Source organism: Rattus rattus, chromosome 3, assembly GCF_011064425.1.
Source record: "Rattus rattus isolate New Zealand chromosome 3, Rrattus_CSIRO_v1, whole genome shotgun sequence".
Lineage (NCBI taxonomy): Eukaryota > Metazoa > Chordata > Mammalia > Rodentia > Muridae > Rattus > Rattus rattus.
In genome coordinates, this window is record NC_046156.1 from 29,344,051 (window position 1) to 29,399,472 (window position 55,422).

The 55,422-nt window shown below is 44.2% G+C and overlaps 2 protein-coding genes across 3 annotated transcripts; one reads left to right on the top strand and one right to left on the bottom strand.

Annotated features, from left to right (window-relative positions):
- The first annotated feature begins 3,823 nt into the window (after nucleotides 1-3,823).
- Nucleotides 3,824-45,664, top strand: Mcub (mitochondrial calcium uniporter dominant negative subunit beta). The gene is made up of 8 exons (XM_032897334.1): nucleotides 3,824-3,936; nucleotides 28,005-28,080; nucleotides 29,695-29,865; nucleotides 36,182-36,286; nucleotides 41,816-41,976; nucleotides 43,548-43,751; nucleotides 44,816-44,932; nucleotides 45,456-45,664. Exons 2-8 carry the CDS (start codon nucleotides 28,014-28,016, stop codon nucleotides 45,531-45,533), a joined length of 903 nt encoding a protein of 300 aa, XP_032753225.1. The 5' UTR covers nucleotides 3,824-3,936; nucleotides 28,005-28,013; the 3' UTR covers nucleotides 45,534-45,664.
- A 928-nt stretch (nucleotides 45,665-46,592) lies between these two features.
- On the bottom strand, nucleotides 46,593-55,202 carry Casp6 (caspase 6). Of its 2 annotated transcripts, none has more exons than XM_032897336.1 (6): nucleotides 55,115-55,202; nucleotides 54,578-54,727; nucleotides 54,154-54,230; nucleotides 50,064-50,239; nucleotides 48,375-48,534; nucleotides 46,593-47,361 (listed from the first exon to the last, which is right to left on the bottom strand). In XM_032897336.1, the coding sequence occupies exons 1-6, from the start codon at nucleotides 55,141-55,143 to the stop codon at nucleotides 47,120-47,122; spliced, it is 834 nt and encodes a 277-aa protein (XP_032753227.1). In that variant the 5' UTR covers nucleotides 55,144-55,202; the 3' UTR covers nucleotides 46,593-47,119. The 2 variants fall into 2 exon arrangements, with proteins under 2 accessions (XP_032753227.1, XP_032753228.1); XM_032897337.1 differs by having other exon boundaries at nucleotides 54,578-54,724; nucleotides 55,115-55,165.
- Nucleotides 55,203-55,422: the final 220 nt, after the last annotated feature.

Sequence of the window (55,422 nt, forward strand, 5' to 3'; positions counted from 1 at the left end):
GCCAAAAGAACAGAGAGCAGGTTGGTTACATTTGCATCCACACTGGAAGCAGAGAAGAGGAACTGAAGCAAAGTCACCAGTGACATACTTCCTCCAGCAAGGCTCCACCCCCTCAAGGTTCCACAACATCCCCAAACATGGCTACCAACTAAGGACCAAGTATTCAAATACATGAGCCTGTAAGGGACATTACTTATTCACACCACCACCACAACGCTCAAAGTCTAAGGCAAAGCATGATGGGAAAGTCTCTGGTTTCTAGTGAGGGTGGAAAGCTAAAGTGTAACTCCTCATCCCAACATAGAATGTCCCTCAGATTAACATAAGCAGAGGGGAGTTTACACAGAAGGAACATTCTCTGGGTGTGACTGTGGGGAAGCCAGTGGGGATGATGGAGTAACCCTGTACTAGTCCTGGCTGTGAGAGGCAAGGCGGAGTTGTGGATCACAGCTCTGACAAGGCCCAAGCCAGGCACTCCGGAGTAACCTTCCCTTAAATGTTAATATTCCAAAAATACATTCAAACTAAAACTGCAAAGATCTAGTTCAGGCGCTCAATGAAGGAACAAACTTTCAAAGTCAAGCATGAATTTTGAATTCATTACTCTGAATTTAGTACTGTCATTGAATTTGGTACTCTTTGTTTTAATTAATAATAACACATAATCACAGCCCATCCTTCACATATGCCAAACAGGACTGAAAGCCTTTTCCACTCAGTCCCCCACCACTCTACTAGGTGACGTGAGACCCTTATGCCGTTAATTGCTTAAGCAGCTGAGGCATAAGCCAGCCCTTGGCCTCAAAGATGAGCATCCAACAGCTAATCTATGTTGCTGTAGAGGTTGGCTCTTGTTTTCAGGCTTTGATTGAGCTGACTGATATGAAAGCTTCACTTACTGCTAAAACATTGTTGCCCTATGGTCAGAAATGGAGGCTTGAATTCTCTAAGAGATATACAATGTAATGATTGTCACAAGATGACTGGGCTTACTACTTTTGTCAATTTGACACAGGCTAGCATCATCTGAGAAGAGGAACCTTCAATTGAAACAAATCCTCTATCAGATTGGTCTATAGACAAGTCTATGGGGGCATTTTCTCCCTCTCTTCCTCCCTCCCTCCCTGCCTGCCTGCCTGCCCCCCTCCCTCCTCCCCTCTCTCCCCCTCCTTCCTTTCCTTTTCCCTTCCCTCCCATCATTTGTGGTACCAGCCCTAGGTAGGTGGTCCTGGATGCTATTAAAAAAGTCAGGCTGAGCAAGCCAGTGAGCAGCACCCTCTGTGGTTTCAAGTTGGTTCCTGCCTCTGGTTCTCTGCTCTGGGTTCCTGCCCTGACTTACCTTCATGAGGGTCAGTGATGTGAACATGTCAGCCAAATAAACCCTTCCCTTCCCAATTGCCTTTGGTCATGGTATTTATCCCAGCAATAGAAGCCTACCTAATGCAATGACCTAGCCAAGGATATGAGGTTTAACATTTCCTCAGCTTTTATAGGCTTTCACACGGACAATAAGGAAACGATTGGATAAAATTCCAAACAAACTACACATCTATCTCCAAGAGAAGCATTTGCCTTTACAGAGGAAGAAACTGTCTAGTAAGAGATTTATTTTTTTTAAAAAAAATCAGATCTAGGTGGGACATATGTCTAAGGAAGGGGAGCAGGCTTTCTACTGACTCAGGTGTACCTGTAGGTCAGTACAAAGATTCCAACTATTTCCACACAGCAAAGGTGTGTGTACCATAGTCAAGCTTATGTTTATTCAGAGAATGAGTCTAAGTAAAAAAGAAAAAGATATTTAAAGTTTCGTTGAACATAACCAGTAGAAGAGAGAAGGACTTAGATCTCCATGAAGGAACACAATCATTGTTTCAGTAATCTTGGGACAAAAGTTCATGGGAAGTGAGAATATTGTCCTATTGTGGGACATTGTCCATGGTTCTGCCAGTCCCGGGGTGTGGGAGAAACTAAGGCAACTAGGCCACTTACCCTCCAGTCCAGAGGGCTTTTGGTTTTGTTTGTTTGTTTTTCTTTTTTTTCAATCTTTTTCTTGTTATTTTTCTTAACCTTTTAGTCCAGAATTTTAAGAAACTTAAAAATCTAAACATTTTTCCATAGCCACTAAATGACTCATTTATAAAGCCACGTTTTAAACATTGCATAGTTTATAAAAATAAAACTAAGATACAAGCATAGGCTGGAGACTTTGGTTTTTTTTTTTTTTTTTTTGGTTCTTTTTTTTTTTTTTTCAGAGCTGGGGACCGAACCCAGGGCCTGCGCGCTTCCCTAGGCAAGCACTCTAACCACTGAGCTAAATCCTCAACCCCGGCTGGAGACTTTGTAAACACATTAAATTTAAGGCACTGTTCTCCCATGTAAGGGAGAACCCTACTGCCTTTATTGTGCTGAAAAAAAAATCACAGTAGAAAAGAAACCATTGGCCATTCTAGTTGATAGATTTGAACCACTACAAGCAAAATCCTGGGGCGTTAATGGATAGGATACAGTACAGAAGGTTATGAAACCAGGAGTAGCTTCATGTGGTTTCCCAGCTCCCTTGCTTGGCCTTGTCCTCCTCTTGACCTCTTCTGTCTGTGTGTGTTAAATGATTGAGAACATCTTGGGACCTAAAGAAACAGGGCGACAGGTAAGCCTTGAAGCCTGGCCCTGTGCATGTTTCCTGTCATAGTTTTTCATTTACAGAGGGAAAGTTTTGCTATAAGTGGGCACAAGGAAAGAGTAAAGCTTTTTACAGTTCAGTTCTGGAGACTGGGAGAAAAGGAGAAAGCGTTTTGGATGGTTGTTCTGGGAACTAAATTCTGGTCCTATGTAAGGGCAGTACCACTGAGCCATCCCTCCAGTGTGTGTGTGTGTGTGTGTGTGTGTGTGTGTGTGTGTGTGTGTGTGTACACCCAGGTCTCACTACAAATGTATGGAGGTCAGAGAGCAACTTTTTGCCGTTGGTTCTCATCTTCACCACATAGAGGCAGGCATGCCTTGGTCTAGCTAGTCATTGTACTGCATAATCCATGTTAGCCAGCTCCGGGTCTCACTTTTTACAAACCTTTCCTGGGAATTGAACTCAGGTCATCAGGCTTGCACGGCGTGCACTTTTACTCAATGAGCCTTAATCGAGTGATCCTACACATAGCCCTTACCTCTGAGGAAGACTTTTTTTCCCCTAACCTAAATGAACTGAAGAGTTCTCGGTTGCTTCCTGGTGAGTCTCCCTCCAAACACGCTTGTTTGACTTGGGGTCTCCTGTTCCCTACTGTTTTCATCAAGGTGTGGTGGGTTTGGTATATTACCCCACTGGTGAAGGCCCGTGAGATGCAGAAGCACTGTGGAATGATGAGCTCCTGGCTCCCCTGACTGGAAGCAGAGATGCGACAAAGAAAGTCCCTAGAGTTTCATCCCATCAGTAAGAAAGGGAAAATAATGCATTCTCTTCATCTAGTACAGGAGAAAGGCAGCCGCCACCCTGCTCTTCCAAAACGAGCAGGAAAGGTTTTGCACTTTCATGAGATACATGGGAAGAATCCTAGATTCATTCTAACTTTAATTTTGTATTAATTTTAATTATGAGTTTCATACATTCATATGATAAATTTTAGTCATTTCATCCTCATCCCCTCCCCTTTTCTAAATCCCCCCTCTTCTCCCCTCCCCCTCCCCTCCCTCTCCCTCTCCTTCTTCCTTGTGGAACCCTCTACTTCTCTTGAATATGGCCCATTAAGTTTAATTAGTTTCCTGCCTGGGTGTGAGTGGGAGGTTAATGTAAATACATTGTCGTTCCAAGAGCCACATATACACACTCAGTGGGGAAAGGGAGATTATAAGCAGGAGGTCTGGACTTCTGTAAGAACTCAGGCTGCATGGTCACCCTGGCCATTTGGACCTTAGGTGAGGGGCCCATTCTGGGCTGTAGCTGTGAAGGTAAGTTGTATCATGGTTTTGGAAAACAAAGATAGTTAGCCAAACAAATGTCTATAGATCTTATCTGTGGGTATGCAATACTCCCAGAAGAGCTGAAAATAAGCCATGTTTTTTTTTTTAACCACCCCTAACCATAAAGGTGGAAGTCCTGGGGGGTTCATTTTCTTTTCTTTTCTTTTTTTTTTTTTTTTTTTTTTGGTTTTTTTTTTTTGGGGACCTATACACCCCTTAGCTTCCTAGGCAAAACTCTAACCACTGAAGTAAATCTAATTTTCTTATACATATGGTCACACAGTTCTCAGTCCTGTTCTCTGACTCTCTTTCTCCCTCTCTCTCTCTCTCTCTCTCTCTCTCTCTCTCTCTCTCACACACACACACACACACACACACACAGACACACACACACAGACACACATGAGCACGCACATGCGTTTGAACCTGACTAGACAGATAAAAAAAAACTCAGTTGCTCAGATCTCTGACACATGAGTGCTTCTCACAATGAGTCAAGCTTCACTAGGACCAGGGTTCTAGGCCCTAAGTTTATTTAGCTCTCTGTTAAATGAAGAAGGCTGGTTATTTAGTGACTACAGCTTTTTATTGGTGTGGTTCATTGTCGAGAAAGACCAGCAGATGGCAAACTGGGGCATTTCCCGTTTCACGGATAGCTTAAACTATAAGAAGAAAATGAAGCCTCGTGGTTGTGCTGCATTGGTGAAGCCATTAAAGAATACTCTGTATCACAAGTTCCCTCCCCTCCACTGTACTTAGGGCATGAAAAATTTAGCAGAGCTCATTTAAAAGGGACTTCTCACTCACTGTGTTGGTCTTGTGATGTATAATCTGCTACAACCAGCTATGATAGACAGGGTGGGCTAGAACCTGGCATTTGTTTCTCATTCCTAGGGGCTAGCTCTAGTAATGGGCACAAGTGAGGGCACTCAGCTTGGCTTGACAATGGCCACTTTCCTGTCATAGTTTTTCATTTACAGAGGGAAAGTTCTGGTGTGTCTCTTCTTTAAAGGAACCAGTCTAGTCATGGGGCCCCACCCTATGACCTCATCTAAACCTAATCCCTCTCACAACCACTACCTCCCATGTATCATTTCATGGGGAATTAGGGCTTTAACATGTGCTACAGGGGGGAGAATACAACCATGCGGTCCCTAACAGAGGGATGGTAGATGACTTCTGATTAAATATGGTAGCTCCTAGAATGCCCAAAGTTAACCTGTAACCCCCACCTGCCTAAGGACCAGGTGACTTCCTAGAATGCTGGGAGTTGTAGTTCTTTGTTATTACAAAGCCTCATGGGAACATACATAGGCTTGTCTTCATAACCTACTTGTCTGCATAAACCCCCTCGCTCCTCAACACGTCTTGAGGCCATTCAGCTGGGAAATTCCAGGGAATAATCCCGACCAAAGTCCATCTCTTGGTCAGTATATAATATTTAATAAAGGTTGCTTCAGATTTGGCCCAAAAGACTGGAATTGCTTTTTCTCCAATGAACCTCAGGATTAACAGTCCAACAAGTACAGAACCACTTTCTTCCTGAGGTTCTTATACAATGGAGGAACAGAAATAAAAGGCTGCGAGGAAAAGAAGCAATGGGGAAACATTGGAGCTGAAAGGGGAACAGGAGCATGTCCTGCCAACTATATATTTATAGTTAGTGGCCTACAAACTTTTATTGCCCTATATTTTCTGGGGGTCAAGGACCCGGGCATGCTTCAGGATTACCCACTGCATGAAGGCTTGGTTAAAATGTTACCACAGAGCTTCTATGGTCTTGCCTTGGTCTTCGGCACAAGGAAGTGGGCTGTAGGCTTCATTCTGATTGGCTGATGCCAGAGGGCAGCCCAGGCAGCTCACTTCTCTAAACAACCTTAAGGCAACAAGTGAGGGCGTCTGTTAGCACACAGTTAGCTTTATCGCTCTTTTCATTTCCCATTGGTTGGAAGGACGTCAGTGGGACCCGCCCACACCAGTGGGGAACAGAGAGCACTCGAGCGGGAACAGCAGTGTAAGGGGCCTGGCAGACATGAGGGTCTTCCGCAGAGACACTTCTCTCTCTCCATCAGACTGCTGAAACAGTGAACTCCAGAGCAATGGGGATCTCATAGAAATGGGGGTCTCCGTGAGAGTCCTTCTGGGAGAAGGAAAAGGCGCTAGCCACTGGGGCATCTTGTCTCAGGGAAAGAGATGTCACACAGATCTAACGATTTGTCAGACGCCTGTGTTGGCTGACACTGACAGCCAGGTAATGATGGTCATTGGTGGGCCGGACCACACTGCTGCTGACTGCTTAGATCTGTCTATTCTCCGCTGCCATTTAAACTTTGGTCTCACATCGGGATAGACTGGAGGGGGAGGGGCATCCTGCCCCTCCTCGTTCCTCTTCCCTACGGGGCCATGTTGAATAGCGTTTCCTTTTTCTGCTTTCCACTCTAAATTTGGCTCTTGTTCTTTTCTTTTCTTTTTTTTCCCGGAGCTGGGGACCGAACCCAGGGCCTTGCACTTGCTAGGCAAGCCCTCTACCGCTGAGCTAAATCCCCAACCCCCAATTTGGCTCTTGTAATTGGCTCCTTGGAGATGGGTGACCTGACGTGGCTTGGGGCAGAGATTGTAGCCCCGAGTCTGACACCATCAGGAGCCTGGTCATGGGGAGCAGAGTGTTTCCTTTCAGTTGGCATATTGATTATATATTATAGATTCACAAACTGGTTGTAAGAGATAATAGAGACCAGGCATACACGTTTCCCATTTCCTTCCAAAGTGACTTTTCGTGAGACCGTAGTAATGACACCACAACAGGGGTTGACACGGATAGATGTGACCAAGGTTAGTGATGTCTCCCAACTTATTTTTGTGAGCTTATTCCTATACCGCTCCATGGCATGTCCTGTAGCAAGGACAGTCTACAACAGCACAAAGATACTTCTGCATCAGAGATACTTCACGTTACAGGATCGTATTCGAAGCTGCCGACATGAGTGTGCTCCATGATTCCTATCACTCTAACGTGCAAAAGCACAGAGTGAGGAATGTGACTAAGCCAAAGAATTGGAGCCATGTTCTTAGGCATAGGTTCAACCCCCAGCAACACAAACAAACACAAGACAAACACTCTTAAATCCTCGGTTACCCAAGTTCCCGGACAGCCTAGGTTATGTGAGACCTGTGTCAAGAAACCAAACCCAACGGAAAACATTAACTTGTATCCAGTGCCCCCAAATTCTCATCCCACATCACCATTAGTACAGAATGCAGAATTGTTCTACCAGAACCAGCCTAGGCCTTTAAGAACAGAGCCCTGAGAAAAACCCCATTCCATCTGTGGTATGGACAGAAGGTTTGGGTCCTTCTAAAATGTAGACGTTGAGACCCTGAGTCCCCAGGGTGCTGTTTGAAGATGGGGCCTCTGAGAAATAACCAGGTCACAAGTATACAGTCTTCTGATTGGTCAGAGCCCTTACAGGAAGAAACAAAGGATTGCTTGTTCCTCTCCTGCCAGGTGAGCACACGGGTGCCACTCTGAAGAGCCTTCACTCAAACCCCACCATGCTGCTACTCTGTGGGCTTCCCTGCCTCCAGAACTCTGAGCAGTCGAGTTCAGCCTGTAAGCTTCCGTAGACAGTCGTATCCTCCCGTTACAGCAGCTGGATGGAGGCAGCTGCAGAACTAAAGAGGTAGATTAACTGCCCAGTCCCCACCCCCGGGTCCCCAGCTGTGATGGCTGTTTCATCGTGTTTCCTTATCCACTGTGCATCCATCTTCCATGCCTACCCACCCACCCGGTGTCCTCAGCGACATCACCGGGGCGAGACAGCAACCTCGTAGAGGCTGTTCAAGCTGCTCTAACAGTTGTTCCAGGTCAAATCTCCGTAATAAATCTTCATATTGTCTTCCATGAATGTCAAACGCATGCGGCCACTTGCTTTTCTGCTTGAGCCCAACTGATCTCTATACCCGCAGGGCAGATCAGTGCCATGGACAGGGCAGAGAAAACCCAACCATTGATTACTTCATACAACGTACCCACAGGATCTAATGAAACCAGTACCACTCAAACCATGGGTTAAATTGTAGCCTATCAGCAGGATTGACTGGAAACCCTGCTCTACTCACAGATCAGTGCCATGCTCAGCCATCACCCTAGAAGCTTCCTCTTGCAGTAGGCTGGACCAAATGCAGAGATCCACAACGAAACAGTGTGCAGAGAATGAAAGAACTTGAACCATCCAGTCTCAAGTGGGCTGTCTCCATCAAACCCTCCTTTTGGGGCTCAGAAACTTTGGGGCAGAAACTCTGCCCCCATCCCTAACCCAAAAGTTATCTCCAATTGACAACTGCTTGAAAAAAAAAAAAACAAATTAACTTTCTCCAACCAAGTCTCACTGGGATGCCACCACAATTAAGGGTGGACCCTGTGCCCAGCAGTAGATGAGCAACACAGATGAACTCGATGGTATATTTAGAGTTTTTGTCTCCTAATGCATTGTTCTGGCACTTTTTTTTTTTTTGCCTTACATGTTTTTTTCTTCTATACTATGGTTTACTATTTTGTGTTTTTATAGGATTTGTCTGTTTGTGTGTGGTGTGTGTGTATGTGTGTGTGGGGTGTGTGTGTATGTGTGTGAGTGTGAGGTGTGTGTGTATGTTGTGAATGTGTGTATGTGTGTGGTGTGTGTGTGTATGTGTGTGTGTGTTGTGTGTGTGGTGTCGGCATCTGTATGCATTTCCTGCATTTCTTTTCTTTGGCTCTCTTTTTCCTTCTGTTTGTTGTAGTTGTTTTAGCCGCCTGTTTTCTGATGAGAGAAAGAAAGGGTGTGGATTTAGGTAGGTGGGGAGATATAGATGGCCTGGGAGGAGTTGGAGGAGAGGAAAGTGATCAGAATATAGTAAATGGAATCTGTTTTCAATAAAAATTAAAGTGATATCTATACTTCAAAAAAGAAAACCAGTTCTCAATATCTTTAGGTTCCAACTCTATTTTGCGCACTGGGCGAGTGCCCTCTGTCCCTCTTTTAAGGGACTCTAAGATTTTATTACATTCATATTTACTGACATAATGCATGGTTGAACTTATGTGCTCAGTGGAAGGCAGCAGACTTGGTGAATGTTAACATAGCCAAGCTGTACTCAGCCACCTCAACCCACACAGTCAGAGCCAGCTCCCTGCTTTATATCTCCATACAGATGAGGGTCCTTTTATGGGGGATGTGGCTAACTCAGACAAAAAGACTGAGAGTATCACCGTGTGTAAAATTCTGAGGAATAAGCTTGTCATAATGCAAAAGCTCAGCAAGTTAAAACAACCTCACATAGGTGATTTGGGGACAGGTACACTCCTGGGGGAGAATAATCCATTAAGGTAGAAGACTTCTCTCCAAGGGTCCAATGGAGAAGAATCCATGGAGGGGACTCTTGACTACTTTGACCTGTCAGTCTAATTAGTGCTGGCAACAAATGAGTGACAGGTGTCATCCCCTGTGCACCACCTCACCCACTTATAACAAGGAAAAGGAGCACCCCCAACATGGTCCTTGTCTTAGTTAGAGGGTCTTACTGCTATGAACAGGCACCATGACCAAGGCAACTCTTATAAGGACATTTAATTGGGGCTGGCTTACAGGTTCAATCCATTATTATCAGGGCAGGAATATGGCAGCATCCAGGCAGGCATGGTGAAGGCAGAGCTGAGAGTTCTACATCTTCATCTGAAAGACCAGGGAGTGGCATTGTTGGGAGGTGTAGCCTTGTTGGAGTAGGCATGCCGCTGTGGGCGTGAGCTATAAGACCTTCATCCTGGCTGCCTGGAAGTCAGTCTTCCACTAGCAGCCTTCAGATGAAGATGTAGAACTCTCCAAAAGAAAAGAAAGGAGATCTGTACTAATTCTACCACATAGAAAATTCTGGGCTAGATTAGGCTATATAATGCTGTGTCTCAAAAGAACCAAATAACAAGAAAACAAAACATGCCATGCACACACGTGTATACACACACACACACACACACACACTCACACACACACACACAGAGGAATAAAAAAAGCAAAAGCATACCAAAGTTAAAAGTATAAAATACTTATAAAAGTATAAAATTACATTTTATGTTTTTATTCTTCTGAGAAAGCAGGAACATGAAACAAAGTTGCAAATGATAAATCACATCTCTGATACAGCTGGTGCTTAAAATTGCCCCAAATTTAGAGGTGATCCTGACTGAAGAAGATTTATTCTATTAATGGTGGTGGTGTTGATATGATGATTTAGAGTTATTTGTTTGGTTTTTTGTTTGTTTGTTTGTTTTTGAAACAGGATCTTATGTAGCCCAGACTGTGTTTGTGTAGCCTATGCTGGTCTGAAATTCCTGATCCTCCTGCATCTACCTCCCGAGTGCTGTGATTACAGGGTTGAGCCACCATGCTCACCAATGCCTTGTAGTTAACCAAGGCTTCTCCTCCAAGGTCCTTAAGAATCCTATCCAGGTGGCTGGAGAGTTGGCTCAGTGGTTAAGGGCACTGTCTGCTCTTCCAGAGGTCCTGAGTTCAATTCCCAGCAACCACGTGGTGGCTCATAACCATCTGAAATGGGATCCCATGCCCTCTTCTGTGTGTCTGAAGACAGCTACAGTGTACTCATATAAATAAAATAAGTCTTAAAAGAAAAAAGAATTCTATCCAGTTGAGGAAAGTTCATTCCAATTTTATGAGTCACGAGACCACAACTTGGAGAGACTGGATGATTTGCTTAGAAAGCAAAACCTTAACGTCTTCTAGCTGTAAACCATTGTAAATATACCAGGCTAGATGATTTTTTTCTTTGTTTTTCCACAAATATTAATAGATTGAATTGTGTAGGGAGGAAAAATGGGACTAAAGGGAAAGCTTGTGAGGTTATGATTGTCAGGAGTTCTAGACACGGTGGTGCATACCTGCAACCCCAACTCTTGGGCGGTGGAGACAGGAAGATCAGGAGTTCAAGGCCAGCCTCTGCTACACAATGTCTTTGAGGCTAGCTTGGGCTACATAAGACCTTATCCCCAAACAACAACAATTTAAAAACGAAAAGAAAACTTAAATGCACAGCTATTCTAAATTACACAGTTGCCTGGAGTCTGGGTGATTCAGAGAGTTTCTGTGACTCATTTTCTATCTAGCACCTGCTAACGTGAGAAAAGTACTTACTGTCGCCATTGTAACGTGCCTTGGGGCCGTGCTAGAAGGCAGAGGAGACAGAGGCTATGTAGCATTTGAAATGCTTAGAAGGAAAAGTACATGGTTTTAAATCGTCACTATAGAATTACAGAAGGGACAAAGCCCACGACAGTAGCTATACACAGAAGAAATAAAGTGAATTCTATCCCCCGGGATTTTACATTATGGGAAAGTAAAGGGGAAAGCTAATTAAACACAGAATGGTCTTTTTGTACTTGTTCTTGCTTAATGACAAGTCACAAAATGATAATGTCCCCATCAGAGTTACTACCCAGCGATGGTTCGATCCCAGTGAAATGACACTAACGAATAGATTTGTTACCTCTGGTGGCTGACCCGTGGGAATCATGAACATAAGTTACTGTTTGGCTTCTACGGGTTTTATGACATCAATGAATATATGTGTGTGTTTTTCACTCACAGAATGAATGCGTGCTTGTTGTGGAAAGAGAAATAAATAGTCTAACAAAGACAAATTTGTTCATATTCTCATCTTTTCACTTATGCTGTGGCCAACTTGTAAGCTATGTTTCTAATCTGATCAAAAGCATTTACAGAAGAATAGAAAACCTGGTGTTTTATTTGTGATAAAATATGTAAAAAATGTATTGATAATATTTTTTCCTGCTTGGATGTGGCATTAAGTAATGAAAAAAGAGACTTCCATTTAGAATAATTTTAGACCAAAAGTAAGCACAAGTTTGGATTCTCCATTTCTCTCCCTGTGTCTGTCTGTCACGTGTGTCTGATGTAGATCCCTCTAGCAAGGCTTCGGTTCCTAAGCCTCCCCAAACAGTGCCATCAACTGCAGACTAGATGTTCAGATGCCTGAGCCTACAGGGGGCATTTTTATTCAAACTGCCACCCATCACAAAGGTGTCACACAAGGTTAGAACTCCCTGAACACTCGCCTTAGGTAGTAGAGCTCAGTAAATGATCTGGGAGAACAAGAGAGAGGATTCAGGGTGAGGAGAGGGGACCTCGCTGTTTTGCAAAATTTGATTTTCCCATTGCATATGATCTTTTCTCGGATGCATTGGTCCTTGGTACCAAATCTCACAAGAGGTTGAACCTTAATACTTTCCTGTTCTTACATTCATAAAGAACATTCAGAATTGGCATTTCTGTTGGCTATGTCTGCCACCTGAGATAACGGCTGTCCCAAATGAAGCTCATATTCTAAAGCTGACAGTTACAGCCCCCTTCTCAGATCGCCCTTCCCAGCTGGAATTACCTGCTGTCAGTCAGGGCCCAAAAGTGTTAAATAGGAAATTCCAGGAATAAGCAATTTATAAATTTTACATCACAAGCCATTTGAGTAGCATTGGTATCTTACAGTTCTTATTCATCCCAAGTTTTTTTCTAGAAATCCTTTATATATATATATTTGTGGAGAGGGAGAATTTACTAGAAAAATTTCTATTATTTTCCAGTGACTGCGAGTGTACTACTTTCTGGATGGCTATACAAGGCTTAATAAAAAGAAATTTATGATATTTAATATTTAAAAATTCATGTTTAGGAATCGTGGCTCTCTGTAAGGTGATGTGTCCATTCCCACCCCACTCTTCCCCCACCTGCCTCTCTCTGTATTGAGACTGGATTTCACTATGTAGCCCTTGAACTGGCTTTTGGAGACCAGGCTAACTTCAAATTCACAGAGATCCATGTCTTTGCCTCCCAAGGGCTGGGATTAAAGGTGTGCGCCTCCATGCTGGGAAGTCTTGGAGAACTGAAGAGTTGGCTTGACTTGACTCTACCCAATGCTGAGCTTAGGACTATAAGTCTTATGCTCACCCAGCCAGTACGTTAATAACTGAGCTGCCTCCCTAGCCCTGTGTGCAGATGCTTAAAAGGAACAACCACAATAACAACAACAACAACAACAACAACAACAACAACATATTTGGGGCCAGTGACTCAGCGTGTAAAAAGGCACTTGTGCAAATCTGAGTTCAATCTCCAAATCCCACAGTGGAAAGAGAGAACCAACTCCTGAAAGTTGTCCTCCAACCTCCCATGCTTCACACACACACACACACACACACACACACACACACACACACACACACACACACACGCATGCACCATACACACATGTATACCTTTTCCACACATAGTAGTAAAGAAGCTTTGAGAAACTGGTTTCATTCTCTGCTTGGGTTCTGGATGCAGAACACAAGGATAGAGTAGGCCAGCCAGTGGCAGACGCATTTCTCCGTGGAAATTTAGTGTCTGTTATTCCTTACTATTTCTGAACCTTTCATTTAATGCTACCTACCACTCTCAGAAGCTGTTTGAAAATTTGACCTGAGACATACTTCAGAGGTAGAGATCTGTCTAGCTGTATGTGGCCCCAGGGCTTGCTCTCTCCAGTCTGTCACTGTGTGTGTGTGTGTGTGTGTGTGTGTGTGTGTGTGTGTGTGTGTGTGTGTATGTGTAGCATGGGAGGTTGGAGGACAACTTTCAGGAGTAGATTCATGAAAGATATAGGGTCCCAATATAGCCAATGCTGGCCTCGAACTTACTATGTGGCCAAAGGTGTCCTTGAGTTCATGGTCTTCTGCCTCCAAATTTTAAAACTGAACTGAATGTTTCCAATGTTCCATAGAGGAGGCAGACGTTAGGGAGCAGCCCTGCCTATGAGTGTTTCCCCAGTAGACACCCTGTTGCATGTCTTTTCAATTGGCTGGTGCTTGCTAACCCCTGAGACCAGTCTGTCATGAATCCGAAAGCTGGAACTTGTGGGAAATGACCAAGGTTGCTGAGTCATCTTCTCGAGTGGGGTATTAGCTGCAAGAACCCAGGCCGCTCTTGTTCCTGTCCCTTCAGAGGAAAAGCACCACGTTGTTCTTCCAACAGATTTCTTATTTAAGATGCAAGAAAGTGAATTCTAATTAGCACAGAAGTAGCAACATAAATACATGTTACTTTATAACATTAGAATTGAGAAATAGGCAATTAACCATTGACAGTCTATACTTTACCTGTATGCTATAATTTAACTCTCTTGTAGACCACACGCGGTAAGTGCGTCTATCATTTTCACTAAAGAGTCTCTGAGAATTTAGTGTGCAGGGCAAATATTGTAGAATTTAAGCTCACACCCAGATTCGTAAGTTTTTTTTTCATATGTGTGGGTATTTTGCTTCTGTGTACATCTGTGCATCATATACGTGCCTTATGCCTTCAGCAATCAAAAGAGGACATTGGATTCCTGGAATCATAGATGGTTATAAATTGCAGTGTTGGTTCTGGGAATCAAACTGGGTCCTCTGAGGCACCATGCACAGGTCTAAGCCAGATGGGGTCCCAGCTCTGAGAGCTGAAGTGGATATAAGCCTAAGTCATCCTTAACCCAGAAGCTATCTCTAACTGACAACTGCTCACAGAGACAAAGTTAGTTTTCTCTAACAGTCTCTCTGGGCTCCAATCTCTCTAACCTCACTTAAGGGCAGGCTCCATAGTGCCCAGCAGTAAATGAGAAACACAAAAGGAACTCAGTGGTACTTTTAGGGATTCTTTGTCTCCTAGTGCCTTGGCTGGACATTTTCCTTTAGTTTCCGTATCTTTTGCTTCTATACTATGGTTTACTATTTTGTGTTTTTATGAGATTTCTGTGTGTGTCTCTGAATCTATATGAGTTTCTTGGTCTTTTCTTTTGACTCTGTTTTTTTCTGTTTATTTTGTCCTATTCAGTTTTTTGTTTTTTCTTGTTACCCATTTATTTCTTTTTCTTCTTTTTTTAAAGATTTATTTATTTATTATATACAAGTACACTGTTGCTGTTTTCAAACACACCAGAAGAGGGCATCAGATCTTATTACAGATGGTTGTGTGGCACTTTGTGGTTGCTGGGATTTGAACTCAGGACCTCTGGAAAAGCAGTCAGTGCTCTTAACCACTGAGCCATCTCTCCAGCCCACCCATTTATTTTCTAATGAGAGGAAGAAAGGTGTGGATTTGGGTGGAAGGAGAGGCTGGGAGGATCTGGAAGGAGCAGGAAGAAAGGAAACATTGATCGGGATATATGGTATGAAAAAAATCTATTTTCAAACAAAACAAAACCCAACCTGGGTCCTTTGAAAGAGCAACGGGTGCTCTCCAGCCCTGTGACAGATTTTTTTTTTCTTTGTCAGCCTCTAAACAGTATAATTTACATGGCATTCAATGAAGACACTGACATTTTGATATACTCAAGGGGCCTTGGAATCAGAGTTCCTTCCCTACCCTGGAATACCAAGGGATCAGTGGGACACACCTTTAAATGGCCACTCTGATTCGATTTCATGAATATGAACTTGGATCTTAATGCCAGATATTTCCTTAGGAGATGACATTTGTGATAAATGACATCATATCATTTACCCAACAGGTGCTAGAAATCAGTTCATCTGTTGGAACCTACTCATGGTCAAAAGAGGTGTCGAGTGTTGACCAAACTCATCTGTAAGCCAAAGTCAAAGAAATAGCCCAAGTAGAAAAGGGTGGATGATGTTGTCCCCCCTGTTGAGTGAAGGCAGAGTTTACAGTTGAGTATGTATGGCAGAAGTATGTATTACAGGTTTAATGTTAATTATCTGTGTCTCCAAGGAGAACGCTATTTTTAAGGAAGCCTGTGCAGTCATCACACAAGATCCTACTGGACACATGAAAGTGTAACAATGGCTGTTATGTAAACCAGCTGGCTTCTTCTATCACAAAGCACATTTCGGCAGGGTTATTTGTTAAACCTTGAAGGGTAGGGAGAGGGAGGGAAGAGGCAGGGGAGTAAGTATGTGAAAAATATCAGTGATCCACGTGGAGGCGCTGGGTGATTGCTGTGAGATTCTTTGACTAGAGGTAGTGAAATCAACGTATATAGAGGCTTGCTGCCCCTCTTCCTGTCTCTCTCACTCTCACTCCCTTAGGCTGGGGTTTTCTGGCATATCCCCCCCCCTTGAAAATTCATATACTATATTCTGATCATGGTTTCCCCTCCCCTCTGAATCCTTTGGAGGCCAATCAGGCTCCAACTTCTTCCTCAGTCTCTAAAGTTCTAGGACTGAGCTGTGAGCCCGAGTGTCGGGCAATATTTGCAGTCCTAAGTGGCTGCCATTATTTCTAAATTTAGCCCTTTTGATTTTTAATAAATTTCCTAAAATGTGTCCTTAAATCTGAATCCTTTAGGTTTTCTCTGATCAAGAGAAGATAAGCAATGTTGACTGTCACTACTTGAAAACATCTTGGAAGGAATGACAAGTCCTAGATATTTCCATGGAGAAGGAACGGACCAATCTTGGTGATTACTTGAGTAAAAGATGTGCTTGGGGGGACTTAGAGCTCTGCTTTTACTGCAGGACATGAATCGCTTTCCCTTGTGGGGCTGTAGCATTTTCAGAATCACGTTTAAATAGCCGAGATGCCACATTGTAAACTTGTCTTTCACTTAATAGACATTTTTTTTTAGGTACTTCTCGTTGGGTAGGCCTAGGTGAAATCAAGCCTGCATCCTCCTGCCTCAGCATCCCAAGTATGGGGATTACGGGTACATCACAAATAATTGTATGTGTGTTCACATGTGCCAGGCATGGCTCGGGATGCTAGAGTGGAAGTGGCAAAAGCCAGAGGCATAATCTTTGCTTCTTGGGAGCTTTAGTGGGGAGAGATCAATTAGGGAAGAAACACATAGATAATCAATTTAATATCAGCTTGAGACAAGTAGGGAGATGTGACATAGGAGGAGGCAGGGACAGAATCAGGTAATCAGGGATGTCTTGGCCTGCATGGACCAGATAATCCTGGTTGGTGCCCGAGACCACTCTTCAGTAATGACAGGAACCAGTGGTTCAAAGACTCAATGGAAAGACCTTCCTCCTGAGGGAACAGAAAGCATAGAGTCCCCAAGCAGGAATGGATCATATTTACGAATGCATATGGGTCAGGTGGTGGTGGTGCATGTCCTTAATCGTAGCCCTCAGGAGGCAGAGACAGGTGGATCTCTGAGTTTAAGGCCAGTCCAGTTTCCAGAGCGAGTTCTAGAACAGTCAAGGCTAAACAGAGAATCCCAGTCTCAAAACAAACAAACAAACCAACAACAAAAAACCCAAAAGAAAGCAAACAAACAATCAAGAATGCACATAAGGAATTCATGAGGAAGCCTGGGTGCTGTACAAGGTTGGTGGTACTCGATTGTTAATCTAGCAGTTGGGAGATGGCAGACGAATTAGGATTCAAGGTCATCTTGGCCATATCATGAATTTGAGGCCATCCTGGGCTACATAAAAACCCATCTCAACAAACAAACAAAGAAAAAAAGAGAAAAAGGAAATAAGAGAAGAAAAGGCAAACCAGCTGCTTCGAGGGCACAGAGTAAGGGAAGGAGCTAGAGAAGAGGATGAAGTCCAGGGGCCAGGGAGAACACCAGGATCTCGGTTTGATTTGAAACAGGATGTTGGGTGTTTAGCAAAGGATAACAAGGTCTGATGCTCATTTATTTGATGATCAAATTAATTACTCAACAGAGAGTGGGTTGCAGAGGATAAAACACAAAGCCAAGAAGCCAATTAGGGGGAGTGGTCAGGGGAGGTGGTATTGGCTTGAATCTGAGCAAACAGAAGACGTAAGACTGTGTTAAGTTGGACTTTGGGTTTGAAGCACAGACTCTAGCCCTGGGTGCATGAATACACACTTGAGAGAGAAAAGAGAGTGGCGAAGAGCTGTGATCTGCCCAGTGGATGCTGACGCCACTTACACAGGAGGTTAGGGTTGCCTTGGGAGGGAAAATCATTTGTGCCTTCTTTTTTAAGGTAGAGTTTCCCTATGTTTCCTAGACTGGCTTTGAACTCAAAGCTCTCATCTTCCCTCAGCATCCCAAGTGGTGGAATTGCAGCCCTGTATCCCATGCTTGACTCCTAAAAGGACTCTTTGAGGGAGAAGGAGTTGGGTCCAGAAAGGTTAATAAGGATCTGGGCGCACAGACCCAAAGAGTGAAACCAGGCTTCAGTCTGGGCAGTCTGGTCCTGTAGGTTTTATCCAACTGTTTGGCTCCATGGTTAGGGTTATAATAAAGGAATACAAAGCAGGATGACATCTAAACAGAAGCAGATGAGGGTGAGGTGGTGTGAATGCATGAGGGAAACAGTTGAACCTTCTTGCTAGGGAAAAATTACCTGTGGCCCTGTTAGGTAGGCCCTAGGGAAACTCCGAGCATGTTTCCTTCTTGACCTCACTAAGTCAAAATCCAGTCTGCCTGGAGAACATTTTTTATTAACATGCATTAGCTATATAAATTGATGAGATTTACTGTGATATCTGAGAATGTTTGCAATGTTGGACTTCTCTGTAGCCTAGGCTGTTCACTGGAAATTTGATTTGCCGACTGACTATGGCTTCCTGTTTTTATGTAATCAGGATAGCAGAGAATGTCGTAGACATCTTTCCTTTCTGGGGACTACTTTCGGTCAGATGACAGAGTTGCGACTGTAGAGTCATGTCATGTGTCCCCCACCCCCACCCCTCAGTTCCTGTCCTGGCATTCACTTGTTACTGGAGAGTTCCTGAGCCTGCACAGAAGGCATATAGAATACCCTTGAGTTCTTGACGTGATAGTTTATTCTCTTCTCCAATTTTCTGCCCCCATATTCAGTCTCTGGATGGAGGTCAGTGATGGAGAGCTAAGCACCGTGATGTGTTGCAGAGGAAGCCGTGGGAGTGGTTTCCACTCAGCAGGTCCCTGAGTGTACGCCTGTCTGTGAGCTCGGAGTGACGTAATTTTTAACAGCACCACACACAACACAAGCCCTGGGTTTGTAGTTACTGAAACAAATACATTTTTAACTTAAGATCCCTACCTATTAGGATGCTGGGAACCCAACAATTCCACAACTATCACATGTCTTCTATCTTCCTATCCCAGGACTGGGGAATGAGAAAGGAGTGTGAAATTCTTACCGTGTACTATAGTTAATTTTCACTCACAAAATAAGTTATGTAACAGCATTCAAATGGGCGGCCACAGCATGTATATCACACATGGTAACACACAGTGAACAGCATTCACTTTGGATGCACCAGGACAAACAGACTGGGTAAGGAAGGAGAGGAAGCAGCCTTGAGGGGCGTGTGCCCATTGCCTGTGGTATCTCCTTCACAAGCGCGTATTTCTGTGCCCTGCTTTGGGGTATGGGATTGGACCCTGGAAACAGTCTGCAGGTGCCAGCTGACTGTGTTAGACTTTGCCTGGGAGGGGGAAGGGCACGGTAAGGAATAGCTGCCAGAGACCTGTTCTCCCTTTGTTATGTAATCAGATTAAAAGGAATGCTCTAAGCTTTTCTTCTCTGGGGGTTGCTTTCAGTTAGGTGATTTATTTCTCAGAGGTACAAGACAACCCTTTCCCCCTGTGACATCTGTCTGGTTCTCCATCCTTTACTTGGTATAGTAGCCCAGAGGTCAACCATCATAAGAAGGGCTTCTGAAGGTGGACTTGTGGTATTCTGTGTATAATGTGGAACGGCTTGGCTGGGTGGGTCTATCTCAGTGTCTCCTGTGAGACTGTGGATGATGGTGAAGGATTCGGTTATCTGAAGGGTCACAGTTAGCCAGAAGACTCAGTTACTCATAGGGGCCTCTCCACTGGTGACTTGACTCACTTCCTAATGGAGCTGCTGGGAGTGCGACCCTAGAGACAAAGCTGGAGATCCAGTGCCTTCTATGACCCAGCCCCTGCAGGCACAGGCTACCTCTTCTGCCACATGATGCTGGGCCACCAGGGTCATCCCTGATTGGATGTGGGAGGTTGGTACCCTAGTGTGAGCTCTAGGAGATGCAGAGGACAGTTTAGAAGCCAATTCCCTGACAACACTGACCAGTAATCACTTCAATACAAATCTTAGAACTCTTCTTCTATAGGACTTGGCTAATGAAGCAATGCACAAATAAAACTAAATTGCCAATAAATAACAGCTTCTAAAACTGAGTTAGTTATCTACAGTGGTGGTGTTCTCGGCTGCTCATTTAACTAAGCTCCTCTTAACCTAACACCACTTAACACCCCTCCTGTTGCCTGTGAACCATACAAGGGTGCTGAGTTCTCTAGGCTGCTCCTATCATTTGAGATATTATCTAAGAGTCAACTACTTATTCCTAAGGGTATTAATTATATTTGTTAATGTGGCCATTTGAAACAGTACTACATATAAAAGAAAGGAACACAAGAGTCATCTATATCTATATATATTGAATTGAATACATCAGAATTTGATAATTATGAGTTATTAAAATGTGTTTTTGCATTAAATCTGGGCAAACCAGCAGTGAAGGATCCAAACCAAAAATCACAAAAATCTAAAACAAACTAACTGATCCCCAGAAGTACGAGATCTCAACTTCACACTTGGGAGGCAGAGGCAGGGGGATCTCTGAGTTCAAGGAAAGCCTGGTCTACAGAGCTAGCTCCAGGACAAGGCAGGGTTATGCAGAGAAACCCTGTCTCAAAACAAACAAATAAACAAAGTAACAAATAACAACAGCAACAAAAAGATTTTAAATAGAAACTGGAGAATCCAGATGGTGCGTTATAGATATGTCCGTGCTGTTCATGTTGGATGTGATAACGGATACTACGTAGCCTACACTTCAGACAGGGCTAATTCCATGGCATTGACTGGTGTCAATGGGCTCCAACCAAAAGATTGCTTCTCAAAGAAGACTTTAGACTTACAACAAAATATCAGATGGGTATTTACCTGTTTTTAACTCAAAGCATTTAGGGTGTTTGTATTTCATGTTTCCTTTGACTAACTAATAAAAGCAAGAGGCCCTTGGAAATTTGTAGTGAACCTTTATGCTCCTGAGGATGATGTGGGAATCTCCGAGCCATTGTCCTAGAGGAATCAAACCGGAAGGATGGGCAGGGGAAATCTGGGCAGTGATCACCAGGACTTCCCTCAGGTCCGCATGCCTATTCTGCCCGGGTAGGAACAAGTCCGGACAACCCTTCTAAGCTACCTACCTCATTAACTGCTTAATTACACTTTTCAACTGAGACTGGAAAAGGCTGTTGTGATTTATTTAGTAAAGCCAGGGTTCTTGGTAGACGTCTCGGCACCCTGCTTGCTCTCTGTCCTTTATTAGCCCCTCAAAATTTTACCTCCTTAAACTGAGCCTTAAATCTTACTAAACTCGAAACTTAATTGAAATATAGCAAGGTTCCATAGTGAGTTCCTGTCGTTGAAAGGAGCACTGGTCTCTGGCCAGGCATGGTGGTGCGTCTCTTTGATCTCAGCACTGGGAGGCAGAAGGCGGTGGATCCCTGTGGAGTCAACGGATGGACTCCCAAGCCAGTGAGGGCTGCTTGAGACCATGCCTCAGAAAACAATCACTCCCACCCCACAAAGATGCTATTTTTGGCCTGTGATAGATTGAAATTAAACTCAGTTATGTTTTCTCTCCACCCTCCTCATGCCCATCGGTTCTCTTCTCTGCATCTCCTCGTTGTGAACATTTGGGGGGGGATGGGGTGCGGATGGGGTGCAGTGGCAGGGATCCTCCTCTTGATAATTTCCCTCTGCCTTTTAAGGTTCTATACAGTGGGGCCACCTTAGTCAGAGGCTTTTCCCCTCCCACAACTGTTGCATATATAACCTGAGCACCACTTAGCAATTACTTAAGTTTTCACTGTTTAAACTTCTGAGGTCATTGCTGTCTTGCCTGCCCAGAGGGCTCTGAAATCCAGAAGACAATGTCAGTGTGGGGACCTGATAGCCAACCCTAACCTGATGGTACTGTGTTTTGCCTGCCCAGAAATGAACCTTTTTTTCAGTCATTAGAATGCTCAGACCTGGGTAGTAATTTACACAGGACCCTGTGATGGCTAAAGAGACTTAATATGGAGATAGACATACATCCCTTAAGGGACAGTTTGCTCTGGAATGCTGGAGATCCCAGGGGCCTGCAGGTAAGAGAGGGTAATGGGCTGTGAGATACTAACAGCTGCCTTGTTTCTGTAGAACTTGCCTATCGCCATGGGAAAGGGATGACATTGTCTTTCTATCACTATTCTGTGGGAAAGTCAGGATCATCTGAGGAAGTAAAATGATTTCCCTGCTGAGCTGTGGCTCCATGGACAGCTGTAGTGCTCACCTTTCTGAGGTCCACCTTAAAACCTCACCTTAGACCTCCTCTGCACGACATTGTGTTTCTGCAAGACATTATGCTGCCTGATGTCTTTCTGCTAGCAGTAAGAATAAATTCACCATCCCAAGAGTACACAGGGTTGGACCTATGGCTCCAGCCATATATGTAACAGAGGATGGCCTTGTTGGACATCAGTGGGAGGAGAGGCCCTTGGTCCTGTCAAAGGTCATGCCCCAGTGTAGGGGAATGCCAGGGGGGGGGATAGGATAGGGGGTTTATGGACGGGAAACCAGGAAAGGGGATAACATTTAAAATGTAAATAAAAAATATCCAATAAAAGGAAAAAATTAAAAACAACAACAACAAAACTGAATAAATTTACTTAATCTAAATTTGAATCGAGTCTAAGTCTTTGTTCCTTCCCAATAGATGTGAACCACAACCTTTTCACGTTTACTTAGCAGCCTGAGTTGGGGTGGTTAACGGCTGTCAGTTGGCATAGTATGGCTTCAGCGACCCACCTTAAAACAACAACACAACCGTCTGTTCTATGTTGAAGTAGATCTTCACATCTATTGCTTACAGCCCTTTTCCTCCCAAAACCTCTTGGATGCCAGTGGACCTACGAGACCGTCTTGCCAGAGCTGCGTTTTATTACACTGTTTTCTTCAGAAGCCTCTTAGTGAGCTTTCCATTCCTCTGTCATTCCTTCTCCATCTTCCGAGAAGGTCAGAGTTCAGGTCAGGGTTGTCTTCATCAGGTATCAGGCATGGTGGCCTGGTAAATGGCAGGGACAGGGGCTGATATGCCAAAATATTTTGATAATGAAATTATAATACAGACAATAAGGTAGAAGCTTCAAAACGAGAAGCAAAAGGGTATGGATATAGACCTGAACATATGCACTACATTTTAGGAAAAGATCCAAATCGAAATATAAAATTGTAAGTTCAGAGCAGAGATGACAGATATACATATCATATATATTTAAAGTGTAAATTTCACAACTCCCAATTATAGTCTTTTACGTTTATTTCAACAGGTTTTATTTCAAAATCTTACCTTAAAATATTTTATAAGGGAGTTTCAAAAGGAATTAGTTGTATCATTAAATGTGTCTGTGGTGACAGAAAGACGAAGCATTTAGGTGCTGGTTTGCAAGACTTGAATGGAGCTGCAGCTGTGCAGTTCCCTGGGGTTCTCTGCCTCCGAGTATCTCAGACAACCGGGCATCAAAGCGTTGAAGATGACGGAGCCAGCACCATCCAGTCAGACCTCTGAGTGTCAACTCCCTTCTTCCAGATCACTGTTGTCAGTGAGTGCCCTGTCCCCGTCTTGATCCCACAGGAAGCTCTCCTTCCTCAGTTGTTCCTTCCTGATGCCTTACTACGCTTTGGTCTTTTATTTCGTGCACATTCACGATGCAAGGATTCGTATCCCAACCCAACTATCGGGAGCAGTGGGAGAGGAGAGTTCGGGTCTAGCTCTCGCTCCCTGGCCCGATTTAGCTGAGTCTTGCAGAACAACGTTCGCACTGGAGCTGTGCAGTTTTGTAGAAAGGTTAATGGACTTTTGCGATGAAGCCAGAGCAAAAAAAGAGATCAGAAACATTCCAGAAGCTTCCTTGTGCCCATTCTGACGTGTAGCTCTTCTGCCTTCCCACATTATAGAGTACTTTCCCGTTTGGTTGTTTTAATTAAGTGGAATCTTACTGGATGCAATATTTTATATTTGTTTTTGTTACTTCATATCACACTGCTATATTAGTATACAATATATAAATATATATTATTATATGTAAATATATAATATATAAATAAAATGTATCATGATTTATTCATTGTACTAATGATGACTTGTGTAATCTCTTGTTTTTAACACTCATGAAAAGCAGTATTACATACAGTAACACTTAGCCACATCACACATAGGATATGTATATATGTGTGTGTATTATCACATGTATGTATTTTATATCTGTCATTTGAGCACATTCACAATGATCTCTTTTTTTTGGCTTACGCTCAGGGGTAACATTGTTGGGCTTAGGATTTTGTATATTTAGAGGGACATTGCTAGGTTTCCCAAAAGGTAGTTTATATTCTCCCTGGCAGCATGTAGAATTATGATTTGAACATAATCTTAGGCTCAGTCAGATCTCTGTGGTTGGAATCTCAATGGCCCGCTTTGGAGCAGATGTCTGCCCAGTTACAGAGAGGTAACCGGCAGTCACGTGACATAGACATGCTTTAGGGAGGCCTAGCATCCGTTAGTTGAAAGCACAGAGCGTCTTAGAAAATACGGGAGTGTGGGAGCTGGGCAGCTCCTCAGAAGGTCCCAGATATGTATTTGCATCTTAGAAAGAGGCTCCAGATTGGAGATGCTTCCTCAGGACAACAGCACAGCAGTGCAGTTGAGACCATGTGAGCAGGGAGACACTGCTGACTCCACTGTCTGTGAAGATTGAGGACAGGTTGTTTCTCGTGGACAAGAAAGGGCATCTGAAAGTGAGTCTGAGAAGGTGTGACAAGACTAAGGAAATGTGGAATTACGGGAGACAGGAAAGTTTCGAGGGGGAAGGGTGTGGAGGAAACTCGGCTAAGGCTTCTGCAAAGCCAGTGATAACTTAAGTTTTCAGTTGATTTACTGAGGAAGAACTCGGAGCCTTCTGGGAGTGATTTCTGGAAAGTGAAAGGCTACAAGCCAGGTAGCCGTGGGTAAGGAATGTGGGAAGGGTGAGGGGAGAGGGGTAGTCAGTGCAGCCAGGCTTCTCAAGGCAAGGAGGAAGGCGGGCACGGGCAGAAAGCAGTCAGAGGACAGGAGAAACTCAACCACACTTTATCCACCCGTGGGAAACAATAATTGAAAAACCATTTAGGGCAGCAAAGTCTTCGGGTGGGAGGAGGGACTGGGATTCTAACCAAGTTTCGGTGAAACGTATTGCATCTGAAGGACCCAGAAAGATGTCTGCCACTGTAAGAACAAAGCAGGCAAGGTTAGCTAGATGGCAAGAGTTCTAAAGACTGGCGAGTCACTCAGCGCGTAGTAATTGCTTAGTATATAAGACACTAGAACTGCTGTCCAGATGACGTTAGATGTACGGACACTATTCGGGGTGGTTTTTTATTAGTTCTCTGTGTATTCATGTCTACAGTGAAGGGATCTGTTATCTCCAGGTTTACCACACAGGGTGCGTATTGGTTTGGAGTTATGTGATGGCTAAAGAAACCTGGAAACACTATCTTTATATAACTCTTCTTTGTTTCCCGATAAGGAGTTAACTCGTTCACTGTGCAAAGAGTCTTTATGCACATCTGCTGTATTTAAAAGTTGTGGCTAACTTTGTGTACTGATTTGAATGAATGGGTGTGTCTATACAGAGAGTATTTGAATGCTAGAATACATGTATGCAGGCTCTGAACTTTATAAACAGACAGAGAAAAATACCTTGTTTGAGACAGTAGATGATATTTCTACTCATTTCAATGTGTATAAGTTATTGGTTTTACAAAAATATCAAGTCTATATTTTGATTCTGTGGCTGGCGGACTTGTGGGTGTGGCGAGGGCAAATTACAGCACGCACGCTGAGACTTGCGTCACAGGCAGCTTCGCGCAGCACGGTAATTAGAGCATCCTCCAAAGGCCTCTCTCGGAAGCCTGCTGTTCCCACTTTCCCAGACGAGCAGCTCACTGTTGCCTTTCGACCAAGAAGCTTAAATATAAACTGCTTTTCTGGCCCTCATCAATTTCCAAATGATGCCAGTTCCCGGTGGGTCCACTCATCGCAGATGTCTCTTCTCCTTGTAGGAAAGCTCTGGTTCTGCTTTCGAGTGGCAGCATTTCATCCTTGTATGTCAGCTGGAGCTAGGCAAGGGTCTAAATGATGTTTTTGTGCATTTTACTGAACAGGTCTTTCCCATCGTGTACATGTGCAACCCATCCATCTACCTGCCCACACATACCCAATAGTAGACCAGTATGTAAAGTTTAAATCACATATGCATATATGTATTAAACTCTTGCACCTTCCTGTTACTGTTTTGAGATCGGGTTCTACTCTGTATAGCATTGAACTCCCTGCTCAAGGGGCTGGCAGGTTGACAAGTTGGTTAAGAGCGCCATTCTCTCAGAGGATCTGGGTTCAACTCCAAGCATCCAAGCCATTCGACCCCAACTTACAACTGCCTGTGACTTCAGGTCCAAGGGATCCCATGCCCTTGTCTGGCTTCTGTGGATACCAGGCACGCATGTAGTACATAGATGTACAAGCAAGCAAAATATTCATGAACATAAAATAAAAATAAGTAAATCTAAAGGAGAATGTTTAAGAAGTCAGGGTTCCTGCATGTGTGCACGTGCATGCACACACACACACACACACACACACACACACACACACACACACACGGGTGCATTCAGGGCCGATAGGATTGAGGTGTTTCCTTTAAACCTCAATGTCGTTAGCTCTGCACAGACTCTGCCACAGAATTAGCCTCAGGAGAAGATCACGACGTTTTAGAGAGTCAGACAGTGCACAAGCTTGGTCAGTAATTGTGAATGCTGGGGCGGGGCATGTGGGGTTCAGAGTGGCAGGGCTTTTGACAGGAAGCTGTTCTTCCTTGGGTTTGTGCACAGGGAGAAGTGTTTGAATCGTAAAGCAGTTTTAAAGAACTATTTGACTGAAACCTCATATTTCTGCAATGTGTATGTTTTCCTCAATTTTCATCTCATTCCAGTAAAAGTAATAGCATTATAACATTCATTGGACAAGCACAGAAAACTACAATATGGCTTATCAACTGAGGTATATCCATTTTAGGAGATCAAAGCCAGGCATAGTGGTGCGTGGCTTTAATCCCAGCCCTTGAGAAGCAGAGGCAGATGGATCTCTATGAGTTCGAAGACAGCCTCACCTACAAAGAGAGTTCCAGGACAGTATGGGCTGTAGAAAGAGACCGTGTATCAAAGCAGACAAACAAACAAACAAACAAAAATTTTTCTTCTGGGACTTGATAATAGGTTATAATTTGAGAAATAAAATTCAAGTAAATGGCCTTATATTAGTGTGGCATATGATGTTCAGTAGAACTCGTCGCCTGTGATATGTTTAACGCCTGGTGTCTTAGTCACTGCTCTACTGCTGTGAAGAGACACCGTGACTTACAAAAGAACTTATAAAAGAAAGTGTTTCACTGGGAGCCTGCTTACAGTTTTGTAAGTTTAGTCCACAGTCACCATGGTGAGCAGTGGTGGCAGGCAGGCAGACAGACAGACAGGCAGGCAGGCAGCAGGCAGGCAGACAGACAGACAGGCAGGCAGGCAGGCAGGCAGGCAGGCAGGGCACTGGAGCAGCAGCTGAGAGCTTACATCTGATCTGTAAGATGAGACAGAGAGACTGGGTCTGGCATGGGCTTTTTAAACCTCAAACTCAAACTCTATCCCCAATGACACCCATCCTCTAACAAGGCCACACCTCCTCCAACAAGGCCACACCCCCTCCAACAAGGCCACACCTCCTAGTCCCTTTTAAACAATTTTAGTAACTGCACACCAAGCATTTATCTACAAGCCTATGGGGGCCATTCTCATTCAAACCACCACACCCAGCATGCGTAGGGCGCACACACAAAAGTTCACATTTCACCATGCCTGTCCTTCGAGCTGACAAAGAATCTCCTGGCATTTGGCTTTCCCATTTGCTTTTTAAAGAGACAATTCTTTCTTACAGGTTTCATGTATGAAACTCTATGGAAATCCAAAATACCACCAAGCACTCCATTATGGAACAGTGACGTCACAGGACGGTAAGGTTTTTCTTTTATCTTTTCTTTGGTTTATGACTTGCTTATGTGTTTCCATTCTTCCAAATACAGTGGGCGGTGCAGTCTTGAGCTGAGCAGACTCTGCCCGCCCCACCTCAGCTGCTGGTGGTGTGTGGTTTCTTGCCCTTCTATCAGGATCCCATCTCCAGTGATGCCTTTCGCAAACTTTATCCAACAACCAGAGAAACTGAAGATACACCAGATACAGATGAGTCAGTTTCTGCCCTAAAGATCTTTGCCTGGGAAGACTTTGAGCAGATGACGATGATGCCGGGAAGTCAGTACAAGCTGCCGTGGGATGGCAGGCCTGCGGTGCATACAATGACAAACGTTAGCAGAGTGCAGACACCATATCATACAAATCTTACAGGAATTCCAAGATATATGGATTCCATGTATAAGCAGAAACATTCCTTTATTACTTTCTAATGCCTCTCCCAGTCACCACAGGCTATCAATCAAAAAGCCCAGGGCTGGGCACGAGTTACTTCTTTTTGAATTGTTGGTCAGTACTGTGCATAGGACACACACATCCTCTAGAACTTGACGTTAAGACCCCACTGCTGGAGACAACCACATACTTGGAGCATAAAGAAATTAATCTGGGATACACACACTGGAAGCTTCACCTCTACCGACTAGCTTTCATAATGCTAGAAGGTTCTGTTTATAGACGGGAGAGAGCAAACTTTTTGACAGTCTCACTCATTTGTATAGTAACACAAGCTATAGTAACACAGCCTGGCAGTCAATGCCAGTGGCACTCGAGTGGCAAGAATGTTATGGGAGTTGCTGTAGTTCACTTTTGGATTGAGTGTAAAACCCACTCCATGGCCCATGACCTACCCTGTCATTTTGGGGTTTTTTGTTTTATTTTTTGTTATCATTTTGCTTTGAGACAAGGTCTCACTATGTATTGGCTGTCCAGTACCTCCCTCTGTAGATAGGCTGGCTTAGAATTCATAACGATCCAACATGCCTCTTCCTCCCCAGGACCAGGATTAAGGGTCTGCTCCACCATGCCCAACAGTGGTGGGCTTTTTAAAAGAAAAAAGGGGCACATTAAATTGGGGACTGAGGGGTGCACGGTGGAGGGGAGAGGGACAATTGGAGGGAACGGTGGGTGAGTTTGATCTGAACACAAATGCACATACAAAATGCTCGATAAAACACATAAATTACTGAAGTTTACATTATTTCATTTAAATATTTATTTTACGTGTATATGTGCTCGCTTGAATGTATGTACATGTACCACATGCATGCGGGAGCACATGGAGACCAAAACAGTTATTGAATCCCCTGGAATTGAGGCTACAGACCATGTGAGCTTCACAAGGGTGCTGGGAACCAGACCTGGGTCCTCTGCAGAAGCAATCAGTATTTTTTTTTTTTTTTTTTGAGCTGGGGACCGAACCCAGGGCCTTGTGCTTCCTAGGCAAGTGCTCTTCCACTGAGCTAAATCCCCAACCCCGCAATCAGTATTTTTAACCACTGAGCCATCTCTCTAGTCCTGGTAAATTCTCACATTTTAAAGTTTTAAGGCTTCATGTTTATGTTTTACTGTTTTGTTTTGGTTTTTTTTTTTCTTAACAGAAATAACAGTTAATTATAGACATGGTCTTCCCTTTGTAACCCTCACCCTGCCATCCAGAAAGGAACGCTGCCAGTTTGTGGTGAAGCCAATGTTGTCGACAGTAGGCTCATTCCTTCAGGATTTACGGAATGAAGATAAAGGCATCAAAACTGCAGCCATGGTCACGGCAGGTGTGTATCCGTGCGTCTTCTTTCTCCTTGGCTCTTTCCTTTCATAGAGAGAATTGCTTTGTATAATAAATGATGTAACCTGTCATAGTATATACATTATATAATTCATTATCTTGCATACCAGTACTATTAAAATAATAGGTCAAAGCCAGCACAGTGGTACGTGCTTATGAGGTTGAGGCGGGAAGATCGAGAATTCAAAGCCAGTCTGGGCTATGTAGCAAGAAAGTATCTCAACATACAATTAAGAAAACAAAAAGAGGGGTTGGGATTTAGCTCAGTGGTAGAGCAGTTGCCTAGGAAGCAAAGGCCCTGGGTTCGGTCCCCAACTCGAAAAAAAACAAAAAAAAAAAAAAAAAAACAAAAAGAATGTCCCAATTCTTTAATAAAAGAAGATGAAATAAGTTTAGTTTTGATTTCAGTTATTTATTTTATAAACAGTCAGAGACTCTTTCCTATGAGAAAATTTTAGTAGAATGGCATTAGTGTGTAATTTTCTGCAAAATTTGAATAATTGGGAATAAGGTGTATTTTGTGCAATTAAAGTAGCCAGTAGAAAAATGCACACATAGTGAATTAATCTTTGTTATAGAGCAATTACACTCAGGGACACTTCCATAGAATTAGTCCTTAGGAAAATATACATTTTAATATTAGAAGTGGGAGCTAATCATTTATGTATTTAAATATATGATATGGGCTTTATATTCTCATTGCATGAAATAGTTTTAGACCAACTGCCCCTAAAATTAAGAAAGGAATTATTTTTATCAGTTCAATATTCAAAGGTCCATAAACATCAATAAATTATCATTCTTTTTATGTATTAAAAGTTCCATAGAAGCTTATTTAAGTTAATGATTACTGTTGTCGTCTTGAAAAGGAAATAAACACGGCTGGGAGAATGAGTCAGCAAGACAAGTGGGGTTCCAACACCCCCTCCTTAGCAGCAGTCAGGTCTCTGTAACTCCATCTCTAGGGCATCTATCGCCCTCTACTGGCCATGACTGGCATTGCATGCACATGCACAAACCCACACATGAACACATAATTTAAAAAAAAAAAAGGCTAAACAAGAAAAGTAAACAACTTTTTCCCTAGCCAAGTTAAGAACGAATTAAGGGATAGATACAGATGTTGTAAACATAGAGGTGAAAGAATTTACTCGTCCACCAAATATTTGTTGAGCATCTAACATACATAAGCTAGAGACTTAGCAAAGAGTCGCAGAGACAAAAACTCCTGCTCTTAGTAGAACTTACATTTTTAGGAGGAAAAATAAACGAGATAAAGTAATAATTAGGCAGAATGTTTATTAGTAAAACTTAATGGAGAAAATAGAGTAAGGACCACGGGATTGTGATGGCTGAGTCTGCAGGTCAGGGCTGAGAAAAGATCTAGACAAGAAGAGAAGAACATGGAGAAGAAGAGGGACACCAGGAGGAGATAAGGGGGCCTGGAGAGATGAGGGAGACCTGGAGGAGGTGACAGGGATGTGGAGTTGATGAGAGGGACCTGGAGGAGATGAGAGGGACTTTGCAGTTCCCAGGAACTCCGGATGCAGAGGCCTTCCATTGGCCGTAGCCTCCCAAAGGAGGCAGCAAGGGCTAGAGGAGGAACGCTCAGAGGTGAGGAGAGCAGGTTGGAACAGGCTAGTAGGTTCTTGTAAGGACAGAAAGGTGAGCTTCTTCCCACCCGTGGCCACAATGGCTTTCCAGATAACTGAGCCACAGAAGCACTGGGAATCCAGGGCTTTCCTGTCTGTCCTGGGAACCGGCGACAGACAGATGCACAGACACGCAGAGCTCAGACGGGGTCAAAACAAGCAGTGCCTTCGCATAACTGTCCAGTAAATGAGTGAAGAAAGGTGGGCAGGGTGGATGGGTAAAAATGGCTGACGTTTCCCCAAATAACTTTAGTAACTTAGAAAACACAGCACAGGGAAGACAGAAACGCAGCAATTTTTTTCCCTAAGGAAATGGGACTGTGAGTTGAGTTGAAAATACTTTACCGAAGTTTTTAGTTGAAGTTATCTAAATGTGCTTCTTTTTAAACGACACTTGGGGTGTCGGATTAAAAAAGTCATTGTGTTGCTGGGTTTTTTGTTTGTTTGTTTGTTTGTTTGTTTGATGGCTTGTTTGGTGTTTTTAAGAAAATAGGGCACAGGTGGAATTTACTTGTGTTTAGTTTGCACTTGAAAAGTGTGACCTGAACTGGCCCATAGATCTGCCCATTTTTGGGGTTTTGTTTTTGTTTTTGTTTTTGCTAATTCGTGGGAACATGGTCTCACCCAACTGTGCAGGAGCCCAAACAGCCAGATTCTAGCAACAGAGGCAGCTGCGGACTTGACTAACTGCCTCCTGGAACGGTAGAGCCACAGAGCCAGCCAGGAGGCAGCCCGCCAGGTTCTTCCCCACCGTGAGAGCAGCCTTCGCTGGGCACACTGGTTACTGTCGCCGAAACAGCTTTGGCTGAATATATGAGCAGACACCTGGGCAGGAGGAAATACACTTCCAGAACTTTCCTAGAGTATATTTCACTCTGTAATTACGTGTGGGCTGTTCTGGAGAACAGAGAGAACTCCCTGCCCAGCACTAGTTTTCCACGCACTGCCCAATGAGTTTGCTTTCTTAACACCTGGCCTACATTAAAGCCACACTGTGGGTTTTGGTTTTTAAGTAGGCTGGAGACTTCCTTCTCCCCTGATGATCCCCACATACCTGAAGCATTCCTAAGTGCTAAGCTGAAATGCAGTGTGGGGATGAGAGAAATGGGGCGGGGGGAGGGGGACTGGAAAATATGTATATGTGTGTGCATATATGTGTATGTGATATATATGAGATATATATGTATGTGTGCGCTTGAAAAAGCACCAAGTCTTGGGACAAGTTTCTACGAATACCAGCTGCAAAGCCAGACAGCAACTGGGAAATGCCTGCTGGCCCTAGAGCTAATAGTCCTGTCGTGATGAGAAGTCGGAAACTGTGACTTTACTTTGAACCGAATTGGCTATCGAGGAAGAGGTACCATGGAATGGTGCCGGTAATGAGCCAAATGGAGCTAAGTCAAAGGTTAGTGAACATTCCAGAATATGAACATCTTGTTCTGGCTTTGTTCCTGGTGGGTTAAGGGTGAGGAGGTCTGAGAGACGCAGAGATCAGACCGAGACCCCTACCCCACGTTTCTAGAACCTTGATCTTCCGAGTAAGAATTCAGAGATGAGACAAGGTTAGGGATTAGGAAATTTCATTTAAGAAGGACACACTCAGGAGGGTTGGTGGACTTCCCAAGAGAGTTACACATCGTGGCCTTCAGACAACATCTGGGGAATGTGGTACAAAGGTTTAATCCTGGAGGGGATTTAACGAGGAGTGCTTTGTCTTGTCTGGATGCAGAGGGGACGTTCGGTCATGGTACCTGCAGTTGAAGCTATTTTCCTTTTAATGATAAGTCCATGTTTGATGGCTATTGGTTCTATATTTAGATGCTGTGTGGTGGGGTTGGGGATTTAGCTCAGTGGTAGAGCGCTTGGCTAGCAAGTGCAAGGCCCTGGGTTCGGTCCTCAGCTCTGGAAAAGGAAAAAAAAAAAAAGATGCCGTGTGGTTTATGACCCCAAAGTTTTTGTCTTAAAGCGATTTCTTCTTCTTATTGTTGTTTTATTTAAACCCCTTCTTGTGTCCTGACCAGTCCAAATTTCAGTTTTTGCCTACAGCTGTTGACTGACTTTACTTCCTATCCTCTCGAATAGCTCTTGTAGTTCAATCTTCTATCTCTGGGACATTTGAAAATGCTATTAAATTCTCTTCTTGGTCTCTATTTGTTCTCATAAATCATATGAGTGCAATTTAATTTTTAGATGTAGTCACATCTATTTTTTCTCTCTCCACCCAATCTCCTTGTGCCTTTGCCTTCTTTTCCGTGCTAAAAAGCTGTGAGCCCGTGTGGTGGTTGATACTTTTGGGTGCTATTGGGATACTGAGGGTTGTTTCGCTTAAGTGAAGGTCTCATTGTGTGGCCTTCAGATGGCCTGGGACTCACTGTATGGACCAGGTTTGCCTTGAACCCACAGATCTGCCTGCTTCTGCCTCCTGGCTGCTGGGATGAAATGTGTGTGCCGCCATGCCCAGTTTGTGCTATCAAGTTTTGAACGAACACCAATAAGTCACCTCCAATAATTAAAAACAAGAAAATTGAAATGCTACTGCCTGGGGCTGGAGAGATGGCTCATTGGTTAAAAACATTGATTGCTTTTCCAGGTCCTGAGTTTAAGTCCCAGCAACCACATGGCTCACAACCATCTGTAATGGGATCTGATGCCCTCTTCTGGTGTGTCTGAAGACAGCGACACAGTACTCCTAAATAAAAAAAAAGTCACTGCCAGCATATCTATCTGTCTATCTATATCTATCCCTATCTGTCTGTCTGTCTATCTATCTATCTATGGCTCTCTTTCTCTATATATTTATGTATATTTATATATGTCATGGCCTTGGCTGTAAGCAGCAGTGATGAACTTTAGCTAATCAGGAGAGTGTGTTCTTTGAGTGGAAGTGGTAGAAATCCAGGCTCAGGGAGAGGCAAAAGCAGATTGGATGAGCCCAGGTTTGCCTTCTGGGCTCCGCTACTAACACCTGGTTCCAAAGGCCATCTCAGGGTATGAGAGCATATCATAAGTGACTCAAGACTAAAGAAGAATGAAGACAGAGTCAATACTGCATGGATATGATTTATCGGTGCACTTGTGTGCACACTAATGTTATGAGTAGCATCCCAATGGGGATCCCTCCAGATGTAGTGGTGTAGCACCTGAAAAGCAGGAGAATCAGGAGTTCAAGGTCATCTTTTGCTACATTATAAGTTTGAGGGTAGATCACAAATATGAAACCTTGTGCTGGTTAGAAATTATTATCATCATCATCATCATCATCATCATCATCATCATCATCATCTGCCAATTTGATGCATGAATGAGGAACTGTCAGTTGAAGAATTGCTGTCAAATTGGCCTGTGGGTGTGCAGTTTGAATGAGAATGTCCCCTCTCCCAGGTTCATACATTTGAATGACTGAGCCCTAATTAATGGAACCGTTTGGGAAGGATTAGGAGGTGTGGCCTTGTGTGTCATTGGGGGTGGGTTTTCAGGTTTCCAAAGTCCACGCTAAGTCCAGTGTCTCTCCACTTGGAACTTGTGAATCAGATACGAGTTCTCAGCTGCTGTTCCAGAGCCCTGCCTGCTTACAAACCACCCACTCCCTACCCTGATGATCATGGATTCACCCCCTGAACCTGTAAGCAAGTCTCCATGCTTTCTTCTAAATGTTTCCTTGGTCACAGTATCTCCTCCCCGCAATAGGACAGTAACTAAGACAGAATATCTGTGGACATTTTCTCCATTCGCAATTGGTGTGGAAGGGCCCAGCCCACTATAAATGCTGTCCCAGCCACGTGGTTCTGGATTGTACCAGGAAATAAAGGGAAGAAGCCATGGAGAACAAACCAGCAGGCAGTGTTCCTCTGCGGTCTTTGCTTCCATGCCTATCTTGAGGTCACCTCTCAGCTTCCCTCAATGATGACCTACATGCCAAATGAACTCTTCCCCCCAAAAGTTGGTTTTGGTCGGGTGGTTTTCACAGCAACTGGAGCATAACTAGTACACACCATATATCAAAGAATGAAAAGAAAAGGAAACAGAAATGGAGAACAATTTCACAGTAAGTCCAAAGCAAAGGACTTGCATAGCAGTGCCCCTAAGTGATTTCATGATTTCACCTACACCGGAGCAGGCCTGGTTTCTCTCAGGCAAATCTCAAGAATGCCAGGCACATTCCTGGCTCTGATCACGGCCAGGGCTCAGGCCCCGGCAGTTAGTTCACCTTCCAGGCTGGTGATGGTTTTTTCTGCTTGAGGTACACTGTGCAACAACATGCGGAAGCAGAGCAGGCCTGCTCAGGACCATCCTGAAGACCGCAGCTCAAGAGAGTGCAAAGTCAGCCCAGATACTGCTGCCTCCATGGGCGTGGTCTTCCTGTGCAATTCCTGCCTCCCTGAATCTTTGCAGAGCATCCTAACCACAGACGTTGGTCTGGATTTCAGTCCATCTGGCATAGTGGGAGAGGAAGGCCTGCCTGTTACCTGTGGTCCAGTGGAATGGGAGGTAATGAAGCAACCAGGGAAGATTCCCTTCGTGAGAAAGGGGAGCTACCCGAAGGCAAATGCCCCCACCTGCGTTATGAAAGCCGCAGTCTTAGTTTTTGCAATGTCGGGACGAGGAACCCACTGCTTCAAAGCAGACTTAGTTCTGTGTTGTTTCTTTCAGACGGCAGTGAGATTCCAGCCTCAACATTGATGGACACCTTGCTAATGAAAGACTTTAAGCTCGTCATCAACAACCTACCATATGACATCCGGCGTCACGAGAAAGGTAAGCAAAGGCCCTCAGCCATCTTAACGTTTGCTTTAGTAGGAGGCTTTTACAGAGAGCAAAGCAACCTTGTTGAGCACAGAGTTCTGAAAACTGGGTAAAATGTGGTATGACCCTCTCTCCTGAATGCCCTGACACCTTAAAAATCTTAAGAGTGGCAATTCTCAGTCTACTCAACATGGAGGGCTGTAGTTTCCCTGTAACCTCAGTTCTCCCGTCCAAGTACTAACCAGGACAGACCCTGCTTAGCTTCTAAGATCAGACCAAACTGAACACAGCCAAGGTAGAGTGGCCTGAGCTCAGCTCTTGCAGCTCTCAGGAGAGTGGCTGGGTGTTGGTTTGTTCCCCTTTTTAGTTGCTGTTAAGGAATGAGGACTTCCAGACTCATTCACAGGCCAAATATGAAAGTAGAGGTCTTAACTCTTTCAAGTTTTTCTTTTAATTTCAAACTCTAGGTTGAACAATCCTAATCTGAAGATTGGAAAGCCAAACCTTTCTGATGTTGGTATAACGTAAACTCCCACTATTTATGAGTCCTTTGGCTACAGTCAGAAGGCAGATACATGGAGGGTAGGGTATACCTCAGGGACACAATGTTTGCTTAGCATAATCTATATGCACATATTACATATATAATAAAATCATATATATATATATATATATATATTAAATGTTGTATTTACCTCCAAGATCTCTCATGCTGAGCCAAGATTCCAAAATCTGAAACATAAGCAAAATTTGAAATAAGTGTCTGGCCCCAAGCATTGTGGGTAAGAGATACTCAACCAGAGACGTTTTCAGCATCAGCAGTTTGCTCCTGACATTTCTATTATCTCCACTCCACATATTGCTTCTGCCTCCTCTCCCTTTCTTCCTTTTCCCTATGGTGTGCCCGGCCTGCAGACATTGCCTTTTGTAGCTGTGTCCTACAGTTTTTAGGTTTTCTCTTAGTGTTCCCCTCTCGTCTTTTTCTTTAATTTTCAGCCTTGGGGGTTTCTCTAGGTGGGTCTTCAAGCTGACTCTTGCCTCCCCAGGGCGTGGTCACCAATGGAGCCCATGCGGAAAGTTTTCATTCTGTGTGGTGGCTTTTATTTCTAGTGTTCCTTAGCGTTCCCATTTCTCTCTTCACTCGATGTTCTTGGATGCTACTCGCCTTATCCATCAGAGGCTTCATGACATTAATCAGTTGTTGTCATAGTACACTAGTTGAGTTTTGAGTTTGCTAACACAACACACACAAACACACACACACACACACACACACACACAAACACACGGTCATACACACACACACACACACACAGAACACAATTGAGAAAACACAGAGTGTCTATCAGATGGAAACATTTTCTCAATGTAATTTTGAAATTTATGGAAGGGTCCATTCCACCAAAAAAGAACGGTGTGGGTGTTGTGATTTCTGTTTAGAGAACCCTTCTGGATGGTATCAGAAAGACTTGGTTTCTGATCATATCTCAGATTCATGCTTCTGTTTTATTTCCTTTTTGATGTTGGAGTGTAGACTTTGTCCAGAGGTGGCAAACCTGTGACCCAGTGGGATGGGCCTTACCTGGTAACGATCCATCACCATCCATTAACCAAGAAAATTCCCCTAGACTTGCTCACAGGTGACCTGATAGATGTGTTTTTAAATTGAAGCTCAATTAAGAAAACTGTCCCAGATGACTCAGGTCCATGCAAGATCTAAGCAGGACAGTATCCTTCCTGATACTTTTTCTGCTTGGTTGAGTCTCTGTTTTGTGCTTTATTCACTAAGTTTTTCATTTCCAGTATTTCTGGGTTTTTTTTTTTTCTTCTTCTTGTTTTCACCCTTCAAAAACCTCAGTCTCCTATGTTGCTGACGTTTGTCCATATTGCTCTTTTTTTTTTAGCAGTTTTGCTGACTTTTCCTCTCCAAATCCGATGTGTTTGTGTCTCCTCCAAGTCTTCATTGATTTTTACCTGACTTCTGGATTTTCATCACCCTACCTGTCTCTCCTGTCTCTGCGGTCAGTAGGGGCGGAGCTCTGATTCTCTGGAAGAGTCGTGTTGCCTGGCTTTTCCGGGTTTCTTGTGTTTTCTGTGTTGCAATTTGTACATCTGTAGGTTTGTGTCCCCCCATTGATTGTGTTTTTTGGATGGCTTTTGATTAACCTTCCTAAGACACTGAACACCCCAGACCCCCAGACCCCCCAAACCCCCCAGAAGGAAACAATCTAGTGTTTTATGTTGAGGTAGCTTCCGCTCCCTGCCTCGGCAGGGCACGGCTGCAGCTGTGTTTGGCTTACTCCTCTGTGTCACCTTTTTTTCCCCCTGACATATATTCACTTTCTTTATGGATTTCTGAAATCTTGCTCCGTTTGAAATAGTCCATTTTCCCTTAATCTGACCCTTCACTGGCTCACAGGGAAGCAGGCTTTACACAATGTTATCTAAAAGTTCCCTCTTAATTCTGCTAGTTCCTGAACAGGGACGGGCTTCCCTTTTAGTGTCTTCTTTGTGGTTAGTTTTCACTCTAGGGGACTTTGTTCCTCTTCCTGCTGGATCTTGGTACCTCCCTCCCTCATTCTCTCCTTCCCTGTCTCTGGACCCTCTTCCTGAGTGTCTTAGTCAGGGTTTCTATTCCTGCACAAACATCATGACCAAGAAGCAGGTTGGGGAGGAGAGGGTTTATTCAGCTTACACTTCCACATTGCTGTTCATCACCAAAGGAAGTCAGGACTGGAACTCAAGCAGGAGCTGATGCAGAGGCCATGGAGGGATGTTACTTACTGGTTTGCTCCCCCTGGCTTCCTCAGCTTGCTCTCTTATAGAACCCAGGACTACAGCCCAGGGATGGCACCACCCACAATGGGCTGGACCCTCCCCCACTTGATCACTACTTGAGAAAATGCCTTACAGCTGAGTCTCATGAAGACATTTCCTCAACTGAGGCTCCTTTTTCTGTGATAACTCCAGCTTGTGTCAAGTTGACACACAAAACCAGCCAGTACACTCTGTCTTTCTCTGAACAGTCACGACTGCTTTGTAGAAAACCTCCTTGTCCCTTGCTGGAAGTGCTCATCAGATCTCAGCGCTTCCTTCCTTTCCTATTTGTCGTCTGGATTTCCTTCCCTTGACAAGAACGCACACGCTATGGATTTAAGACTGGTGGGATTGGAACCCACTCTCACTGGATTTTATAGGAAGTGTTATCTGTTATTTTTCTTCAGTGTAACGTCAGCTATCTGTCGCACATGGCTTTTATTATGTTCGGGCATGAGCCCTCTGTCCCTGGTTTGTTCAGGGCTTTTATCACGAAGAGAAGTTGAGGTTTTCCAAGTCCTTTCTCTTCAGCTGTTGAGGTAGTCATGTGATTTCTGTCCTTGATTGTGCTTGTATGCTTTATGGTGCTTACCGATTTCTGTTTGTGTCATCCTGACATATGAAATAAAACCAACCTGACCATGATGTGTATGTGATCTTCTTAATCTGTGGTTGAATTTGACTTCCAACTATTTTATTGATAACTTTGCATTTATGTTAGATTTTTTGATCAGGTTATTAGATTAGATGCTAGATTTTTTTGTTCAGTTTTTATCCTGCTTTTTTTTATTTTTTGTATATATATATATATATGTATATATGTATTTATATCAGTGATATAAAATAAATTTAGAAACCTTACTGCCCTATTTCATGGACTAGTTTAAAACTCTTTGGTGTAATATCTTTGAAAGTATAGGAGAACTCAGCAGCAGATCCATCCAGCCCTGTGCTTGTCTTTGTTGGGATTACTGTTGGTTCATTCTTACAACTCATTTTAGATCGGTTTATTTATATCTCCTTCGATATTGGTAAGTCATATATGTCTTGAAGCTTGTCAGTTTTTTCTAACTTTTACAATTTGTTAAAGATATCTTGAAAGTATTCTTCAATGAGTCTCTAGGTGACATTTCTATTGTAATATACATCTTGTGTTTTATTTTTCTCTACATTAATTTGGTGGAAGGCTTGTCGTGTTAGCTTGTTTTGCGAACCCCACCTTTCTCCTTATTGCTCCACATCTGCTAACTTTGGGTTTATCTTGCTTCTGTTCTTCTAAGGCCCAATGGCTAAATTACAAGACACACATGACTGCCGATATTGAAACAAGAAGATGTCAGTAACGTAAAACGCAGATCTCTAATGAGCAGTAAGATGGGGCTGTTTATTTGAGATCTAACTTTTTCATGTAGACCTCAGTTGTGAACTCCCTCGCCCTTCTCTCCACGGTTCTGGGAAGCAGTGGTTTCATGTTCACTCTCTTTGAGGATGTTTCTGCTTCCTTCCTAGTCTTCCCAATGACCAATTACTATTCAAACATTTCTTGTCAGTCTCCGGGTTTGTATAACGAGTGGTTCTCACTGCTGATTTCTAGTGTTACCCTACTATAATCATCATGGTCTGGTAAGCTGCAAGGCATTCTTTCTTTTTACTTTTTTGTATTCGTTAACTCTGATTAGAACATGTGTCTGTTTTAGAGAAAATTCCATGGGCTGACAAAAAAATAAATAAAAATGTGTATCCCATAGGTTTGGGATATAATATTCTATGGTAGAGTTTAACTTTTGAAGTTTCTACTGATTTTTTTAAATCTGGATGGATTACACATAAAATTCGAACACACGCACATACCCATAAACACCACACACACGATGTACGTGTGCATGCACGGGTGGGGTTATAAAAAATATATTTTATATAATTTTTTGAGGCAGGTACTCATTTTGTAGCCAAGAATGGAGCTATGTAACCTGGCCTGGCCTTGAAGTCATGGTGACCCTCCCCTGTTATTGTTGTGTCTGGACATATCTGTCCCTTTTTGTCCAGTGGAGTTTACAAAATTGGGTGCATCAATGTTCCATATATATATGTACATGTATGTATATATGTATATGGATATATATATGGATATGAGTATATGTATATATGTGTATGTGTATATATATATGTGTATATATGTATATATATTATATCTTCCTAATGGATTGTCCCCCTTATTACTATATAATAATTTCCCCCATTCTTCCTCATTTTTGTTCGAAACGTGCTTTGTCCTAGCTCGCACTGCTCTGTCAGATCCCATAGTTCAGCGGCTGCTCTTCTGTGTCTGTTCACTCTCTCTCCGTGTATGTCATTGTCACTGAGGCTTCTTGAAGACAGCAGACAGGAATTGCGTTTAACCCATTTAGCCAGTCTTCATCCCGAGACCATACACATACCCACATGTGTCTTTCTTAAAGCAACAGTAAAGCCACATTACAAAAGGTTGCAGGAACACCCGACCTCCAAAGTTGAACTTTAAGCCACTCTCTGGTAACTTAACCACTGCGGACTGACTTTGTAGGAGACTGGTGATCAACTAAATCCCTGTGGAGTAAGGAACAACCGGGCAGGCCCACACCAGAACTCAGAGGGCCAGGCTCGGGGACTCGCATTTCATTGGCTGGACTTATCTAGAGGAAAACCACGTAGTCAATGTCTACTGTCTCTCTTACCTTTTCTCAGAAAGGCCAAGCGAAGAGCACAGGACCGAGCTGGAAAACACGAAGTGCTTGGTTCACAGACTCTTTACCATCCTGCATTTAGAAGAGGTCCAGAAGAGTCGAGAGCGCCATCTGATGGCGAAGATCGACCACCTGCAGGAACAGCTGCGGCCCCTGGAGCAGGTAGCAAGGGTCCCCAGCCTGTCCGTGTGGGACTGATGCCTTTGTTAATGAGTGCCTGTCACAGGAGCATTTGGCTGCTTTGTGTATGTTGATTTTCTCCTTCAGTCTGAAAAACGGGCTGTGAGCTGCGACCTGTGGGCTGCGTACCATCTTCCTCGTTTTGAGATGAGGGCTCTAGACAACGGAGGTAGTGTGTAGCAGGTGATCTGACCCCAGAGTTGGTGTCAGCCAGGAGTCTCTGGATAGCAGACTATTAAATGAGATACTGTAGAGTGCTACATCTCCGGTCTCATTTCCACCTAAGAGAACTGTGGGTGGCAAGTTAGTAATGCCTCATAACATCTATGGTTCTTTTCTACAAGCTATGGAGGAAAAAAAAACTATTTTTTTTTGGTGTGGTAGTCTGTTTTTTAAAAGATTTATTTATTATTTATTATATAGAAGTACACTCTACAGTGTACTTATATACAGACACACCAGAAGAGGGCATCAGATCCCCATTACAGATGACTGTGAGTCACTATGTGGTTGCTGGAATTTGAACTCAGGATCTCTGGAAGAGCAGTCAGTGCTCTTAACCACTGAGCCGTCTCTCCGACCCGATAGTCTGTTTTAAGGGGGAAACTTGCATTCTTTAAGCTGTAATTCCACTTGTAATTAAAAAAAATGAATTAGAGGAAAAGGGGGAGGGGTGTGGGGTTTGTAGGGGGCAGAAAGGGGGACATTTGAAATGTAAATAAAGTAATTAATTAAATTGGGAGCTAATCTTTGTGTATGAATAGAAATTTTAGAAATGTAGTAATCATCTCCAAGGGCATTGGAAGAATGGCAGAGAAACACTGTTTTGGTTTTGTCTTTCTGGATTATTTATCCACATTTTGCTTCTTGAGAAAAGATATTCTGGGTATGGTGGTGCCTGCCTTCACCCAGCACTTGGGAGGCAGAGGAAGGCAGATCTCTATGAATTCAAAACCAGCCTGGTCTGCATAGCAAGTCCAGAGAAGACAGCTCCCTCTACCAGAAGACCCTGCTTCACTTCACGGAACAGAGTGTCTCTTTGGAGGATGGCATAGGCACAAAGTGCCCGAGAGAAGGGTCACAGAGTGGCGTTGGAGGGACAAAGAAAACAGACCTGTGACTTCACATGGGGTCAGAACAGGCTCGTAGGCCTCTCACTGCAAACCTTCTACAGCGTTCATGGGTTTTGTTTTCGCTTAAGACAGGGTCTCTCTGTGGCCCTGGCTGTCCTGGAACTCTGTTTACCAGGCTGCCCTCAGACTCAACAGAAATCCTCCTGCCTCTGACCCCTGAGTGCTGGAATTAAAGACGTGTGACCCTATACCTGGCTGGTTTGTTTTCAATGAGAAGATACTACCTTTATAACTTAGAAAATATTAATGAACTGATTTGGAAGTAAACAGTTGATCCATACTTCATTAAGTGTCATTTTTCTACATACATGACCTCTCCGAAGTAATGCAAAATGTTCATCGGTTCAACTGTTTCTTCTTGTTTTTGTTTTCTCCTTAAGGGAGCAAACTCGTAAACTGAATGGTTTTCCCTTCCTCCAGGTCAAAGCTGGAATAGAAGCTCGGTCAGAAGCCAAAACCAGCGGTCTCCTGTGGGCAGGCTTAGCTCTGCTCTCTGTGCAGGGTGGGGCACTGGCCTGGCTTACTTGGTGGGTGTACTCCTGGGATATCATGGAGCCAGTTACGTTCTTCCTTACGTTTGCCAATTCCATGGTCTTTTTTGCATACTTCATCGTAACTCAGCAGGTGAGTAGTTAGGAAAATGGTACGTCAGAGCGTCTGTCTAAAACAGTAGTTCTCAACCTCTGGCTCATGACCTCAAAAGACCCTTTCACAGGGGTCACCAAAGATCACTGGACATATCAGAGATTTATATTATGGTTTAAAACAGTAGCAAAATTACAGTTATGAAGTAGCAATGAAGATAATTTTATGGTTGGGGCTCAGCATAACATAAGGAAGTGTATTACAGGGTTGCAGCGTTAGGAAGGTTGAGAACCTAGCAGTGTCTTAGTTAGGGTTCTTATTGCTGTAACGAAGCACCATGACCAAAAGCACCTTGGGGAGGAAAGGGTTTACTTGGCTTACATATCCTGAATCCCAGTTCTCTGAGGGAAGGCAAGGCAGGAACTCAAACTGGGCAGAGGCCATGGAGGAGCGCTGCTCACTGGTTTGCCCAGTCCGCTTTCTTATAGCACCCAGGACCACCAGCCCAGGGGTGGTGCTGCCCACAACTGACCCTGGCTGTCCCCTATCACGAATTAAGAAAATGCCACACGGGCTTGCCTACAGCCCGATCTAGTGATCTAGTTCTCTGCTGAGGCTCCTTTCTCTCAGAGGACTGTAGTCTGTGTCAAGCTGACATCAGACTAGCTTGCACAATCAGCAGCAACGAACCCCTTCCATTTTTCACAAGGTGGGATGGAGTCTTTACGGCATGGAAAAATTTTAATTCCTACAGATGAAAGATAAACACACGAACGCCTCCACTGGGATGAACGTTGAGCCGCATTCCCCACTCCCTCAATTAATGACATCGAACTTGTGCCACAAAAATTAAGTTATTCCCAGAAAGTAGCTTCGGGTCGAGGTTGCCAAATCTTTCCACTATTCTCAGAATGTGCATTTTCTCGTCCCAGTCAGCCGGCCTGTAAGAGGTGCTCCCGACTCCCCCGCACGCCCTGCTTTTGTGGGCTGTCTGCGCTGACGGCCACTGTAGATGGGCACGTATGTCCCTTCTCTCCCTGCGCTGGCTTGGCTGGGTTAGCATTTCCACGTAAAGGACGCTCTGCTGTCTCCCTCTCCTTCAGAACTACACTTACGAATCCCTTCGCAGCAGGCAGTTTCTCCAGTTCTTCCACAGGAAGTCACGGCGGCAGTGCTTTGATGTGGAACGATACAACAAGCTAAAGGAGGACCTGGCTGAGGTATTTTACTGTGAGCACAGCCGAGCTGACTTTGTCTGGGAGACAGGGAAATGCACCCAAAGCTGAGATTTTTCATGTATGGTTTAGCAAAACTTTGGGATGGATTCTTTTTTTTTTTTTTAAGAATATGAATGGGGGAGGGGGGAAGACGACGAAAAGGATTACCTGGTACTTTATGAAGCCATAAACTCGTCTCTTAAAAAAGGATTCTTAAAGCTGGGCATTGTGGCTTATACTCTTGATACATCCCGGCACCAGGGAGGCAGGGAGATCTTTGTGAGTTCAAGGCCAACCACAGTCTACTGATTGAGTTTCAGGACAGCCAGAGGTATATGCTGAAACCTGTCTCAAAAGAAACAAACAACTGAACAAAGACATCAGGAAGATTCCCACAAGGCATCTACCTCATTAATATCAATGTTTTCTTGTCCCAAGGTGTTGAGTTTGTACAATTCCCTTCAAACCTCAGTGTTCATATAACTTATTTTCTCTGACCTCAAGCTTTTTTCTCCCCTCACGACAGGCTACAGAATCCCTGGAGAACGTGCGCCACTCCCTCCGCTTGCGACTTCAAGGACAGGAAGTCAGCGAGAAGAACTAACCTCCCACTTTTAGTCATCAACAGGCTATGTGCTGGTTTTATAGCTTACCAAGTGGATGTTTCTAAGGCCGCGTTCATTTCTCTTGGCATTTTCAGATACAGTTTGGTTAATAAATTTGTGTGAAACAGAAGTGTTCCCTGACAATCCCACTCCAGGGGGTTTGGAGATCTGAGCGTCCTGGTGCTTGCGGCCTGGGTGCCTGGGTGCTGCTACCCAAGCTCCTCCCGAGCGGGCTCCACATGGGGATAAACTGATCAGCCTTCAGTGGTCAGCGTTCGGCATTCATTCACTCTGGTTCTTAGGTTCATTTGGTCTCACCTTGTTGTTACCGTGAACTTTATTTCTTGAGACAGTCTCACACTGTGGCTCGAGCTTGTACTCCAAGCAATCCTCCTGCCCCAGTTTCCCATTACACCCAGTTTCTTTTTGTCTTTTACTGTGCAACAGTTGTATGGCCATAACTCTGTATCAAAGGCACAAAGGCCCAGCCGCCATACTGGTACTTCCTCAACTGTGGTTGAAGCAAGGCCTCCAAGGCACTGCTTTTATACCAGCAACTTATGTGTTTCTGTTCTCAAAGCCCCAATATAACCCTCAACCAGTAGGTTGTTAACAAAATATTCCGATACAAAAATGGACAGGTTAACAAGAAGAACCTTGGGGTTGGGGATTTAGCTCAGTGGTAGAGTGCTTGCCTAGCAAGCGCAAGGCCCTAGGTTCGGTCCCCAGCTCCGAAAAATAGAAAAGAAAAAAAAAAAGAAAAAACCAAGAAGAACCTTAAAGGAGAACTGATTACACCATTAATTCAATAGTCTGCTAAAATCGTCAAGCTCTTCAGCTTTAAGTCCCATTTAGGGAGATGCTTTGCCTACGGTGGTCAGCATTTGCTGCATGCTGGACTACAGTGGCGAGGTGTCACTTCCTGTGTGTCTTTATCAGGTAGGGATCACTGCATGCGTGCCTATAGGGGCTGTACGTACCCAGAGCGACTAAGTATTACTATACATGTGTCTATACATGGTGACATGTCACTACATATTCTCCAGAGTGCCGTGAAATAGTTCTGAAAGGTTTATTGTTTCCAAAATGGGAATTAAAGCCACACATAAAATGCCCCGATTACAGGTAAACAAGATAATAAATGAAAGCATGACCAACTAAAACAGGCCCACTGTACATTACGTAAGCATATGAATTAGAAAATGTTAGTGAGTTTTAGACATTTTTATTAGGTGAAAATGATCTCATTCTTGAGTTTCAAAGATCTTTAAAAACATTATACAATGAGCCTGTATAAATAGTGTCGCAAAAGGTAAGGCAAAGTAGTTGGTATTCTGAGTAATCTTGCCGTTAACCAGAAACATAATAAATGTATTGGACATTTATGCACAGTAATTTCCTGAGGATTTCTTTAGCCCTTTCCCCGTGCCCAACACGATTGGAAATAATAACAAAGGCAAAACATTACTTTTCTGTAGCACCTTAAAAATTCAAACAGTGTCCGTTGGTGGGCGGAGTCTTTGGCCAGCTGGCCTCTGTGTAGAAGGGAAATGTGTGTGAAACATATGTAGCAAGTCGGACGGCCCTACTTACTAGGTTTGGGACAGAAATGCAGCTTTTTGGTCAGCATTGAGGCAAAGCAGGGAACCTGCTTCTTGCCAATTGCACCTGGGTCTTTGCAGAAATCCACACGGCGCTGAGAGACCTTCCTGTTCACCAGCGTGAGCAGCTCGGTGAACTCCAGGGAACTGCCGTGCCTGGCCAGCATCTCGCACAAATCCTGAATGTACCAGGAGCCGTTCACAGTCTCTCGGTGAGAGTAATACCCTAAAACAAGAGCAGGGAGGTGCTTCAAGGTCACGGAAAGACACTTACGATAAAGCCAGTTACAGAAATGAAAGCTCCCAAAAGCCCTTGGAGAGAATAAGACACACTGCTCATCATGTGGCTACGATTTCTCTCCACTGCTTAATCTAATGTCGGAAAACATAGTAATCCTATGGTCTTATACACAAAAGATTACTGAAAGAATCTTTTGATGACAGAAGCCATCAAGGAAAGGGTGTGGCAAGCGAGTGAGCTCACTGGAGACAGCCCACTGTTTCCATGGCTACAGTGGGTGCACTCTGGAGAGGCAGAGCCCAGAGACTTCATCCCAGGATGCTTCTCCCGGCCGACATGCCTCTCCTGCCACTATCACATAGCCTAATGACTCCCGGGCATCGGCCCACCCTATTGGGCAATTTTCCTGCACATCAACGTGAAGATGAACTTCCATGAATTAATGCTGTTGAGATGAATGAATGACTTTATAGCATTCCTGATTTGGTTCAACACCCACCCCAGTGCGTTGCTAGCAGCATGACCCCAATCACCAACGCCATACCCCTTTTTGCTGCCTCAGTTTACCCTGAGAAGCCAAAGAAGGCTTTTGGCAGAAATTTTCTCTGCTCTCCAAAAAAGCAAACTAGACCAAAATAATACCCAGTAAATTTGAGGTCAGAGATTAAACAAAACTCTTTAGTTTGAAAGCAGAGAATTTAGCAGAACTTTTTTTCCTTTCAGCAAGGCTTTCCACAGATATATCAGAGTGGTGTTGCCGAGTGACCAAACGCCATCAAGCTGCTAACAGCCACGACAACTCTACAGCTGTTAGTCTGTAAGGTATCTCCCATTTCACTTATCGATCAGAAAGGATTTCTTCACCGTGATTAGGTCTGTGGCTTTTTAACATTACGCAGGGATTTAATTGCGAAAAACCACTCCAATTCAAAGGTGACACAGGCTTCAGTACAGGTCGCCAGCTTCAAGGCTTCAGTCAGCAGCATCTGCTGGCTCACCTTCTGCAACAGAGTAACACATGAGGAAGTCCGCCCCCGCAGGCAGAGTGTACACCGAGGCAGCATCCACCTGGGTCACGTTGTCGTCCAGCTTGTCTGTCTGATGATCCACCACGTCCAGAGGAACCACGGGCACGTCATGCTGACTGCCCCGACAGGCCTACAAAAGAGAGAGGAAAGAACGCGTTCTCTGCCCGCCATCTTGTTCCCAATGCTTAAATGCAGCGGGAACATATAACTCAGCACACCTCCCATTAGTAACCCACACAGGCAGTTTGAAAATGACGCAATCAGGGTTGGGGATTTATCAGTGGTAGAGGCACTAGGAAGGGAAGGCCCTGGGCGTCCCCCAAAAAAAAAAAAAAAAAAAGAACCAAAAAAAAAAAAAAAAGAAAGAAAATGACGCAATCAGGCACTGAGTGACGTAAGCTGACCAAGCTATTTCCCGATAATGTTTCCTTTTAGACAATGTGGTTCCAACCCAGCCCGCAAATAAAAACCACAATATGCTGAATGGTATATATACCCTTCCTTTAAAGAACTATCTTCCTTGCCCGAATGCTTTTATTCAGTCAGGTAATTACTTCCAAATGACATCTGGACCGTCCAGTTGAGGTCACAATTTGCCAATAGTTGAAACAGCACTGACTTAAGAGGTCATCTCTCCATGTGCCTTTTGCCTTCTGTTTTTACTGTGTTTTAAAAATCATATTTAAAAAGTGTGTATCTACGTGTGTATCTGTGGATGTGTCTCTGCACATGTGAGTGCCGGTGCCCCAGGGTTCAGAAGAGGGGGCTGGGTCCTTGGAGAAGGAACTGGAACTCAGCTCCTCATATGTTCCTTTCTTCACTGAGCCACGCCTCCAGCCCTGAGCGCTCCCCCTTCCTCTTGCCCCCTCCCCCTCTCCCTTCCCCTCTCTCTCCAGTCTCTGTTTCCACTTCAAAGTGAGTTCTAAATTTCTATCTATTCCTTTCTATCCAGAAGCTGGCATCGCAGGTTTTTGTTTGCTCATCCAGTGCCCTGCCACTGAGCTATGTTCTGCTCCTCAGTGTTACAGGCTAAACCGTGAGTGTTCCAGGCTAAACCGTGCTCCCGCCTCAAATTTACATAGTGAAGCCTCTACTAGCAGACTGCCCCTGCTCCAAACACTTGTTTTCTTCTTTCTGAAACTATCTGGAAGCTTGGAGACGTGTAAAGGGTGAGGCAGGTGAAGATGAGCCTGCTTCCCCCAACAGCATCTCCAGGGCTTGCATGCTCCCACAGACGGAAGCCCAGCGTAGCCAGGCGGGCCTTCCAGGGTCCTGAGCAATCAACGGCTTCCCTTCCTGTGGCCCCTCCTCCAAACCCCGCCCAGCCACACAGCAGCCCGGCAGTGCCTATCTGTCAGACCAAATGTTAATCAAAACACTTTTTTTTGGATTTTCACGACAAGGTGGCACTGGCTGGTCTAGACTCTGTGGACCAGGCTCGCTGGCCTCGAACTCCCAAGTGTGGGGATTATATGCTCCATGCCCTGCCCAGCTCAAAACATGATAAGGAAACGCAAACAACTCAAAGTACAACTCTATTTGACCAGGATCCCAAAAGGGCCTTTCTAATTGTTGGAGAAACCTATTTTAGAAATTAACTTTTTAACCTTTTTAAATCAACGCTGAGTTTTACAGCTGAGGTGGTGAGATCGGTCTTACCTGGATGATAAATATCTTGGGTTTTCCAACCAGGCTCTGACACTTGTCTCCTTTGAACAAGCCAGTCAAGGTCTGAATTTCAATTTTGGCGTCGTATGCGTAAATGTGGTTGCCTTCCCCGTGGCTCAGGAAGACACACAGGAAGCAATCGGCATCTACGTGGCTGGAAGTCGACACTATGGATATCCCAAAATGCACAGAGAGTGAAAAAGAAGAGTTTGTTATCCACATGTGGATACCTTGACATTAGAGGTACTAGGACAAAAATACACTTACAGAATGGCAGGAGAGGGGCCTGCTTCAAAAAGTACAAACTTCCTGTAATAACACACACCTTTATCTTTTCTTCCTCTTTAATACTGGGTCTCGTTCTGTTGTCAGGCTGGTCCTAAAGTATTTCTTTGCCCTAAACTCTTTCTAATGTTGGTTGTTTGAGACAGGGGCTGACACGGTTGCCTATGAAGAAGGCTGACTTGGTGTGTCCTACCCATGGCTGGCTTAAAAAACAATCGTTAAAGTTTAAAGCAATTTCATTAAAAATATTAGCTTTTCTCAAGTACAGAAAAATGGAGAGAAAAACAGGGAAGCTCCTTTAAGATCCAAGTTACTTAAAGATACAAGAACAAAAACATCATAGACCAACATAACATCCCCAAGACTATGGATACAGAAATTCTCAGTAAAATTCTTGCAAGCAGAACTCAACAATACATTAAAAAGCCATGCACCATGGCCAAGCTAGCTTAACTGCAGGATTATAATGTGACCCATCATATGCAAATCAGTGACTATAATACAGGAAATAAACAGACTCGAACATGGAAGTACGTTATCATCAAAAAGACGCTGACAAAGTTCAGTATCTCCTGAAGGAACCAGGACCAGAAGGAGCACAGTTCAACACCACACACACAGGCTGCACACCACTGACCTACAGCAACTCTACAGGAACAGGAGAAGCAAAACAGTTCCTCGAAAGACAGAAGCCCCTCCATTTTTACTCAATGTGCTGCTTTAACCGTTAGCTAGCGCAGTGTGGCAAGAGGAAGAAATAAAAGATACAAACGGGAAAGGCAGAAGTAAATTATCCCTGTTTGTCGATGGCACGACCCTATACTTAAAGACACTAACGGCTGGAGAGACGGCTCAGCGCTAAGAGCGCAGGTCGCTCTTGGTTCAGTTCCCAGCACCCACGTGGCAGCTCGCAACCACCTATGGCTTCAGGCTTTGATGCTGTTTGCCCTCTGAAGGCACCAAGCTTGCATACATGCAGACAAAGCGCTCAGACACAAAGCGGTTAAAAAATAAAGATAAGAAACTAAATACTAAATACTCCAACAAAAAAATTCAGATCTGATTAACATTTTCAGCTAAACAGCGGGATACAAAAATCAGAATCTTTCTTTCTTTCTTTTTAGTCTGTCTGTCTGTCTTCCTTCCTTCCTTTCTTCCTTTCTTTCTCTTTTATATGAGTACACTGTAGCTGTCTTCAGAAGAGGGCATCAGATCCCATTATAGATGGTTGTGAGCCACCGTGTGGTTGCTGGGAATTGAACTCAGGACCTCAGGAAGAGCAGTCAGTGCTCTTAACCACTGAGCCATCTGTCCAGCCCCCCAGTATCTCTCTTATATGCTATCCACTGAGAAAGAAAGCAGGGACAGAATCCTATTTGCAATAGCATTAGAAAAAGAAACAAACAGGAATAAACTAAGGCGGTGAAAGACCTCCAGCTCATGGGTTGACAATATGGAGAAAATGGCTACCGTGCAAAAGCTATCTCTGGGCTCTCATGACAATTCTTCACAGAATTAGAAAACACCCTGAGGTGGAGGCTGAGGCAGGAGGGACCCCTAATAGCCAAGGCAATCCTTAGCAAACAGAACGAAGCGGGCATCATCGATCACCACACTGATTTCACGTTATGGTGCAGGAGGGAGTAACAAAACCAAGGAGGAGCCAGCACACACATCGGCCAATGGATCGTGGGCCAGGTCTAAACCCACACAGCTCCAGACACCTAAGTTTTGGCAAAGGCATCAAAGCATACATGAGAGAAAGGAAAAAAGACAATCTCTTTAACAAACTGTGCAGGGGGGTAAACTGGACATGCACTGGAGAAGCGACTTTAAGAAGACCTAAGAGGACTATAAACATTTTCGAAATCCAGCACAGGCAGAATGCTGAGGTGATTGACAGGTAAAGGTGCTTGTGGCCAAGGCTGAGGGAGTCGCAGAATCCACACGGTGGAAAAAGACTCCCTCCCGAGGCTGGCCCCTGACATCCATATGGGTACTGTGGTATACGTACAGGCTCACAACCCATACAGGCAGACACAAAATACTACATGAGTAAGAAAAAGGAAAGAGGTAGGCAAAGCCTTTCTGAAAAGGACTCCAATCGCTCAGGAAATACTTCCAAGGACTACCAGATGGGATCCCATGAAAAACTAAATGAACTTCACAGTGAAAGAAACAATTTCTGGAGTGAGGAGATAGCGTACAGAGTGGAAAGAAATCTTTTTTCCACCATACATCTGAAGAAATTAGGTTAGTATCTAGACTACAAGAAGAATGATGGGGGAGGGGGAGACCTACTAGAAAGCCGAATAATCCAATCAGAAAATAATAAATGAGACACAGGGGTGGTTCTCCAAGTATGAAGTGCCAAGCCAGATGGTACTTTAATCTCTGAAGTGTCAGAGAGCTCTGAGAGTTCAAGGCCAGCCTGGTCTACACAAAGAGTTCCAGGACAGCAAACCCTGTCTTGAAGAGAAAGAAAAACTCAAACTGTGAAATACCAAACGTCTGTAGCGAGGCGACAGAATGTTCATCATCAGTTTCAGCCATCAGAGAAACACAAGTCAGAAACACCTCGAGATCTCTTCCTCTCAGTCAGAATGACTCTCGCTAAAACAAACAACAAAAAACCTGATAGCAGCAAAAAAACCAGTGCTGGTGGACAGTGGGCAGCTGAAGTGGGAATTGGGCTGGAAAGGGCGGGAAGTGAGCAGCTGATGTGGGCTGTGGGCTGAGGTGGAGGGGAAGTGGACTGGGGAGGTGTCCTTGTGCGGTGCTGGATAGAGTGTAAGCAGCCACAGGCCCGTGGAAATCAACCCAGAGCTTCCTCAGAAAACAAAGCACATTTCCCAGCTGTACCACTCCTGGGAACACACCCAAGGGGATCAGGTCCGCTCACGGAGAAGCCTGCTCCTCCATGTTTAGTGCAGCACCACTCACAACAGACAAACCACAGGATCAGTTGTCCTCCAACTCACAGCAAGTAGAGAAACGTGGTACAGCCACACAGTGGAGTTTTACTCAGCCATAAAGAACAAAATACATCGAAAAATGCTCAGAACCAGAGACCCATCCCCCCTAAGCAAAACAGAAAGAGAAGATTCACATTCTCTCCCTGAAAGTGCAACCTTCGGCTTCACACGGTTCTCTCACCCGTCATACGCATGGGCCGTGAACATAGATGGCGCTGGACTATCAGGGAAGAGGAGGGCGACCAGTCGGAAGGGAGGTGAGGGAATATAAGGTCAATACGGACAGAAATGCACGATGTGCTTGGAACATGAATGCCACTGTGAAACCTGTTTTACATGGTGACAATTTGGTAATTTCAAAATCTGTTCAAGCCCCACATGGCTTTGGTCAGACAATAAAAGTTTCTTTGAATGAGCAGACTTCTCTACAACAGACTGAAACCTAGAAGCAACCACTCAGCAGCTGCCTCTGTGGCTGTTCCCCGTGTCCTACCTAACTCTCAGAGCTTCCGGGAGAGTTGAGACCCCATGTCCTTCAAAGCTTAGGAGCAAAGCAGAAAACCTAGGAAGCAGCCAGTTCCAACTGGAACTATTTTCACTCTAACTAAAGGAAGGCGCTGGAGAAAGCACCATGCCAATAGCCGTAGTCACAACCGGTTGGCAAAAGATTTGAAGGCTCGAGGCCCGCGTGAGGACTGACTCTAGCTGCACCGTCCTTAGAATACCTTCTGCACAGTAATGCAGCAGTTACAGGCACAGGTAATCAGACCTAGTGATAGCATCGAGTACCCGATCCCACCTCAGCGAGCACGGCCACCTACCCTCGTGAATCTTGAGCAGCAGTTCTTCTGCCCGGAGGTCGTTAAAGCATTTCACTTCAAATCCTAGCTCTGAGAACCTGGTGACACATGAACTCGGAATTAGCTTGTGAGTAATTCCAGGCCATCCAAGTCCCTTACTTCCTTGAGTACTCACTTCCATGCCTATTTTTTACAACCAGGGAAAACAACCAGGGCAATTCCCTCGATCGCCTGCCCCATGAAAGCGCTTAGCGGTGACAAGAGCCGATGCACTGACGATTACTACCACCTACTGCACAGATGTTAGCAACAGGGAAAGCCTGGTGGCTCGTTTGTGGGGCCTCATGCATGCTAAGCACATGCCGGGTCCCCAAGAGGCTCCCGATCTGTCATCAGGGCTCAGTGACGATTAGCTCTCACTTAAGTGTATGACAGGGGAAACTACCTCCGAGTCAGGTTGTCCCTGTCTGCGTTGGTGCCCCGCCTCTCTGGGAGTGCCAGGTGCCAGAAGAACCTCTCGTGATTGAAGATTAGGGCAGTTCCTCTCCTCTTGTGGTCCATCTTGTACTGCTCGGCTGGATCCAACACCTCCCTACTAATTAATGAACAGTAAACAATCACACCCGGCCCTTTGACCCTGACATTCTCCACTGGCTTAATGAAGTTCCTGGTATTGTGGGGACCCCTACCCACCCATGAAAGAATATCTGTTGCTACTTTGTAACTAATTTTGCTACTGTTATGAACTGTAATACAAATATCTGTGGTTTCCAAAGGCCTTAGGTGACCCCTGTGAAAGTCGCTTGACCCCACAGGGGTCATGACCCGCAGGGTGAGAACTATTACTCTAACCACACTACATCTCGGCTCCCTAAAGGCTACACATCACGGAACCTAACAACTGCATCCCTGCGTTTATTCCCGTAAGACAGTTGTGACCAAGAAAGAGGAAAGGCTTTTAAAAAGACAAGAGTATCTTTACCTTCTGTAGAAGCCATCTGTCTCCGTCATGTTTTACTTTCACCTATCAGGAAAACAAAGTTGTTGTCTGTTAATTTCATTTTCTTTCATTTTACAAGATTTTATTATGTAAGCCTGGATGGCCTCTAACTCACAGAAATGGCCTGCTTGGGTCTCCTGAGGGCTGAGATTATAGGTGCGTGCCACCACACCTTCCTCATTCGGTTTACTTTCAACAGAAGTGCAGCATAGGTGCTCCGCCCCTCAGGGACCCCGCCCCCCTGCAGTCGCTAAGACTCCTGCAGATGAAGAGAGGAAGGGACAAAGGTA

What these genes read in the sequence shown, in the direction of transcription:
- Mcub (XM_032897334.1), top strand. Translation starts at nt 28,014, where the DNA reads ATGAAACTCTATGGAAATCCAAAATACCACCAAGCACTCCATTATGGA. An exon ending in AACAGTGACGTCACAGGACG is followed by an intron (nt 28,081 to 29,694) that starts GTAAGGTTTTTC and finishes TTTTCTTAACAG; the next exon opens with AAATAACAGTTAATTATAGA. An exon ending in CATCCGGCGTCACGAGAAAG is followed by an intron (nt 36,287 to 41,815) that starts GTAAGCAAAGGC and finishes ACCTTTTCTCAG; the next exon opens with AAAGGCCAAGCGAAGAGCAC.
- Casp6 (XM_032897336.1), bottom strand. Translation starts at nt 55,143, where the DNA reads ATGACGGAGACAGATGGCTTCTACAGAAG. An exon ending in AGGGACAACCTGACTCGGAG is followed by an intron (nt 54,231 to 54,577) that starts GTAGTTTCCCCT and finishes ATGTGTCACCAG; the next exon opens with GTTCTCAGAGCTAGGATTTG. An exon ending in CCAAGATATTTATCATCCAG is followed by an intron (nt 48,535 to 50,063) that starts GTAAGACCGATC and finishes TCTCTTTTGTAG; the next exon opens with GCCTGTCGGGGCAGTCAGCA.